The sequence below is a fragment of the Hemicordylus capensis genome, chromosome 4, assembly GCF_027244095.1.
Source record: "Hemicordylus capensis ecotype Gifberg chromosome 4, rHemCap1.1.pri, whole genome shotgun sequence".
Taxonomy (NCBI): Eukaryota; Metazoa; Chordata; class Lepidosauria; order Squamata; family Cordylidae; genus Hemicordylus; species Hemicordylus capensis.
The window spans coordinates 264300917-264373005 of record NC_069660.1 but is presented as its reverse complement, the minus strand read 5'-3'; positions in this window follow the sequence as shown (position 1 = coordinate 264373005).

Genomic DNA, 72089 nt, shown 5'->3' with positions numbered 1-72089 from the left:
ATGCTATTTATATTTGGTTTTAGATATTTTCTTCAGAATTGACATTTGCTGTACTAGCTCTTGTTTCAGAAGAATTCAGTGGTTCTGTGCCACCTCAACCTTCCTTTCACTTTGAAGCCCACTGTGCCTGACACAAATATGTCCGTGACGGCTGCATGACCATCAGGGGCATATTTTCAGCAAGCACAGTGGGCTTCAGAGCAAACGGGATATTAATTAAAAACCACCCCTATAGTGGGCCCAGTACCAGTGCAGCAGAATTAGGAAACCAGCTCTGTGTAAATCTGAATATCACCCACTGGGTTTTGTCATCTATTTCAACATGCTCTATATTTTATTTGAAATGTTCTGTTAGTTGAAAATAATTAATACTAGCTGGGCTGGGCTCAGAGCATCTGTGCCTCCAGCCGGCCAACCCACCATCACTGTCCCCCCCCCCCCACATGCTAACATGCCTGGCTTCCTGGCCAACCGGCCGCTCCCCCCCCCCCACTCACTTCCTCTCCCCCCCCCGCCCCGCACTTTCTGGCTTGCAGGCCAGCCAGAAAGCTGACCCACCTCCTCCTCCCAGTGGCCAGGCCAGGCTGGCCCACTGCCACCTCCTGTTCCCAACGGCCAGCCCAGCCCGGCCTGGCCCGCCGCTGCCTCCTGTTCCTGGCACCTGGCCCAGCCTAGCCCACTACCGCCTCCTCCATCATCTCCCCATCCCTGGCGGCCAGCCCGGCCCACCGCCACAGTTTCCCCATCCCCATTGCTATCTCCCAGGCAGCTGCTCTCGCAAGAGTTGCCACTCATGGGATTAGCAATGGGTACACCTAGGAGAAATAAATATATAGATGTTTCAGTATCAAAACAAAAATATAATACACAATATATTACATTTTGGATGCATTTCACATAATTCTGATGCTTAAATTCTTAAAGAAAATTTGAATTAATTTTAGCTTTACTATGTTTTGAAATTTGGACTTTCAAATGTGATTAATTTGATTCTTTTAAACTGCTGACAAGTTTGAGGTGTTTTTGCATATGGTGGACAGGGTATAACATACATCTGTCTTCAAAAGATGTTTCAAATAGGAAACATTCATCAATTCAAACAGAAATGTCATGCTTACGGTAATATGCTATAAAGGAATAATAATTTTGTACATCTTGATCAAAAGGAGTTCATTTTATGTGCTTAGCATATCTTGGCAAGTTGCAGGAGTAAATGTTCTGCCTCTCATTTGCTTCAAACACTATCACAAGTCACTTTAAACTATATTTAATGAGATTCCTGTTAAATTATGAATGGCCCACCAAGATGCAGAGTGGCATTCACAGTTCCCTGTAAATATTCAATAACCTAAGAGCAGCTAAAGATACTGGCTGACATCCTGCGCAAAAGTACGTTAGCCTATTAATGTTATGTTTGCTCAATTAGTGCAAACTGCATCATACAACAGTGCACTAATTGGAAATAAAAGTGTTGAAAAGTGGTATATAAATATTTGTTGTTTTTGTTGTCATCATGCAATTTGTGCAAACTTTGCTTTTGTACACATTGTGCAAATGCAATATTACTAGGGCTGATGTAATCTTGAGCAGTATGTCAGCAAGACAGAAGCCTAAGATTGCTTCCCAACTAACTGCACTGGTGCAGTGAGAAAGTAGCAATTTTTTAGACCCTCTCCTTCCCCAGGAAGCCCTCTGTGCCAGCTGAAAATATGTCCCTGAGTGTTGTACAGTCCATTGGGACATATTTTCAGGTTGCACAGAAGTTTTCTTGGAGAATGGGCGGGCATAAAAATTGCTGCTTCCCTGCTACAGTTGGTCCTGTTAGACTGCTGTCTTACTGCACCATTGCATCCTTGCTCTATATGTTGTCAACTGGGCACTAGCTAAAATGCTCTAGGATCTCCTGGCCATATAAATCAATCTATGGTGATGCTAATGATTTGGAGTTGCAACTAAATTAATTGCATGGAGCTAGTTTTATGTTAAGTTCCTGCAAAACGTTTTGGGTAACATCCAGATTATTACTTCTCAAAATCAAAGAAGTTCAACTGATGCACGGGTGGAGGGACCATTTTTGCCAATTCTGTGTTCCCTCTATTTCTCCCCTCTGTCCTCCTTGCCACATATTGCCAAAAACAATATGTCCCTGGAATCTGACAGATAGTTAGGCGGGGGGGGGGTGTTCCTGGGAGGGATGAGCGAAGTACGCCAGGAGGTATACTCCCAGTAGGGTCACCCAAAGCGCGAAGGTCATCCCAGCTGCCCAGCTAATACTGGACAGCAGCGATATAGGACGGTACTGGAGGTGGACAAACTCTTCAGTGACAACGACAAAGGCATCATTGCATACTGCGTGGGAGAAGGCAATGGTAAACCACTCCTGTATTTTACCAAGAAAACCACATGGATAGACAAAATGGAATGATTGTCTATGTAGTGCCGGATGATGGGGCTCTCAGGTCGGATGGTACTCAACATGCTACTGAGGAAGAGCTGAGGATCTCTTGGAGTACCGATGGTGTTTATGACACAGACTAAAGCCTTTTGGACATCTAGCAGCTGATGTTGCCATGCTGGAAAAGAAAATCAGAAGCTGCAAAGAAAGAATTACAATGGGAACGTGGAACGTAAGAAGCATGAATATGGGAAAGCTCGACACAGTGAAAGATAAAATAAATTGACAGATTGACATCTTGGGCATCAGTGAATTAAAATGGACTGGAATGAGACACTTTCAGTCAGGAAAATATACTGTTTACTACTCAGGACATGAAAACTAAAGAAGGAACAGTGTTGCTTTCACAGTCAGTAAGGATAGAGCAATGACAGTACTTGGGTACAATGCGATCAGTGACCAACTAATATCAATTAGATTTTGTGGACAAGCCTTTAACATGACAGTTCTTCAAGTCTATGCCCCAATGACTGATGCAGAAGAAGAGAAAGTTGATGAGTTTTATGCTCAAGTTCAGTCTGAAATTGACAGAACATGAAAGCAAGATGTGATGCTGGTGGTTGGAGACTGGAATGCCAAAGTTGGAAAAGGTAAGGAGGAAAACACAGTCAGCCTATACGGCCTAGGAAACAGAAACAAAGCAGAATGACTTATTAGTTTCTGCCAAGCCAATGATCTCTTTATTGCTAACACATTCTTCAAACAACCAAAGCGATGCCTATACACATGACATCATCAGATGGAGTACACAGAAATCAAATTGATTACATTATTGGTGCAACAAAGTGGAAGAGCTCAGTTATAACAGCAAAGACATGGCCGGGGGCCGATTGTGGAACTGATCACAAACTGTGTATGTGCATGTTCCAAGTGAAGCTAATGCAGAAAAATAAAGCTATCCAGCTTCCACAATATGATCTTGAGAATGTACCCACTATTTTCAATGAGAACATCGGGAACTGCTTTGAAGTTCTGAACCTCATTGACAGGGAACCAGTGGAATGACCAGAAGACGACCAGAAGAAAGGTGGATGGACTCAACTGCGACAGCAATGAATGCACCACTGAGAGACCTTAAAGGCCAAGTTGAAGACAAATCACCCTGGAGAGAATCTATCTATGTGGTCGCTAAGAGTTGACACTGACTTGACGGTACTTAATCAATCAATCAATAGGCTCATTAAAATATTTACACCTCCTTGTACAAAAAACCTCCTCAGATATATGAAACTCTGGCAGTAATATGAAGGCCACTGCTATTGTCTCATAATTTTATTATTCAGTGTTGGTGGATTATGATTAGCTATGACCAGACAAAGCAATTGTATTAATTTTCTGGAAACTTCACACCTTATAGGCAACATACAGCCTATACAGGAGATGCTTTAGAGCTGGAAATGTGACAGTTGGTTTTGCCAGATCTTCTCATACATACTTGTGGTGAGTTCTGTTGTCCTTCAACTCACTCTCTCTGGGACCATTCTCATGGGAGTAAATATTCAGCAGAGCCTACCTATATAAATCTGGAAACAACACAAGTTCATTGGCAAAAGATTCCACTGAGTCAAAGTTGAGATATAAAATTTAGGACAATTAAATGCCCTACATAGAAATGCAAAATTGAACTATTTTGTCCACAGTGGTCAGAACACTAGCTTTAATTCTGTGCTGTGGAAAAGGGCATTATAAAGCAGTATGATATTTACAAAATTAATAGGACACCTGCCATATGAAATGTGGAAACATGAAAAAGTTAGCTATATTTAATTGATCTAAAATGTGTATACACACCAGACTGTAGCCCTGTAGGAAAGGAGAATTTTGCCAAGGCTCAAGGGGAATGACATCAGGAGCTTTAAATCTCTTACTCTTGTATAATCTTATGTGAGTAAATAGGGTCAGGAAGTTTACCATGAAACAAAGGGAACTAGAGCCCTGTATGTGAATAGGCAAGTATTTTATTTGGATTCCGATTTTTGGAGCATATACTGTTTAATTCAGTGCTTCAGATGGCAATCTCTATTTTGATTTGAATATTCGGTTCATCTGAATAGTTGTTCAGCTAAAACTTTTCTTCCAGAAAAGTGGAGGCATGGGTGGGCAAGGGAGGTCTGATACTCCCTTGTGTGATCATGAAGCCTGCAAATTTTCAAATAGGTGCAAGGGCTTCCCAAAAAATAAACTTCAAAATTTATTTGTGGGGAGAAATGCATTCACTTATTTAATTTATTGGTAGAATTAGAACAACAGAGAATAGTAGCACCTTCTGGGGGCATTATGCCATGTAACATTTCAGGTGAAATCGGATGGAAATAGCAGGAATGGTGGTTACTATCCCTGCTATTAGGCATTATGCCTGCCACGCTTCAAGCAAGAAGGTGGAGGCATCTTCTGTTAAAGCAAACTTTATATTTAGAGTGGGTTCTTAATGACATAGAACAAACAGTAAAGTCATTGGGCAGCTTGAGATGTCAATTTTAAAGGTCTCTTTCTCCCCTTCACTGTTTTCCACAGTCACCCTATGTGTTCTTGTCAGTTCCAACAAGGTACAATTTTGCCATTGAAAAATAGCAGGAAAAATGCCTCTGGATGCCCAAATTAGCACCCAATATATTGGACATTGCTTATTCTGTTTGGAGGTCTGTTTTAGCTGTTTGTTGGGAGATTTGCACCAGATAGCATCCGAATAGAATGCCAATCCAAAGTGTTGCACAGTTCTTCTGTTCAGGTGTTATTGAAACTAAACGCAGTGTCCCCAGGCACAGGGAACATGCTGGCTAGCCATGGTCTCACACCAGAGCATTGCTCAGCCCCACACCCCTGCTCTCCCCAGGTACAGCATTTGTGTGGCAACTCAGCATTCCAAATCATAAGTAGAAACTTTCCCTGGATTCAACTCTTGTCTCTGCAGACAAACACTATCCAGTTAAAATAGGAGTTATGGCTAGGGAGCATGCCGGTGCAGGGCGTAGCTATTCAGTGTACTCCTGTTTGCCCTATACCTGGAGAAACTCTATCCAGTTTTGATAATGTCTGAACAGAAATCGAGGAACTGTGTCAGACTTCCTCATGGCTGGAACCCTACTCCACACTGCCCCTTGTGGTGACTTGCTGCACTGCAGCAGCTTTCAAGTTTCCAGGCCCTGCCTGTGAGGCCTGTTATTGTCTCCCGTGCCGCACAATGCAGAAGATGCTGGGACATAAGTCTCGGCTAATGCACACTCATGCCTGATTTAAGGCATGTGGTCCAATTTCTCTGTGATATTAAAAGAGGTTCAGAATTGCATCTCTCAGATCTCACATTACTTCATTGGGAACTCTGGAAATATCAAGGTCCCAGTGGGGTGGGTTACTTGCATAGTTGGCTGGTCCTGCATGGCAGCATTCCATAAATTAAAGATGGTGGGAAAAGGAAAACGACTCAGAGAAAGCTGAGCAGCCTCAGGGTGGAGTGCTGTCCCAATAAGCGGAGAACCTCCTAAGCCATGTTGAATGATAGGAAGAAGAGGAACCAAGAGCAGGATTTAAAAAAAACAGAATTTGCTTACATTTTGTAAAGCTATATCTCTTCTTGCAGAGGTACAATGAAGTGTGCACATTTGGAATCTTAGGTGGAAATAATTATTAATGTACTTATTATCAATTATTATTATATCTAATATGTAATTTATAATTTATTTTACCAGCATGGACTACAGGATGAGTATATCACAGAAGTAGGACAGTTATAGGCTGATGCCAGCCTTGCAAAAAATAGTATTCAGGTATCTGCTAATTAAAAAGAAATCAGTTTGCAGTTTTGAAGTGATACAGTTCAATCTACCACAAAATACACAAGGCTGAAAAAAATATCTTATTCCAATAGTTTATATAAGTTATTAAATAGTGATCTCATTTAAAACAATTAATGTTGCTAAGCACAACTGGGAAGCACACAGAAGGCCCAAGAAAGATATAGCACATTTATAGGTTTCCTTCTGCCAGTAAAGCTCTGGAAAGGGACAATACATGTAAACAGATCATTGGCTAGGACAACTGAGTTAGTCTGATCAATAGAAACTGTGCATACAGCAAAGAGCTCTTAATGGCTCTTAATCTCCATTAGGCTGTGCTGGGAGAAATGACGGGGTGGGAAAAGGGACTACATCACATGCCAGCCATTTATAGCAGCACCCTGGTACCTCAGCAGCTTTCAAAGAACACAAGCATTAGTTTAGACTCAGAGGTACTCTGGGACAGCAGCCATTACTAGGGCAGGAAACTATTGCATCATTACTATCCAGGAAATGCTCAGGGAATCCCCAGGGTACAGTCTCCATGCCTTATACATATTTCAGCCAGAATTTTAGCAGGTCACCCAAAAGTGCTTTAAAATATAAAGCTTTCCTGACATCTGTTAATTAAAAGTGAGCCATTCTGTGCTGTTGCACAAAGCCTCCCTTCCACTTTGGCATGGCTTGGCCACTAACAGCGAACACTAATGAATGAGCAATCAAGATCAGCTAGGGATGTTACACCCAGCTGCCTGGATAGGAGCAGAAACAGAGTGGAACTGAGGCAGTATGAAAGCAGTCAAAGAGAAAAGTACTTTGAGTTGGGTTCAAACTCAAAGCAGCAGCGACATAGGTAGATACTGAAAGGCATCATCTTATATGGCATGGGAGATGGCAATGGTAAACCCCTCCTGTATCCTACCAAAGAAAACCACATGGCTCTGTGATCACCAGGAATCGACACCGACTCGACAGCACAACTTCTTCCACCAAAACTTCTTTATTACGCAAAGATAAAAACCATCTACTAAATGGTACAGGTTAAAAAACAAAACCGGTTTCAGTTTCAATGCACGGTTTAGTACGGCTACAATTGTACTAAGTTATACATATGAAGGAGAAGGATGCTGGATGAGTGGTGGGAACTAAGATAACTATATTGGCAGTGGAAAGAAATTTGCAGATGCATAAAATAAAAGAGGCAATGTATATAGAGAAATTAAAAACAGATATTCAAGTTAAGGAGGAGATGGTTTTCGGCAATGAAATCCACTATTCTCTGAGGCTATTCACACGATAGGCTAGCGGAGGCTAGCCTGATTTTCTCCCATCATGTGAACCACCGGGTTTGGCTGCGAGCCCGGTAATTCTTCGGCGGGTAACCCATTAAAGTACCCCTGCCTTTAAACCAGGTTGGGGGAGCAAGCACTCCACAAACCCGGGTTTTTTCCTCATGTGTTGCCGTGGCGTGGCAACTCATGAGTAGACCCCCGACTGGGAGGCTCAAAAGCAGCCTCCCGGCTTGTGAGTTTCTCCAGCATGCCCTGTGTGCTCACGCAGAGCATGTTGGCGCTTCCGTGGGCCACGTGGCCCCCGATCCCCCCAGCCCCTGCCGGCTCTGTAATGGAGCCGGCAGTCATGTGGGTGGCCAATCCGGCCACCCAGGGCTGCTGCCTTGCTCGTCTGCGGAGAGAGTGAGCTAAGCCTGCTCTCCGCGCTAACCCCCGCCATGGCTCTTCTCACGGATTGTGAGAAGAGCCTCTCTGAATGATAGAAGTTGAGTTAATTGTTCCTTGTTGCAGCTGTTACAATGATCTCCCTTTTCATTTCCCTGCCTACTGCTTAACTTGTGAGGAAGGAATTTAAGATCTGCTGAGACACTTGGTTTGTCGAAGCAACTGAGGGTGATGTATTGATACTGAAACCCATTTTGTGTTTAACCTCTAGTGGACAGTATTTTCTTTGTTTAATAAAGAGGTCTTGGTGGAAGAAGTGTTTTAACCTTAAACATATTTAGAGACAGATGTAGGTTTGATTTTCAGAAGGTAGGTACACACTATAACAGGTACACACTTCTCATAATGCTGTTTTCATTTGGGCAATGAGGCCCTGCATTTCATTGTTGCCCTGTTTGCATTTTGCACACATGCCTTTCTTACCCACAGGTACAGGAACTTCGTTAGAATATTCCCAAATGGGGTATCCTTTATGGCCTGCTGCCATGATAGGTGTTTCCCTTCTACAATGGAAGATACAACCTGAAAGAATTTCCTCAGGACTGCATGAATAGGTTCTGTACACATTTGGTTTCACTTTCTATTCCCCTCCCCTCCCCATCCCGTGCTTTTATATCCAGACTCCTCCTCCTTGCTCAGATCTCCTCCATCTCCCAAATCCTCTATTCATTCATTGACCCCCTTTGTCTTTGCACTTGGTGGGTGGGGGGAGGTCTTGACTGTGTGTGCACTCTGCATGTACACAACCTGCAATAGGACTTGGTAAGTACTTAAGTGTTGTACTTGATAATTCTGCAAAGTTGGGTTTGTGTTCTGGACTACTATCCTGGTGTAACAGGATACACACATGCACAATTTGTGCAATCTTTTCCTCAGTTCATATATGTTTTAGGGAATTGTGCAAGTATAATGCTTGCGCAAGCATACCAAGAGCACAAGAGAATGGGATCACACAATTTTGAGCATCCACTTAGCTCTGTGATCTTGCATCTTTGTTTATTGCACTACTGCAGTGTTAGTCTAGGCACTGAGGTAAACCTTGCCATATGCAGGATTCCTATTTTTTTTATACTGCGGCAGATGTTTGAAATATAGTGTTCATATAGCCATGCCAAAAGCTGAATTTTGTGCATGGCGGTGAATGCAGAGGGCTGGCTGGGCATGGCTACAGAGTGGGAATGGGCACACACCAACAAGTACAATACAACAAATATAACCAACCTTGTATTATTTATTAGAAGAGGTTAACCAAAAACGTACACTGAGAATGTACATTTTTGGTCACCTTTTTCTGATAAATGATACAAAGTTGATTACATTTGTTGTATTCTATCATATAGGAAGATGCTAAAAGGCATCATTTCATATTGTGTGGGAGATGGCAATGGTAAACCCCTCCTGTATTCTACCAAAGACAACCACAGGGCTCTGTGGTCGCCATGAGTCGACACTGACTTGATGGCACAACTTTACCTTTAGGAGTGTTTTTACTTCTGCTCATACATTTCCTAGGCCTCCACAAAGTGAAAGTGCAGCAAGTTAATATTCCCTCCACCATGCAGATGATGTCACATAGAAGCCAGGTTCACCCTGTCGATGCCTGATCATGTGGATGTCCAGTTTGTACAATTTCCTCATTCCGTTTTTAAAAAATCCTGCAAATTAAGAATCTGTATTAATGTACATCAGCATGGTGTTGTCCTGATCACAGGTGATACCATAAGTGTGGGACATATGAACTTCCACCATACAGAGGTGGAAGATATTTTAGCCTAGCATGCAATGCCTAGGAGAAGGCAGTAGGGCGGGAGTGGGGCAGGTTAGCTAGGTAACAGAGAAGCAGTTGGACTGCTCCAGAGCTTCTGTTGAGAGAGCGCAGTTGGTGAAGGAAGAAGAAGAGTGGAAGGAAGGCTACAGAAGAAGCTGAGGAGGAGAAGCTAGGACCTGAAAGAGAGAGACTTACCTGTTGACACATTTCCTGTAAAGCAGGCCTGCTCAACTTTGGCCCTCCAGCTGTTTTTTGGACTACAACTCCCATAATCCCCAGCCACAGTGGCCAATAGCCAGGGATTATGGGAGTTGTAGGCCAACATCTGTAGGAGGGCTAGCAGAAGCCCGTATTTAAAGCTTCAGGCCTGAGCTTGGTGCGACTTAGATGGGGGGGGCCTCCAAAGGTAGGGTGAACTGTCATTATTTGTTTACATTGTCTTTTGTGACCACCTCTTTGCTTTACATCTGCTTATTATTTTTGCCCATAAATTCTGTTAAACTTACCCTGCTTGTTAGATCTCCTTAATTTATGAAAACCCAGGACCTATTACAATATCATACATAATGGGGCATTGCTGAGGGGTGGGGGTAGGGGTAGGGCTGATGCTTCTAATATTTCCTATGTGCCTGCTTACTTTCCACCTTCTCTACATGTACATGTAAACAAACAGATTTGGGCTGAAATGATGTGCGAGTCTAATGGGATGAAAAACATCAGCGCTGCCACTAAAGTAAGATACATCATTATTAATAACCTTGCAAGGCCTTTCTCCAAAGAAAAATATTAGTCTATTTGTACCTACTTCCAAGGTTAAAACAAAAGCAGCTTTAACATCCTGGATGTACATACTGGCAACATATAATACCTATAAGATGTCGATGCCAAGATATCACGGTTTTTTTGCTCTGAAGCTGTTTCTGTTTCCTTAAAAATTATTATATTAGAAGGAAAATTGTATTCATGACACTTGTTTCTACCAGCAAGTTGTAGAAGAAGGCTGGAAGAAGGCTGATTTTTAGCATTTCGCAAATCTGCATTTTCAAAATGACACCTGCTTTGTCTGAGACTCAAATATACAAAAGGAGATTTGTAAAAGGAATAAAATTATGTCTCTGGGCTTACTAGGAAGAAAAACTGGAAAGGTTGTGTACCCTAAAATGCAATATAATGCATGAAAACAAGTCCAACTCCTTTTTGACACATTTTAAAATAATACTGCTTCTAAGAGAGCAAATATTTTGAAAGTTAGATTTTCAAATACTGGGGCTTTTTAATTAGAGTTATAAAAACAGTTTGAATAAGTTACTGACATATGCAAGCACTTAACCAAGAGTAAAACCAATCCTGCATCATCTGGGGCGGGGGGAGGTTAATGAAATGCATGACATCAGCAAACTACATGAGCTACCAGTGGGCATAACGGATTTATTTTATTTTACCACATTATTTGTTTTCCTAATTTAAACAAATGACAGTTTAATTGCAATATTATCCTCCTTTTCCATAATAAGGTTCTGGGGAGGACCCAGTTATCATGGTGCACCAACAATGTTGGGAAATGTAGTTGAGAGGTCCGGAAGCCAAATTTAGGTTGCTGGGTAGCATATTGAAATCCAAGACTTCAATATGGGTAGCATTCTCTGAAGTGCTAACTGTTCCACACGCAGGACCAGCAAGACAGGTAGAGATGAGGGGTTTCAATGCGTGGATGAGACAGTAGTGCTGGGAGGAGGGGTTTAGATTTGTTAGGCACTGGGATACATTCTGGGCAGCAAACGAAGCCTGTACAAAAGGGATGGGCTCCACCTGAACCAAGATGGAACCAGACAGTTGGTGCTTAAAAACAAAAAGGTTGCAGAGCAGCTTTTAAAATGATGCCTGGGAGTTTGCCAATAGGAACTGGGTGATATCCAGTATGACAAGCATAATCACCTAAGGTGCAAGGGTGCAAATGTTTCAGATAAACCAGGAGGGGACAGAGTAGAACCATGAGTAATGCCAGAGGTACACCTCGGTAATTTTGGAGCCTGGACCAAAAGGCCTTAGGAGCCCCCACTCCCACCAATGCAAGTTAAGCATAATGTTTTTAACACATAGGTTCTTGAGGGCACAAACCACACTACCCTGGACAGACTAACGAAGACTTGGGTGCCCCCAGGGGGTGTGGAAGCTCTGGACTTCGGCCCTGAAGTCCAGGGGTGAGAATGCCTCTGAGTAGAGCAGACGGAAGCAAATTACAGAGGGTCAAAAAGGTCAAATGTTGGTGAGGAAGACAGCACACACCAATGCCACATAAGAGACTCAGTGTAAAGGATTATATATACCACTGCCAGAATCCTAAGATGGGTGAGCTGGAATGCTTACTTACTAATTAAAACATAGTAGACATAACAGAAACCTGGTGCAAATCCCCAGGGCCATACGGCATCCATCCAAGAGTCTTTAAAGAACTCAAATGTGAAATTGCCAACCTCCTTGCAAAAATATATAATATCCCTACAATCAGACTAGGTACCGGAGAACTGGAAAGTAGCAAATGTAACACCGATTTCCAAAAAGGGATCCAGGGGCGCTCCGGGAAATTACAGGCCGCGCTTAACGTCTGTTCCAGGCAAATGGATGGAAAGCATTCTCAAGGATAAAATTGTAAAGCACATAGAAGAACAGGGCCTGCTGGGGGAGAAACAGAATGGCTTCTGCAAAGGTAAATCTTACCTCACAAACATTTTGGACTTCTTTGAAAGTGTCAACAAGTGTGTGGATCAAGGTGGTCCAGTTGACATAGTATACCTGGACTTCCAAAAAGCTTTTGACAAAGTTCCTCATCAAAGACTACTGAGGAAACTTATCAGTCATGGGATAAGTGGACAAGTACATGTGTGGATTGCTAACTAGTTGAAGGACAGGAAACAGAGGGTAGGGATAAATGGAGAGTTTTCACAATGGAGGGATGTAATAAGTGGGGTCCCCCAGGGATCTGTACTTAGACCAGTGCTTTTTAATTTATTCATAAATGATGAAGAAGTTGGAGTAAGCAGTGAGGTGGCCAAATTTTCAGATGATAACAAACTATTTAGGGTAGTGAAATCCAAAAGAGATTGTGAGGAGCTCCAAAAGGATCTCTCCAAACTGGGTGAGTGGGTGACAAAATGGCAAATGCGGTTCAGTGCTGGCAAGTGTAAAGTGATGCACACTGGGACAAAAAAATCCAACTTCAAGTACACATTGGGATCTGAGATGTCGGTGCCAGAACAGGAGAGGGATCTTGGGGTCATGGTGGACAGCTCATTGAAAGTGTCGATTCAGTGTCCGGCAGCTGTGAAAAAGGCCAATTGCATGCTAGGGATCATTAGAAAGAGGACTGAAATATAAAACTGTTGATATTATAATGCCCTTATACAAAACTATGGTGCAGCCACACTTGGAGTACTTTGTACAATTCTGGTCACCACATCTAAAGAAGGACATTGTAGAACTGGGAAAGGTGCAGAAGAAGGCAACCAAGGTGATCAGGGACCTAGAACACCTTCCTTATGAGGCAAGGCTACAACATCTGGGTCTTTTTAGTTTAGAAAAAAGATGACAGCGGGGAGACATGATAGAGGTCTATAAAATCATGCATGGAGTGGAGAAAGTGGACGGAGAGAAATTCTTCTCCCTCTCACATAACACTAGAACCAGGGGTTATCCCATGAAATTGATTGCCAGGAAATCTAGGACCAACAAACGGAAGTACTTTTTCACACAACGCATAATCCACTTGTGGAATTCTCTGCCACAAGATGTGGTGACAGCCAACAAGCTGGATGGCTTTAAGGGGGGGTTGGATAACTTTATGGAGGAGAGGTCTATAATCGGCTACTAGTTGGAGGGCTAAAGGCTACCTCCATCCTCAACGGCGTGATGCCTCTGAGTACCAGTTGCAAGAGAGTAACAGCAGGAGAGAAGGCATGCCCTCAACTCCTGCCTGTGGCTTCCAGATGCATTTGGTAGGCCACTGTGCGAAACAGGATACTGGACTAGATGGGCCATGGTTCAGCAGGGCTGTTCTTATGTTCAGTGGGGCACTTTTTTCCTGAATATAAACTCTACAGAAATGACATGTAGGGATGGATTGGGGTTGGAGTAGCACTATATATTATGGAAGGGAGATAATCTAACAAGCTAGAAAACCTAGGTGTACCAAAGTCTCCCACAAAATCATTATGGGTGAAAATACGAGGACTGAAAGGAAATGTGTTACTAGGGACGTGCTATCGCCTTCCAGATAAAAACACAGAGAGCCAGGTCTCACGATCAGTGAGACCCAGTTTGTAAAGGTAAGCAGGGAGAGTGGGCTAAGCCCGCTCTCCCCGCAGATGAGCAGGGTGGGATCGCTGGGCAGCCTGATCGTCTGCACACATGACTGCCAGCTCTGTAACGGAGCCGGCGGGGGCTGGGGAGTTCGGGGGCCAGTAAGCACGCAGGACATACTGGGGATACTCCCGAGCTGGGAGGCTGCTTTTCAGCCTCCCACCGGGGGTCTACTCGTGAGTAGCCGTGGCGTGGAGCCGTGCCGCGGTTACTTACAATCCCAAAAACCTGGTTTGTGGAGCGCTCACTCCGCAAACCTGGTTTAAGGGGCGGGCTACTTGAGCGGGTTACCTGCAGCCGAGCCCGGTGGTTCACACAGTTGTAGGAAATCGGGCTAGTGGAGGCTAGCCCAATTTTCTACAATCGTGTGAATAGCCTCAGAAAGTTGCCTGGAGTCGGAGAAGAAAATTAAGGAGGCATCGAAGAGAGACAGAGCTGTAATAATAGATGACTTCAATTACCCTCACATAGACTGGGTAAATTCACATGTAAGTACTGACAAAGAGGCCAAATTTCTAGACATGCTAAATAACTGTGCCTTAGAACAGTTGGTCACCGAAGAAACCAGAGAGAAGGCAACCTTGGCCTTAATCCTGAGTGGTGCCCAGGACCTGGTGCAAAATATCAGAGTTGTAGAACCACTGGGGAACAGTGACCATAGTGTGTTCCAATTTAGCTTACATGTGAGTGGAGAATCGCCAAGGAAGTACAACACAGATATGTTGGCCTTCAGAAGAGAAAACTTCTCAAAAATGAGGGGAATGGTAAAATGGAAGCTGAAAGGGAAAGTCAGGACAGTCAAATCACTCCAGAAAGCATGGCGCTTATTTAAAATCACTATAGCATATAGTTAGTCAAGGGGAATAACAAAAGCTTATTTAAATAACAAAAACTTAGTAAACTTAACAAAATAACAAAAACTTATTTAAATATATCAGAAGCAGAAAACTTGCCAGGGAAGCAGTCAGACCCTTAGATGATGAGGGTATGAAATGGATTATTAATGAGGATAAGAAGACTGCAGAGAAATTAAATGAGTTCTTTGCTTCTGTCTCCACAGCCCAGGATACTGACCATATACCTGCACCAGAACTGAACTTCTCAGCCTTGGTGGCTGAAGAACTGGGCCAGTTTGAGGTGGCAAGCGAGGTTGTTCTAAACTGTCTTGAAAAATTAAAAATTAACAAATCACCAGGTCCAGATGAAATCCACTCAAAAGTTCTTCAGGAACTCAAATGTGAAACTGCTGATCTCCTAGCAAAAATAAGTAATTTGTCCCTAAAAATCAGGCTTTGTACCAAAGGACTGGAAAGTAGCCAATGTAACTCCAATTTTCTGATTTCTGTTCCTGGTATCTATTTTCAGGCAAGAAGGAAGGAAGGAAAACAAGAAGCTGAGAAAGAGAAGTTGGGATGGGTGTTGTGTGTCAACAAAGCAAAAAGTCAAATTACCATGTCACAGGCCACAAAAACTGTTCTTTTGGAGCAATTTTGTCAAAGCATTCGACAGGCATCCCATACACCATTAAATTTATGTATAGCATGCCTTTGTACATATGGCCATGTCTATATGATGCTTTCAGAAAGAAAAGCTGAACGTATTCAAGGTCATCTTTGTTGTCATGATGCCCTCCTGATTACTCACCGCATCTCAACTTGTTCTGGAGAAATCTATAGCCAACCTTAGCTGAGTGTGTGCAAGCCATGTACTTGAAGGACCCATAAAGGTAATAAGGTCACTGCTCACTATCTTCCTGCTTTTCCCTGTATACAAATCGAGTTGAGCTCTGCTGGAAAACTACCATCGGGCAAGCCATGATTGAAAATGGATAGGTCCTTTTGGGAGCAATTGCCCCAGGCCTCAGACATGGAGAAGACCACATGAGCACTAATAAACAGGACTATGTTTCTGTGTTTGGAATGATCAGATCCTTTCCCTTACAAGGCAGAAATAATGGTCAGTGAAAAGGTAAGCCAATGTCCAGGAATAATTTCAGTACTTTAGATTTGCCCAGCACTTCATTTACTGGGCCATTGACTTCAGCTGAGAGACCTGCTCTTATTGCAATTTTATAAAGAGCCAATTAACTCAGTTCAGATGAAATCAAACTATTTTCTGTCATCGGTGAATAATTAGGGGAGGAATCTGGAAATGTACATTTCTACCATCTGAGTTTCCAGAGCTTACATTTTGTTATGTTTTGTACCAGCTGGAGCTTTACTTCTTTCCCAGAGATAATGACTCTATTCAGATGTTATATAAAACGTTCTGTACAGTGTCTAAAGCAGGGCTAGAAATCCTGCCCTAGTCCTGTCACCCAACACTGGCATTTTTCTGAAGATCTCGCAAGTACCCATAATGGCGGACACTTCCATGACTAGGAGACTGGGACACCCCAGCATGAATATAGCATTTGCCTCTTCAGATGCACTGGTGTATCTGTGAATGGTACAGTGCCGGGATGAGTGGAGGGCCGGAGTGGCACTTCTGGCTTGGTTTTAGATGCTGCTGTACGTGAGCACAAGGACTTTTAGATAGCATCTGTATAGGGCAAAGAACTCACAGATATGTGATAAGAATGCAGCTGTTTCTACACGAGATGCAAGTTTAGGTGCAGACTATATTGCTATGTTCAACATTGTGGTTAGATACTCGCTGATATTTGTTATGATACTATTCTGATGATTTGTGCTCTGGCAGACTCATTTCCAGTTGATTTCCACAGCTTTTTCTATCTTTTGATTTCTGCAGCTTATCATTAGGCTGATAATAAGGGGGTTAGAGAATGTCTTCTTTATAACAAGGGGAAAGAAGTCTAATTTCACCACTCCTGCCAGGCAACAAACCATCACAAGCTGAAAGCCTGTATAAGTTTGCACACTCCCCATGACCAAATTTTAATAGCTGTGATGGGGAAAGTTCAGTTCATTAAGTTCAGTACCAATGTTCCCCCAAATTGTATATGAAACAACAAATACACTGTCTGTGTATCAGTATATTATAGTATGCTAAACACATACACTCTACGACATGCTAAGTGCAAAGGGCTTTTTGCACTCTACCAGACAGTTAGCTAGATAATGCAGATTCTCAGCCTAAACAAGCACATACAGTTTCAGCAAACAAACATCACGGATACACAAATACTCAAGCATAAGCATAATTCTTCTGTCAACTTGATCTTGCAGCATTACCATATGAATGGCAAGTCTCAGAAGCATTACTACAGATAGGCGCAAAGTAAATTAGGTTTATAATATAGAGCACAATGAAATATGAAGGCAGGATTACTATCAGGAATGATAACTACTAGAACAAAGTTTACTCTATCACATATGTACACATACTGCTATCAACAGCATACAGGACATCAACGCAAAACTAGCTTTTGAGAAAACAGCCCCCCTATTGCTTTGGGAATTGTTCAAAAAGGTTGCACAATCTGTTCCCTGTGGAATTTAAATGTACCATCTACTTATTTCTGCCCCCCTCCCAGAATCTTAATTAGAAATGACATTATAATACCATTAAACAGATACAAGGCCCCAGTCTCAATGCTCCTCTCTCTCTCTCTCTCTCTCTCTCTCTCTCTCTCTCTCTCTCTCTCTCTCTCTCTCTCTCTCTCCCTCCCAAATGTTAGTTCAAATTAAAGTTTTCAGCTTAGGTGGTAAAGTGAGACACAATGGCTGACATGTTCTGCAGCATTAGCAGGGTGGAACAGAAGTTGTGTTTTTGCAAGAGGCTACCTCAAAGATCAGTCCAGAATGTTGCCATGCAGATACAGAATCACTTTTTGCTGGAGTTGTTGAATGGAAAATGGAGTTGTTGAATGGAAAATGGTCAACTCTTCTGATGTTCTAGAACACAGAAAGGAAAAATAAGATCCAAAGTGTTTATCCCCTCAGAAGTTCTCTAATACTGCCATCTCCTCCAGTTAGATACAACCATTTCCCCAAACATTTTGCATACTCTACAAAGAATTAGTGCTAAAATCCAAGGGGGCCGGTCCTGTGCTGGAGTACACACACTGTCTCCCAATGGTAGTCAGTAACCAAGGAAAGGTAAAACGGGAGCAAATGAAGAGCAATCACACAGGTTCTATCACTCCCCTTTGCCTTCACCTGGACACCATTGGGAGGGAGGTAACAGGGCAAGGACAGTAGTGCTAAATGTCTGCTGCTGTCCTCCACTGCCCCGTAAGCATCTCCATTGGACACAGCTTACTTGTCTCAGGACAGTGGAAAATTAAAAAAAGAGTGCTGTTGCTGCTGAAATGAGCATCTACGGGTGCCGTTGCTGCTGCCCACCATCACCCTAAGGTCCCAATCAGAAGGAGTATCAGGCACTGGTGGGCAGCAGCTTGTGCTTGAGGGATCAGCCAGGTCTTGGGTTGGTCTAAACCAGGGTTTCTTAACCTTGGGCCCCCAGATGTTGTTGGACCACAACTCCCAGAATCCCCAGACATGGCCTTTGTGGCTGAGGATTCTGGGAGTTGTAGTGCAACAACATCTGGGGGCCCAAAGTTAAGAAACCTTGGTCTATACCTTACCAGACTGATCCCTGATACTGCATATATTGCAAAACTTCCCTTACTATTTGGAACCAAATGCCCTGTATTGAAAATTCAGACCACAGTAGTTCAGTTGTCTATATGTGCTCAATAACATGACAAAATGGGCGATCATGTTTAGATCATTTAAACACTCATCACCACGGCCACCAGTTACTGACTCCAGCAGGAGGAAGGGAAGGAAGGACTCCCTTTCTTAGCCCTGCCTTCCTCTGAATGAGGCAGACGGGCCGATTTCCAGCTTCTGCGCACATGCACGCATGCACAGAAACCTGAAATCAGCCCATCTGCCTCATTCGGAAGAAGGCAGGGCTAAGGAAGGGAGCCCTTGGACCACCCTCCCTCCCTCCTTCTGGAATCAATGACTGGCGGACATGGCAGTAAGTGTTCTCCAGGACAGGAGTTGGGAGGGAGTAGTGCCTTTTTAGCAACAGCACGCAGCATGCTGCCCGCCTCAGCCCCTGCCCCGCCCCTGAGAACACCCATTCAAAGGTTTTGGGGGGGGGGGTTAAGACAAGCCCCGCCCCTAGGTGGCCATGCCCCCGCCCTGCCCCGAATCCCTGTCCCGATTTCTTCCAATGCAGTGTTGGCAACCCTACATAAGGAACAAATAAAACAGGAGAAAAAAAATCACCCAATCTATCCTGCACCTAATACTGTGCCCTAGATCAGTGTTCTTACCAGGAGTCTTCTTATACTCACCTCTAACCAGCTTCTGCAACAAGCCTGGCTTTCTCAGCCACAGGCCTTGCTCTTTCTTATCCAGTTCTGGTGGTTCAATCCCAGACTGTTCTTTCAGCTGCTTTGAGAGTGCTTCAGTTCTTCAGAGGGTTTCATCTTGACCCCTCCCAGTGATTTCTCAGCTCTAATTTCAGCAGCTCTTCTCAGCTCTTCTCTCCTGGCTTTCCAAAATTCCAGCTTCAACTCTGACTGGATCTTGTACTAACTTATCTTTACCTCTCCAACTTTTCACTCACTTTCACTCTGACTTCTATTCTGACTCCAGTGGAACTTGCACTCCAACCAACCTGGACTATCTTCATCTCTTCCGCTCTCCAGCTTCTTAACCAACTCTCTGCTGCAGGCAAGCCTCTTCTTATCCTCTTTCCCCCCTTCATTTTTTCTAAACAAACCAGTCAGGACAATTCAAGTTCCTTCCATTATTTTAAAACATACCCAGTTAAGCCAAACCCTCTCTTCCCTCCAGTGGTTCACCAGTAAAACTCTTTTCCCTCCCAAACTAACTGTAGAACAGGAGCTGTGAACTTTTGATCCCTGCACAGCTTCTTTTTCTGCACAGAACACAGGAAATCTGCAGCACAAAAAGAGGAGTTTCAGGCCTCATTCCTTCACAGATGCTCAGGTTGTCCTCCAAGGGGTTGTTCTCTCTTTTTGCCCTTAAACCTCATGCTTCAGTTCTCTAAACTGAAGGATCTGAACAGTACACTACGTGACATTTCATGAGCATTGCAAGCATAACATTGTATTCTGCCAGAGCAATCCTAATTCTGAGTAACCAAAGATAGAAATGTTTGTATGCTTATTCTAAACATTTTCTTGAAATTGCAAAATATTTTTGTTTAGACTCGCTCTTGGCAGTGGAGGTTAAGCTTTTAAGAGTCTTGAAACTTAACATTCATTACTTTAGATGAATATGGGATTAAACTGAGGTTAAATCCAGACAAGACGGAGGTGCTGCTGGTCAGTTGAAAAGCCAGTTGGGATAGGGTGATTCAACCAGCTCTGGATGGGGTTGTACTTCCCTTGAAAGAGAAAGTGAGCAGTTTGGGGGTATTGCTGGACCCAGCTCTGCTTTTGGATGCTCAGAGTTGACCAGGGGAGCCTTGGCATAGCTTTGGCTACTGTGCCTTTCTTGAGAAGGCAGATCTGGCCATGATTACCCATGCTGTTGTCATGTCATGTCATGGCTGGATTACTGCAATGTGCTTTACATGGGGCTGCCCTTGAAGAATATTCAGAAACTTCAGTTGGTACAGAATGCAGCTGCCAGGCTTCTCTCTGGAACTGCTTGCTCAAAGCATATTACACCTATTTTGAAAGAGCTGCCCTGGCTGCCAATTTGTTTCCAGTTCCAGTTCAAGGTGCTGGTTATTACCTTTACAGTCCTAAAGAGTTTGGGCCCTGAATACCTGAAGGAACGCCTGCTCCCAGGGGTTTCTGCCCACCCAACAAGGTTGTCTTTGGGGGCCTCTGCTCCATGTGCTGATGTTTAGAGAGGCTATTTGTTGTGCATGTGAGACAGGGCCTTCTCTGTTGTTGCCCCCAGACTCTGGAATCCTCTCCCAGTGAATGTCTGCTGTTTGACACATGTAGTTGCTTTTTTAAAAAAACAAAAAAACTATAGACCTTTTTATTAGTTCAGGCTTGAAATTTCCATGGAGTGTTATTGCAGTTTAACTTTTGTAAACCACCTCGGGATATCTTATGAAAGGCAGTATAAAATTGAACAATAAATAAAAATAAATATGTGCCTAAAATGGAATCCGCTAGAAATTGTAATAAATAAAATGACTAATCCTTGATGTTTGAAGACTATGCTACATGCTCACCAACATTAGAAAGCACTCCGTACATGTGTAGAGGAATAACAGTAATTTCTATTATTCAGAGCAGAATTCAGGCTTTGAACATAGATTCTAGGACTGAGTCCTGGAGAGTCTAGGGATAGATCAAGCCCTGTGCATAATAATTAAATTAAATTAAATTAATTGCACTTATTGTAGTTGGCCAAGAGGTGTGAAGGCAGAGTGTATAGTACTGACCCCTTGTTTTCTCTTCTTTCGGTGACTCCGCTCTAAGTCTCTTCTGATTGGCAGACTGATATTCTAAGGGCACTCCCTTCTTCTGTGTTTTCTCTCTTCCTTTTTCTTCGTTCCACGATGAGGTAACTAAAGCAAGGTGCAGTCTGTAACTTCTTAAGATAAATGGTTACTTGTTTTAGCGCTTTAAGCAATTGTCTCCAGATCTCCTCTGTGAGCTCTGTTCTCATCAAACTAGATTTGTCTGCTAAATAAGGGGTTGATTCAAATTCTCCTGTACACTGCTTTCATTAGAAACATGGAAATAACACTGTGCAACGGCCTGGAAGCTGTTTTAAAGTGTTCTGCAGCTGCCCCATTGCACCACACCATCAGGGCTGCCATTTACATTGCACTGCAGCTCATTAGCGGACCAAAGTGGCAGGGCGGGGCGGGGGGGGGGCGAGCAGTAAACGAGCCACTGGTGCAGCTTCTTCTCTCTCACCTCTCCCCATCCCAGCTGCCTCGTTCGGCCTTCCCTTCCCTGCCACTGTGTTAACCCCAGGCACATGGGTTGCTCTTTCACCTGGGTTGGAGAACTGCGTGAGTAAGCCACCTGCATGCCTGGGGTTAACATGGCAGTGCAGAAAATGAAGCAGAACAAGGGAGGGAGAGGTGAATAAGAGCAGGCTGCACCGATGGCTCATTTACTGTCACCCATGCTCTGCCCATATGAACTGCACCTGCTGCAGCTCCAGCAGGCTCCTATCACCAACATCCTTTTGTATGGAATGCTGTTCCAATTTATCCCTTGTTTGCACTGTCAGACAGGTGTTATTGCCTGGATTGTTTTATTCAGACATCGAGTCCTTCCCAAGGACCTGGGATGGCTGAATTTTATTGTCAGTTGTTATAGATATCATCGCAGAATATAGGCTGTTCCCAGTAAAGCTGCTTTTTGTAATTGGCTGATGGTGATTTCTGTGGCCCCTATGGTGTTGAGGTGCTCTTCAAGGTCTTTTGGAACTGCAACAGGGCGCCAGTTACCACTGGGATTATTTTGGTCTTTTTCTGCCACAGCCTTTCAATTTCAGTTTGTAGATCTTTGTATTTGGTGATTTTTTCTGTTTCTTTTTCTTCTATTCTGCTATCCCCTGGTATTGCTATGTCCATTATTTTGACTTGTTTTTCTTTCTTCTTGACTACAGTGATATCTGGTGTATTGTGTGGCAGATGTTTGTCTGTTTGTAGTCGGAAGTCCAATAATATTTTTACATCTTCATTTTCTTCAACCTTTTCAATTTTATGGTCCCACCAATTTTTGGCTACAGGTAGCATGTATTTTTTGAAGATGTTCCAGTATATCATCCCTGATACCTTGTCATGCCTTTGTTTGTAGTCAGTCTGTTCGATCTTTTTACAACAGCTGATTAGGTGGTCCACTGTTTCATCTGCTTCTTTACAAAGGTAGCACTTGCTGTTAGTTGTTGACTTTTCTACTTTTGCTCTTATTGCTTTTGTTCTTAGTGCCTGTTCTTGTGCAGCCAGTATTAAACCCTCTGTTTCTTTCTTCAAGTTGCCATTCTTAAGCCATTGCCAGGTCTTGGTGATGTCTGATTTCCCACTTATATTGTGCAAATATTGACCATGCAGGGGCTTATTTTTCCATTTTTCTGCTTGGTTCTTGACTTGTTCTTTCTTGTAGGCCTGCCTTCTTTCATTGGTGTTGAATAGTTTCTCGTTCTTGACCATTTGAAGTGCATCTTATTCACTGTCCTTTTTATATTCTTCAAGGCCTCTTTTCTCCTCCTCCTACTATTTGATGGACTTGCAGCATTCCTCTTCCACCTGAGCTGTGAGCGAGGTATAGCCTATCTACATCACTGCGGGGGTGCAGAGCATGATTGATGGTCATGATTTTCCTGGTCTTACGATCTAGTGTCTCTAGCTCTGCCTGGGTCCAGTCTATTATTCCTGCAGTGTATCTGATAATAGGTATAGCCCAGGTGTTTATGGCTTGTATGGTGTTCCCGCCATTGAGTTTGGACTTGAGGATTTTTCTAACTCTCCTGATGCATTCACTTCCCATTTTTCTTTTAACTTCAGTGTGTGCAATGTTATAAGCCTGGAGAATGCCCAAGTATTTGAAATGTTCTTTCTCTTCCAGGTTCTTGATATTGCTTCCATTGGGCATTTCTATTCCTTCTGTTTTTCTTATTTTCCCTGTGCTCATTATTAATGCAGCACACTTGTCTAGTCCAAACTCCATTGCTATATCGCTACTGAATATACGGACAGTGTTTAGCAGTGATTCGATTTCTGACTGGGACTTTCCATACAACTTCAGATTGTCCATGTACAGCAGGTGGTTGATTTTACTTGATGTTTTAGATGTTTGGTATTCAAGGCCCGTTTTGTTTAGTATTTGTGAAAGTGGGGTCATGGCGATTACAAACAACAGAGGGGATAGTGAGTCCCCTTGGAAAATGCCTCTTCTAATGCTAACCTGTCCAAGTGTCTCACCATTGATTGTTAACTGTGTACTCCACATGCTCATTGCTTTTTTTATAAATATCTGAATATTTTTGCTGACACCAGTTGTTTCTAAACATTTTAGTATCCATGTGTGAGGCAATGAATCGAAGGCTTTCTTGTAGTCAATCCATGCAACACTTAGATTGGTTTTTCTTCTCTTGCAATTTTCTAAAATCATTTTGTCAATCAGCAGCTGGTCTTTTGTGCCTCTGGTGTTCGGGCAATTTCCTTTCTGTTCAACTAGAAGCTGTTTGTTAGTTAATAAGTGCTGCATGACTTCATCTGCTATTATTTCAGTTAATAATTTGAACATGGTTGGCAGGCAGGTTGTCGGTCTATAATTACTTGGAACTGCACCTTTTGCTGGGTCTTTGATTATGAGATGAGTTTTCCCAATTGTTAGCCATTGTCCCAATTGTTAGCCATTGTTCAATATCACCTCCTTGCCAAATGTGATTGAACTGTTTAGATAGTTGTTTATGAAGGCTTGTTAGGTGTTTAAGCCAAAAGCCATGCAGTTGATCGTCTCCTAGCGCAGTCGAATTTTTAATTTTCTTTGCTCTTTCACTTATTAATTCTTGTATTATTATTATTAGATCTTGCATTTGTTGGTTACATTTTTCGACCTCTTTCACCCATCCTGTTTTTTATTATAATCTATTGGATTGTCCCATAATTTCCCCCAGAATTGCACTGTTTCTTCTTTATTTGGTGTTTCTATGTTTCTTATAATTTTTCCTTCTATGCTTTGGTAGAAATGTCTCTGGTTCGTTTGGAATTGGAGATTCTGCCTGTGTTGTGTGATTCTGGCTTCGTATCTGCTAATCTTCTTTGACACTGCTGTTATTTGCTGCTTTATTATTTCCAGGACTTCTCTAATTTTCCTTGAATCTAGGTGGTATTTTTGAATCAGATACTGTTTGGTGTTTTCATTCTTCAGTTTCTTCTCTTTCATATCTTTCAATTTACTTGCATCTGATCTAAGCCTGGCGATTTTGTTTTCTAATCTAATCTTCCATTTAGGTGATGTACTGCTTACTTTTTTTACAGGTGCACTGATCTTATATCCGAGCTCTTGTGTTGTTATTGTTGCTGCACTGTACATTAGTTGGTTTGTTTCTTGCAAATTCTTGGTTGTTATCTCTGCAAGTGCAGCATTGACATCTTTTAGTGTCTGAGCAAGTTAGTTTTTGGCAACTGTTTTTAGAGCTGGAATTCGAACCCTGGTGGTTGTTTGGTTCATGTGCTCAGTTATTTTTTGCTTTAGTTCTTGTTGCTTTTCTGTTAAATGGCATTTGAGTTTTTGAGGTGAAGGCAAAGGGGAGGTAGCCTGGTTTTGATTTTGAAACAGTTCAGCAACAGTGGCATCCTCGATTTCCAACACCTCCTCCACCTGCGCCTGAGCCACTTCTTCAGTTGGTGGTAATTCTTCTTCCATATCTTGAGCCTGTGTTGCTCTTTGCAGTTCTTCCAGCTCAACTCCTGTGAATACTTTATTTCTTATTATGAATCTTCTCTGGTCTGCTAGCCTTTGTTCTGTTATTTCTGTATCTGGATGCTTCTCTTTCCAAATTTGGTACATTCTTTTTAAATAACCTCTTCTAGTTGGACTAGACTTGTAATAGCAGATCATTATTTCTTTGTTGGCATTTTTCGTATATTTTTTTCAGTTAAGCGACGTTTCTTCCAGTAGCCTTGCAGTCTCCAGCCCTGGTTGCTCAAGTGAAGATCCTGAGTCCTGTTGCCCACTTGCTACCAGATGTCCAGGGACTCCAGCACCTGGCACGGTCCTTGTTGAACCGGGCAACAACCGATCTGGTATAGATTTATTAAAGTTACGTCCCACCATATTGTTGATGGGAGAGGCACTCTTCATCTGGGTCCTCTGGTGAGACCTGTCCAGTATGGTTGGACCTCTGGCATAGCTCTCACCTTCCTCAGAGCACGCAAGCCCCACAACCACGCCAAGGTAGTGCCTCACTGGGGGCACTAATATTGGGGCCCAATATTACTTACTAATATAGTGCCTCACTGGGTGCACTAATATAGTGCCTCTCTGGGGGCACTAATATTTTATTATCATCATCATCATCATCATCATCATCATCATCATCATCATCATTATTATTATTTAGCTTGATGATGGTGATTAATAACTTCTATTACTGCTACTACTACTGCTGCTGCTGCTGCTACTACTACTTCTACTGCTACTACTACTACTGCTACTTCTTCTTCTTCTTTCTAAATGTTGGTGAGCCATCTTAATAAAAAGCCTAACTAGGTATGAATGGACAATTGATGTACCTATTTTAACTGACCACAATTATGTAGGGGGGGAAATCTCTTGCTTGCTGGAGAAAATAAGCTTCAGTTTCCTCCTTTTCTTGTCACTTCTACAGGTGAGCTCCCTTGGTTCTCCCCATTTGGAACATTTTCCTTTCCTTGTTGTCTTGCATCTTCTTTTAGAGTTAAGTCTTATATGATACCTGTTTCATTAGCGTCACTTGGTTTTTCATTAGCCATAGAAAATGAGCCTCTGCAGCATTCAAGGCAACAGCCCAATAAAGATATATTACTGTCACTTTACTCTACTAGAGCAGATGGGTCATAATAGTATGTCAGATACCAATACATTTGTAGAGCCATTTTTTCTTATCAGCTAGTTAATGAAATGAATTTCTATCACAGCATCTTTAAAATGTAATACACTCACAACTGTCTTCAAAGACCTATTTTAAACTAAATATGTTATCTATCAAAATACTCATTAAAATTAGGTGCAGGCCTACAGGAAAAGATAGATTAAATCATTGAGGCATCTGGGCCTCTTATTCCTCTAATGTGACCTCATTATATCGTAATTCGTTATTGCAGAAATTTAATTTTCGGATGCCAAGGCATTATGGAGGGATTTTCACAGTCCCGGGATTTTCATTCTACTAACCATAAACTTTTCGATCACTTTGTATGGGAGACCTGATTATTTAGAGACTTCACGTGAACTTTAAATGAGCAACTCTTATAAGCTAAAACTATGTCATGTATTACCAATTAAACCGAGATAAATATCTCAGCTTCCTTAATATCTAGTACAATTATCAAGACACAGGAGGAAATTGCCTGGCTGAAGCAGAGACAAGATATATTAAAAAGGCACATGTGGCAAACTGTTGGTCACAGAGATAACAGATTTCAAGAAGATGGGGCCCACAGATACTTGCCCCACAGATATTTGCCTACAGAATCACAAGTTCACAATACTCAGGCTAAATAATGTCACACTCTCACACTGCAAGGATGCACACAGGAGCACACACAAACTTACAACCAATTATCTCATTGGTCACTGTGGAAAACAAGATGCTGGAATAAATGGGCTTTGGGTATGATCCAGCAGGGCTTTTCTTGTATTGTTTTTGACATTAGGTTCTGTTCAGACCTTTTAATGAACACCTGGAGCTGGGAGTGAGGACAGGCATTCAGGCTAGATATTAGGAGGAATTTCTTAACTGGAGGAGACACTGTTCAACAATGGAATAGTCTACCTTGTGCTCTTCTTCTCTAGAGATTTTCAAACAAGGATGCTCTAGCAGTTCCTGCATTGAGCAAGAGGCTGAGTGAGAAGACCTCTGAAGTACCTTCTAGAAGGGTACTTCTAGAAGGACTAGTAATTCTAGTATTCTATGATATTTTCAAATTTCTCCTTCTGTACATTTGCTGAGCACCAGAGAAGTGCTTCACTGTCTGTCTAGAGCAGGGGTTTCCAACTCGTGGTCCTCCAGATGTTGCTGAACTTATTGAATATATTGTAGCTGGGCATGATGGGAGTTATAGTTCAGCAACATCCTGAGGACCATAGGTTGGGAACTCCTGGTACAGAACATAAGATTTCAGAGAACACCATGCACGCAGGCAGGCCATATTTTGCTGCCTGAAGCAGAGAACTATATGGTTCTTTTCCCTTTCTCTCTTTTTCTATTAAAATTACACCCCTAATCCTTTCCTTCTTTCACATTTCTCTCCCTTTCTTCCTTTTTTTAAAAAGCATTTTTTGGTAATGGGACACTTGCAATATAACAGCTAATAGAGTTACTGTCCACCCTACCACTCTTTCCTGTATACATTACTATAAAATAAGATTATTTGGAGCAAGACAAAAGGTGGACCTGTGCATAAAGATAAACATTTTGAAAGAGAAAGGAAAAATATTTCCCTTGAGTATTAGATGTTAGATGGAAATCAGTTTGGTGCCTCTACTTGCAGCATCACCCCAAAGTGTCTAAAAATCAAGGAATCTACCCAAAAGATCCCAGTGTGGGACCATTTTGACTTCCTTCTATGGAACAAAGGTGCTTCAGTTCACGAGGGGGCTGCTGGGTTCGCTGCCATAGCTTCCCTGAGAAGGGGCCCACAATCTGCTACCTGAAGCAGACCACTTCAGCCTGCTTCATGGCCCTGGAGCCAGTCACTAGTTGCCGCCGTCCCATGAAAGTTCCAGACTAACCGTTTGTCGGAGGCGGAAAAGCCAGTCAGGATTGCTTTCTACTATGGTACTGTCTTAGGATATTTCCAATAGTGGGCATAATGAAATATATTAACTGGGGCAAAGAAGTCTGACTCACCAGCAGACAAGTGACACCCAGATGTTTACCACCTACACTAGGGGAGACAGTAATTGCACTTTTTGTTTTCATTCATATACTGTATTTGTAGCCGTAAATGTACAACTACTGGATGACTATAATAGGCTCAACACCTGGTTGCCCCAGATGGCTCTTTGGAAGCTTCATCTGGTGCAGAGTACAGATACCACCTATGTGTTTTTTGGTTTATTACATTTCTTTACCACCCTATCCATCCAAAGGCTATGGGTGGTTTACAACAACCCAAAACAAAAACAAACAGCCATTTAGCGGAACCCCTGCTAACGTGGCAAAGAGGCACCTTTGACCGTGGTGATTCTCTTTATTTAGCAGGGGGAGAGTAACTGGCCTTGTCCACCCCCAGCACAGTACTTCCAGTGACTGTTGCTGGTGTCTATCTCACATTTCTTTTAGACTGTCAGCTCTTTGGGGACAGGGAGCCATCTTATTTTTTTTATTATTTCTCTGTGTAAACTGCCATGAGCCATTTTTGGAAGGGCGGTATAGAAATCGAATAAATAATAATAATAATAACTTAAAACAATCAGCTTAAAACAATATAAAAACAAATTTAAAAACAGTTAAAAACCAGCTAAAAACATGTAAGAACAATTTCAAAACCTTGGAAAGCCAGGCCAAACAAATAGGTTTTCAAGGCTCTCTAGAAGGCCAACAAGGATCCCAAACCACAAATTTCTGCTGGGAGTGCTTTCCACAGCCCAGAAGCAGCTGCAGAGAAGGCCCGCCTCTGAGTTGCCACCAGGTGGTAACTGGAGACAGTCCTCTCCAGATGACTTCAATGTGTGGTGGGGATCATACAGAAGAAAGCGCTCTCTAAGATAACGTGGAACTCCGCCATTCAGGGTTTTAAAGGTAATAACCAGCATTATTATAATTAATTATGTCTGAATGGGTCATGTTATAGGCAGCATATGTGGTGTATTGTCTGCCAGTTGCCCATCCTTGTTTCAATGTATCAATACAAGAATAGATTAAAGATGCACATCGTCTTTAGCCAACATCTGTTCTGAATTCTTGAGATCATGCACATATAAGAAGACTTTATTATACCAGGAAATTAAAACTTTCAGAAATTTATAATTATAAAATTAAAATTAAATTGTATCAAAAATTCAACGAATACTTTTTTAAAAAACCCTTCAGGTGTTAAGATGAACACAGAAACATCAACATTTGTTAGAATATATTTCTTTATGTTTCAATTTCAGAATTGTGCCATGGGTTGGTCGCGCATGCTCCAAAACTCATACTTCACCTCACTTTCCAGGACATTGAAGAATTTAAACAACTCAGATCTGATTTACGTGCCATCTCCTTTCAGAAAACAGCCAGCTCAGAAGCTTAATTATTCTTTTTAAAAGTACTACTGTTTTCAGTGGAGGGCCAGGCCTTGGGAAAGACAACCACTGTCACTCACACAGGATCTCGGTCTTACGAGCACACTACACCACACCATTCCTGTTGTGAACAGCCAATTAAAAAAAACCCTGTGGAATCCAAACACCTTGGGCATTACTGTACTGTTCATGGTTATTTAATGAAATTATTACCATCATGAATACAGAGACGGCTACCAAAAGGAAATGTAGATAAGCAAGAGGAAAACCACAACAACCTAAAGAATTTTTAAAAACCCAAAACTCCAACTCCCTAGGAAAGAAAAGCTCGATCCTGAAAAACAAGCAGAAAGAAGACTAAACACAAGGGCTAATATCCTGACTATGGCTATCCAACCATCAGGGACATATTTTCAGGAGACACAAGACACTTCTGGGGGAAGGAGAGATCAGTGAATGTCACAAAACCCCTTCTTGTGCAAACACCATTTCTTCCCGCTGCAGACACACAGCCTTAGGATATCAGCCAAGGAATCCTGCAATTTTTTTTTTTAAAAAAAATTGTTTTAAAAAAACTGTATACTTTATCAATAAATTGTCAGTGTCAGAGTTAGGGGCATATATTGAGTCAGACCATTGGTCTATCTAGCTCAGTATTGTCTACCCAGACTGGCAGAGGCTTCTCCAAGGTTGCAGGCAGGAGTCTCTCTCAGTCCTATCTTGGAGACCGATGGCTGGAAATTGTGGTTTTGGCCCATTATTTTTGATGGACACTTCAGCTAGTTAATTTGATTTTTTTTAAAATAAGAGCCAATCTAAACATTGAGAAAAATAGTACAGGTCTTTCCCCCCAGAAGACCAGTACTATTTTTCTCAATGTGTAGATTGGCTCTTATAACAGCCACATTCTTTATTAATTTATTTTTTACATTTATATCCCACTCTTCCTCTGAGGAGCTCAGAGGTTGATAAAAACATGGTTGTTTTTATCCTCACAAGAACCCTGTGAGGTAGGTTAGGCTGAAAGATACATGACTGGCCCAGAATCACCCAGAATCAGTTCCTTGGTTGAATGAGGATTTGAACTCAGGTCTTCCCGGTCCTAGTCCAGCACTCTAACCACTATGCTATTCTGGCTCTCATTAGAATACACACTTGGAGGATTGCATGTATGACTACAACACACATACACTTCAAAAGCTTTGTATGTAGAAAACCAGCATACTGGAACCTAAGCTTCTTCCAACATGCTAGCCTTCCATGTACAAGCTATTTTTCAAATGAATGGGATTCAAATAATGCAATCCTTCACCTGCATTCAGAAGTAGTACAATCCAGAAAGACTGTATCATAGGCTTTTACGAAACCCTTTTTACAAATGCTAACATAACGGGATCTTCTATTCCTTTAAAATTCTTTGAATACTTTCTAATGTATGCACTGGAATAATTGGGAAAAGGAGTTTCTTTACCATTTTTGTACAGCTGAATAAAGCTATAATTATTTATTTAAGCTTTAAAAAAGCAAAGTGGTAAACATCATTTAAATGAAGCAATAGCATCATTTTTCATCAGCAAAATGGCCATTTGTTGAAAGTGATTTTGTAAATAATTACTTTGCATTCTTATTACTGAAGTGGATTTATAGTAATATCAAAGCAAACTACATTAATTATCGCATATCCTCATTTTATATTAATACGTTCAAAAACCAAATAATGAGTGTATTTTAAAGTGAGGAGTAATATTCATGCTAGCATCAGGGTTGTGGCAGCCAGCGAGTTTGCTTAATTCTAATGAGTGAGCTTCGTGTATGGACCTTCTGCTGTTGCATCATGAGCAGTGATCAGAGTTACAAATGCAGATTCACAGCACAAAGATTTTGGCAGCATTCCTTGGGGCTTGTTGCAGAGGTCAAATCCTGCACACAGTAGAGACTAATAAATTCAAGAGCCTAAGGCAATGGTTTTCAATCTTTTCAAGCCCAGTACCAAACGTTAGCACTTACCTGGCTGCAAGATTTTACAATGTGAATATGGATACTTATTTTGAGGGCAGCATTTCAGATGTTATAAGCACTCAGTTGACTAGATTGCCCTCTTTTGTTGTGGTTCCTGTGAATGTGCAAAGTGGGAACTGATGCATTTCCTCCATGACGATGTGCATAGAACTAGTCTAGATGCAGCTCATGTAAGTCAGCATATCTTCATCGCATATGTATTGAATTGCTTCACTAATGAACACTTTTCATTTTATTTATTATTAATTATATTTTCTTATTTACACAGTCAGACAGTTGTTATTGACTGGTTTGTTTTATCCAGACATTGAGTCCTTCCCAAGGACCTGGGATGCCTGAATTTTATTATCAATGTTGTTGCTGTTATTATAGAGATCGTCGCAGAATATAGGCTGTTCCCAGTAAAGTTGCTTTTTGTAGTTGGCTGATGGTGATTTCTGTGGCCCCTATGGTGTTGAGGTGCTCTTCAAGTTGTTTTGGAATTGCACCTCTCTTTATTATTATTATTATTATTATTATTATTATTATTTTATTTTATTTTATTTTATTTTATTTTATTATTATTATTATTCCACACATTCAAGGGCAGAGGGCAGCCATTTTAAAATATTTTATGTTGCATGGCTCTTCAGTAGCAGCAGCAGGAGATAAGCTTAACCTTCCATGGCCAAGAAATGCTAGGATTGAATAAATGCAAGAGGAAAGTGTGAGAACAGGCCCATAATGAAGAGAACTGCCCCGAGCCACATTAAGAAGGGTGATATTGCCAGGACCCACAGTCAGACACAGCTGTCTACTCTGGATGAGACCTCAAATGAGGAGTAAGACGGGTGACAGAATCTGGAAACACTGCAGAGGATCCCAGATCCTGAAAGTCATTCAAGGATCCCTCGCCCCCAAGACCTCACCCAGCCTGCCTGGAGGAGGGGAAATGAGCTCTTACTAGTCAAGGTCTGTTGAATCTAGGAGGCTGCTGTCAGGACTGTGGTTCTCAGCTGGGATGTCTTGGAGAGGGATCAGGAGAGGGATCTTGGGGTTGTGGTGGACAGCACGTTGAAAGTGTCGACTCAATGTGTGGCAGCTGTGAAAAAGGCCATTGCCATGCTAGGGATCATTAGGAATAGGATTGAAAATAAAACTGCTAATATAATTATAATTATTATTTCTTGTTTACACAGTCAGACAGGTGTTATTGACTGGTTTGTTTTATCCAGACATCGAGTCCTTCCCAATTCTGGTCACCACATCTAAAAAAGGATATTGTAGAACTGGAAAAGGTGCAGAAGAGGGCAACCAAGATGATCAGGGGCCTACCAAGACGATCACCTTCCTTACTAGGCAAGGCTATAACACCTGGGGCTTTTAGTTTATAAAAAGGATGAGAGCAGGGAGACATGATAGAAGTCTATAAAATCATGCATGGTGTGCAGAAAGTGGATAAAGAGAAATTAATCTCCCTCTCACATAACACTAGAACCACGGGTCATCCCATAAAATTGATTGCCAGGGTACTTTTTTACACAACGCATAATCAATTTGTGGATTTTTCTGCCACAAGATGTGGTGATAGCCAACAACTTGGATGGCTTTAAAAAGGGTTTGGATTACTTCATGGAGGAAAGGTCTATCAATGGCTACTAGTTGGAGGGCTATAGGCTACCTCCAGCCTCAAAGGCAGGATGCTTCTGAATACCAGTTGCAGAGGAGTAACAGCAGGGGAGGGGGCATGAAAGAGAGAGAGAGAGAGAGAGGAGAGAGAGAGAGAGAGAGAGAGAGAGAGTCCAAGCTAGTTCATAAGAAAGTACCTTTTATCAAATAAGTAATGAGATGCAAGTTGCTTTCACAAACGATGTTAAGAATACTTTTCTTTCACTGGCAAGTGAAAAGCAGACATTTTTAATTCATAGGAGAATTGCAAAAAAAAATGTGGCTTCTAAACCTATATAGTCTTGTGGCCAGAATATCCTGTTCACCCTTCTTGATCAACTATTTGACATTTTTTCCACAAAGAAAATTGCATCACAATGTGTTCATCACACTAGAATAGCAATTGCCCACTGTTAAAGTGACAAAATTCAGAAGCAGTTCAATGATAGCAGGTCTTTTGAGGAGTAATAATAGCAGATTCTTTTGAGGATTAACAAAGACTGCTGTTGAACGCACTAGTTATGCCTGAAGAAACTAGAATATTTCCCAGTGTACAATCTTAACAAGAGAAAGGGAGCAAGTAAAATTGGTAGGCAGGGCAGATAGTTCTCCTAGTGCTCAAAGAAAGTTTTGCCCACGTACAAGCTCTCGTCTGGGACCAAGGCCTCAGTATGGTGGATTCTTCAACTAAGCCAACATGGGAGCCAGTGTGGTGTAGTGGTTAGAGTGTTGGACTAAGACCAGGAAGACCTGAATTCAAATTCCCATTCAGCCATGAAACTCACTGTGTGACTTCAGGCCAATCACATCTCTCTCCGCCTAACTTACCTCACAGGGTTGTAGTGAGGATAAAGATAACCATGTACACTGCTCTGGGCTCCTTGAAGGAATAGGGAGATATAAATGTAAAAATAAATTGATATTTTAAAATAAATTTTAATTAATAAATAAACAGACTAAGGGTAGGAATTGTTTTTTAATTCCTTGACATTGCATTCCTTCTTTGATGCCATTTTACCATTCATCTTAAACATAAAAATGGTTTTTAAATGTATTTTGTTTGAAGAAAACTTTGAAATCTTTAACCATAGACAATTTTATTCAAACATAAACAGTTCTAAAAATAATTTTTTTCTGAGATGAAATAGTTATCATTTGCATTCTTTTTTTTAAAAAAATTCTGAGAAATAGTTGTCATTTGTAGGCTTGGATTGCAATCAAGAGTTCTATATTATTTTAAATGAAATGCAACTAAATTGGTTCAAAACTGTTTCAAACACTTACTAAATCACTTTTTAAAGTTAGTCTGAACTGGAATGGTACTGATGAATTAAAAACAGATGAACCTGACCTTATTTTTTTAATGTTTCAACTCCCTGATACGAAGGTGGTAGCATTTTATTAAGATCATATTAAGGGTGTGATTGATTGATCAATTAAGTGACATCAAAGTGTCGATTCTTAGCTACCACATAAATAGATTATCTCCAGGATTATCTGTCTTCAACTTGGCCTTTAAGGTCCCTCAGTGGTGCATTCATTGCTATCGTAATCGAATCCATCCACCTTGCTGCTGTTCATCCTCTTCTTCTCTTTCCTTCAACTTTTCCCAGCGTTATGGACTTCTCAAGACCCCTGGGTTTTTGCATAATTTGTCCAAAATATGATAGTTTGAGCTTGGACATTTGTGCCTCAAAAGAAAATTTTGTATTGATTTGTTATGATCCATTTGTTTGTTTTCCTGGCTGTCCATGGTATCCTCAAAAGTCTTCTCCAACACCAAAGTTCAAAAGCGTCAATACTTTGCTTCTTCAAAGGCCAGCTTTTGCATCCATAGAGTGTCATGGGGAAAACCGTGGTCCGAACGATTCTAATCTTTGTAGGTATAAACACATCGCAGCATCTAAATATCCTTTCCAAGGCCTTCATTACAACCCTACCAAGTGCTAGTCTATGACGCATTTCTTGACCGCTGGGTCCTTTACAGTTGATGGTCGATCCTAAAAGGCAGAAGCTATTCAACTCTTCAGTGTCTTCATTATCAATTCTGAGGCTGGTTGCTGTGTACCCATTGTCATTTAGTCTTCTTTACATTTGGTCATAGTCTCATTTTTCCACTGTGCTCCTTGACTTTCATTACTAGAGCTTGCAGCTCGTCTACATTCTTAGCTATCAGAGTGGTGTCATCAGCGTAGTGCAGGTTATTGATGTTTCTCCCTCCAGCTTTATAACCATGCTCATCTTCTTCCAATCCAGCTTCTCTCAGTATATTGTCAGCATATAAAAATAAATAAGGAGAATAAATAAGAAAAAGTATGCAGCCTTGTCTTACTCCTTTGCTGATCTGGAATCAGTCTGTTTCACCATGTTCCGTCTGGACTGTGGCTTCCTGTCCCATGTATAGGTTTATCATGAGAACAATGCGGTGTTCTATTCTCCATATTAAGACCATATTATTTTCCATATTAAGGGAGAAGACCCTGAGCTGGGCGGGCCAAGAAGATGAAGATAGGTGCAGAGCAGGAGGGAGCTGGCTAACACATGTGTAGATAGTAAATAGCCTTTTACTTGTGGTGGTAAATGGCGGGGGTGGGGTTACCCTGACCTTATGGTACTTCAGTTCCAGAGATATCAGGCAGATCTGTGGCATTGGTTTAAATTAGGTAGGGATAAAAGCACCCCCCATCCCTGCCAAGAAAGATTCCATCTGCCTTGGAATCCCTGCTTTTTAATCCTGGGTGTTTGATTACTAGACTTTAATTTGTGGATGAAATCTGCCCTCGATTTTGTGTCAGGCGGAGACCCAGAATGACTAATGTGGTGCCAACACATGTGCAGAGTGCCTTTTCCCTTCTCATACCATTGACTGCAGTGTGTGTTTCTTGCATTACTGTTAACTACAGAGTACCCTCCCTCCATGCAGTCAGGATTAAAGAGCAGGGATTCCAAGGCAGACAGAATCTTTCTTGCCAGGGGTGGGGGTGCTTTTATCCCTACCTTAATGTAACTGATGCCACAGATCTGCCTACTATCTCTGGGGCAGAGCAGGAGGTCCTCCCACCCCAGGGTATTTTCCCTTTAGGGACATGGGAGAGGCTCAGGAAACAGAGCTGCCTTGGTCTTTCAGTGTAACACCCCCTTGCGAAGATGCTGTCCTGCCTTCTGCTCCCTCCATATTTCAACCCCACTCCTAGGATCGCAAGAGATGGTAGATTGTTATTAGAGAAAGAGCTCCTCGGTCCATGGTATCCCCCCAGTGTCCCCTCCAGTATCCCCCAAATCAGACCTGCAGTATCAGAGAAAGAGAGAGTTCCTCAGTCCCCCTAACCCAGCATCCCACCCAAATCGGAGCTGCAACCTCTGCATTCATTGTTAGCAAAGCTGGAGGAATTCCCCACCTTGCCCACTCCCACATGTAGTTTTTCACCTTAATAATTTCGAGGCCTGTTAGTTGGCAGCAAAGAAGAAGGTAGAGAAAACCCAGCAGAAGAAACTGCAGTATCACCTTAAGTGGCACAGAGGGGAAGTGCTTGACTAACAAGCAGAAAGTTGCCAGTTTAAATCTCTGCTGGTACTATATCGGGCAGCAGTGATATAGGAAGACGCTGAAAGGCATCATCTCATACTGTGTGGGAGGAGGCAATGGTAAACCCTTCCTGTATTCTACCAAAGAAAACCACAGGACTCTGTGCAGGGCATAGCTAGGGGAGAGGGGGCCCGTGTTCATCCCTCTCTCTGACCGCCCCCCAGAGTGAGGGAGATAATGAAGAAAATAGGGAAGGGTGGAGCTGGAGAGCCCTCGGGAGCTGGGGCCCCATGTTCTTTGAACCCTTTTGGTCAATTATAGCTACGCCCCTGGCTCTGTGTGTGCCAGCAGTCAGAATCGACTTGTCAGCACACTTTACCTTACCTTACCTTATCTCTGCTCCAGAAAAGAACAGGGAAGTGAAGTCATAAATGCATCAGCCAATGGGGGTGCGTTTTCCATCTCTTTCCAGGACTGTAGTTTTCAGCTAACAAAGTACTTTTTAAGGAAAAGTATAAGAGCACGCATTCTTTTTTCTATAGGTATTGTATGAGTAACAACTGACAACAAAATAAATTCTGAAATTTAGGGGGAAATCCCCATTGTGCCTAGAAATGTTCCAAGAGTCAGAGGAGTCTCTAAGCACCAGTGAGGGGTCATCCCAGCACCAGATCCCTATTTATTTACTATGTATTTATGTATTACATTTACATCCTGCTCTTGCTCCAAAAGCAGAGCCCAGAGCAGTGTATGGTTCGTGGTTATATTTATCCGCACAACAACCCTGTGAGGTAGGTTAGGTTGACAGATAAGTGACTGGCTCAGCAGTCACCTAGTTAGTTTCATGGCTGAATGGAGATTTGGACTGAGGTCTCCGTAGTCCTAGTCCTAGTCCAACACACTAACCACTACACCTCACTGGCTGTCAAGATTCTCAAGATTGTTAAGATACACTCTCTTGCATTGCACATTTGCTCCAGCAAATGCAGAAATTATGGACCTGCATTGGGGTAATAAATGCCAATTGCATGTGCTCTGAAAGCATTTATCCTTAATTTTTGATATTTAAATTAGAAATTCTTCATACATTTTGTTCCTTTTCCTCCTCTTCCCGCTCCCACATTTTTAATTTTGGAGCTTGGGGGGCCCAGCCCAAATTGAAACTTCCCTTCAAGCTGCTGCCAGTCTGTGAAGACAATACTGAGCTAGATAGACCAATGGTCTGACTCAGTACATGTATATGGCAGTTTCCTATGTTCCTGTGTCTTCTCCCACAAGGGTGCAGTAAACACTTGCAAGGTATGCAGCAGAGAGGTTGAGGGTGGGGCTTGGTCTGCCATACAATCGCCTCTCCCTGATTCCATTGTTGCAGCTCTTTTCATTTCTCGCTGGCTCTTCTCCAACAGCTGCAACCCAGGCTGCAATCTTCCTTTTGCCCTTCAGGCTTTCTTCGCCATTGTGATGCATTAATGAAGTAGAGCTGCCCTGTCAGACTTCATCAGCAGTCCCGTGAAGGAAGAATGAAATCACTTCTATTGACCCACTGGCATATTTATAGGCTCTCGCTTTTTGCTGAGCCTAGTAGTTATCACCTTGCCATCCCCATGTTGTGTTTATTCAGCAGCAAGCTAAATCACATCTGTGCACAAGTGGAACATTAATCAGGAAACATAAGCCACTCATATCGGCTGCTGAACTTATCTAATTACCAGAGCTGCAAGAGCATGCACATTCTACCCATCACATGAATTTGCTTCCTGAAACAATTAATGTGGCCCTCATAGCTCATATCACAGGTTTCACTATTTTCCCTTCGCCCACCTTAGAACCAATTTGCAGCTCTTTTGCCTATGTTGGGTCTGCAACCCTTCATCTCGGCAGGATGAACAAACCTTTGGAAGAAGAAAAGTGCTGGTGCTCTAAGCTCCATAGACAGTCTTTCAGTTCGTAGAGTACAAGCAGTACCAGGGAGAGAGTCAGCATTTTTTCTGCAATATCATTTAGACCAGTATCTAATGGACAACCAATTGCCACAAGAATCAGACCAGAATATTCTCAATGGTCCTTCTCTGGGTCCCTCCACCATCTGAGGTTAGGTGAGTGGCAGTCGGGGAAAGGGTCTTCATGGCAGTGGTGAGGCCCCACTTGAACAATTCTTTCCTCAGAGAGGAACACCCTACATATTATACATTTTTGGAACCATTCAGACATGTTTATTTACCCAGGCCTTTTAGTTTTTAAGTGTTAATTGCCTCTGGTTTTGTCTCCTTCTCCCCACTCCTTTTTAAATTCCACTGCTAGTGTTAGTTCTTATTGTATGAGATGACTGTGTTAGTTGTACCTTTATAAGTTGTCCTGGGAGTTCAAAATGAACTGAAGGACAGAATATTACATACTAGCTGGGCCGAGTGCAGAACATCTGCGCCTCTGGCAGGCCGGCCAGCCCACCCCCCACTGCTTTCTTCCCCCGCCAGCCCACACACCACCTTCTTCTTGTTCCCCCTCCCTCTCTGCTTTCTGGCCAGCTGGCCGTCGGATTCTCCCCTCCCCTCCTGCTTGCTGGCGGGTGGGCGGGCTTCTTCTCCCTCCCACTCCCCTCCCCATTTCTGTCCGGCTGCCCTGCCCAGCACTTTCTGTCCAGCTGGGTGCCAGCTTCTTCCCCTACCCCACCCCCTACTTCTGGGTTGGCTGGCTTCTCCCCACGCCCTCTTTCTAGCCAGCTGGCCCACCCGCCTCTTTCTGGCTCGCCAGGCACTGGCTTCTTCTCTCTCTCCCCCCCCCCCCCCATTTCTGGCGGGCGGGCTGGCTGGCTTCTTCTCCCCCTCCCCCAGTTTCTCACCACCCGCTTTCTGGCCTGCCAGCCGGCGTTCTCTTCACCAGCCGCAGCTGTCATTTTCCTCCCTCCCACCCATCCCGTGGGTATCCGATAGCTCTCCAAACTCTCACGACAGCTGCCACACATGGGATTAGCCATGGGTATGCCTTAGAGAATTAAATATATAGATTATAAATTAAATAAAATTTTTAAAATAAAATTAAAATAAGCAAGCCTTAACTTAACATCACCATCTTGGCATCCAGATTTCTGCTTCAGTAGAAAGCAAAATAAAGATAAAGATCTGAAGCTACAGGGAAGCACACACACACACACACACACACACACACACACACACTCTGACAAGGCAAGGAATAAGCAGGGAGATAATTTGAAACAACCAGGAAAAGTGCTGTGTTTGACTGCCTTTTTCAACAGTAGTGCCTACTGGCAGAATGCAGCCTGCCAGGACTATTGCATGCCAGATTTTTTTTTAATTGTATAAACCACTTAGAGATTTGAATTCTGGTGGTATATAAATTTGAAAATACATACATACTGAACTGAAGCCGTTTTACTGCAGTTTTGTAGCCTCTGGATTCAGTTCATAGGTATGTTTACTATATATGCCCTTTTAGACCACAGTCAGTTGCTGCATCATCTCAGGGATGCAGGAATGAGCTAGGCTTGAACAACAAGCCAAGAGTTTGGTTAAATTTATTGCGCAAGTTTCACCCTAGACTTCCTGGAAAGTTTGTAATAAATAAATAAATAAATAAAAATTATTATTATTATTATTATTATTAAAAATGATCAACCACTTTTCATAAGAAAGTTCTAAAAGTGATTCATGTTGCATAAAGAATGGGAAAATTGTTCCCTGTCCCCAAAGAGCTCACAATCTAAAAAGAGAACACAAAGGAGAACACACCAGCAAAAGCCACTGGAGACAAGAAGACGCTGTGCTGCATTGAACAGGGACAGTTGCTCTCCCTGAGAGTGAAATATAAAAGAGCAACTATTTCAAAAGGTGCCTCTTTGCCCAGTTAGCAGGAGATCTATACAAACTATTATTTGTAGTTGAGTTTAAGAGTAACTCATATGATTTCAGCAGATCCCAGTGTGATGTATCCAGGAATAGTGAATTAAGGGTGCACTGTCCTCTTTAGTACAATCCAGCCTCCCCCTTCCCTCTCTTTCCTTGGACCAAGAGAACACCTACAGCAGACAAGATGAATACTTGACTCCTAAAAAAAATACCAAATCTGACACCAACTTTTCTCCTTGCCATAGTCCAGTCCTTTAATTTGCCAAGAAAATACTTAGTATATAGTCTGGTTAGTAGCTAATTGGCTATTAGGCTAATTGGTTAGCAGAGGTTAGTCTGACCTCTATCATCATTCATACAATGGGAATAATCATACAAAAAATTCCAGCAGTTAGAATTCTATCTGTATGACTGATATGATCAAAATGTTTGGCAATTATGTTGTTTTTGAAACGTTTCAGTGAAATATAGAGAAAGAACATACCAGTGCAGTGAGAGCAGCCTAACAGAATTTCCTAAACCACTAGTTGTTGGGAACCAGCCATTTTTGATACTCTCCTCTCACAATACACCAGATATAACTGTAGTGGAGAAGAAAGAAAAACAAGTTAAAAAAATCGACATAGCAATACCAGGGGATAGCAGAATAGAAGAAAAAGAAATAGAAAAAATCACCAAATACGAAGATCTACAAATTGAAATTGAAAAGCTGTGGCAGAAAAAGACCAAAATCATCCCAGTGGTAATTGGCACCCTGGGTGCAGTTCCAAAAGACCTTGAAGAGCACCTCAACACCATAGGGGCCACAGAAATCACCATCAGACAATTACAAAAAGCAGTTTTACTGGGAACAGCCTATATTCTGCAACGATATCTATAACAATTGACAATAAAATTCTGGCATCCCAGGTCCTTGGGAAGGACTCAATGTCTGGATAGAACAAACCAGTCAATAACACCTGTCTGACTGTGTAAACAAGAAATATTATCTATTATTATTATTATTTTACACAGTCAGACAGGTGTTATTGACTGGTTTGTTTTATCCAGACATCGAGTCCTTCCCAAGGACCTGGGATGCCAGAATTTTATTGTCAATGTTGTTGCTGTTGTTATAGATATCGTCGCAGAATATAGGCTGTTCCCAGTAAAGCTGCTTTTTGTAATTGGCTGATGGTGATTTCTGTGACCCCTATGGTGTTGAGGTGCTCTTCAAGGTCTTTTGGAACTGCACCCAGGGCGCCAATTACCACTGGGATTATTTTGGTCTTTTTCTGCCACAGCCTTTCAATTTCAATTTGTAGATCTTCGCATTTGGTGATTTTTTCTATTTCTTTTTCTTCTATTCTGCTATCCCCTGGTATTGCTATGTCGATTTTTTAAACTTGTTTTTCTTTCTTCTCCACTACAGTTATATCTGGTGTATTATGTGGCAGATGTTTGTCTGTTTGTAGTCAGAAGTCCCATAATATTTTTATATCTTAATTTTCTTCAACTTTTTCAATTTTATGGTCCCACCAATTTTTGGCTACAAGTAGCTTGTATTTTTTGCAGATGTTCCAGTGGATCATCCCTGCTACCTTGTCATGCCTTTGTTTGTAGTCAGTCTGTGCGATCTTTTTACAACAGCTGATTAGGTGGTCCACTGTTTCATCTGCTTCTTTACAAAGGCGGCACTTGCTGTTTGTTGTTGACTTTTCTACTTTTGCTCTTATTGCATTTGTTCTTAGTGCCTATTCTTGTGCAGCCAGTATTAAACCCTCTGTTTCTTTCTTCAAGTTGCCATTCTTAAGCCATTGCCAGGTCTTGGTGATGTCTGATTTCCCACTTGTATTGTGCAAATATTGACCATGCAGGTCAAATATTGACCATGCAACACCCCCGCCCACATGGGAGTGCACGGACCACTTGGACTCCACTGCTGCTACTGTCTCTGTCCTTCCTCTCTTGATGTCCTTCCTCTTCAAGAGGCACATGCACACTGTAAGGGCTCTCTGCCTCCCAGGCCCTTAAATACATTTGAAACCTTTGTGCTTCCACCACCCTTCTGCATCCCCCAGTCAATGGGGGCACAGTTGCCAATGACAACACTTGATTTTGATCATAACAAATCAACCAAGAAGCAAGGAGATCCTAAGCCAATTGTAAGCCAATGCCAGAAAAACAATCAGAAAGGGGGAAACAGCATTCAATCTCAAAACGGGGTCATTTTTATTCGAGCTCAAAACAGGCCCTCCATTTCAAGAGTATTTCATTTCAAGCTTGAATCACCTGAAACTACCATTTTGAGCTCGAATTGTTTTGCACATCCCTAGTGGGAACACTGAAGTAAACAATCATGCATCTGAGAAAGTAAGTCATTTATTTACAGAAGCTCATGTTGCTATAAATTCATCTTTAAGATGCTGCCAGGACTCTGTTGTTTTCACCAACAGATTAATTTGGCTATTCTTTTGTAATTTGTCCCCAAGAGAGGCTCTGAGTTTATCTGTGTGAAGTAGAAATCAAACAGCCTTGTGAATGAACTCACCCAGATTCAGACAGACAACTTTTCAGTAATCCTGTACAAACAGCCAGAGGTCACACCTGAAATCCTGACGGTGAAAAATCCAACACAATGTGCATACAGCACAGTTTCAACTGAGGGATGATGTGATACTGAGGAACTATCTGGTTCAAATCTTGTGATGGCAGAACAAAAAATAGCTTTCAAAAACTGGATTCTCATATAGTGAGCATAGGTTTTGCACAAGAATATGTTTGGCAAGGCTGTCAAAAATAAAATAAACTGCTTACTGACAGTATGAGATTTGCTTGCATCTGATGTGAGTTTATTAAAATTTATGGCATAATGGATTAGTTAATCATTAAAGTGCCACAGGAATCCTTCAGCACACTAACATGACTGTTATTTGTCCTGGTTATTCTAGAAACAACCAACCAGCATCAGGATGGGCATCATTCAACTGCTGAAGGCCCAAGGCCCTCAGAAGGACCTCCACCTTCATACTGATCCCTGAGAATACCTCTATGCCCATAGAGCCCAGGCTGTGGTGGTGGAGCAAACTCTGGGGGTCAACCCAGGTGGGATGAACCACCTGTGGGCAGTTTGCAGAGGGTTGCCTGAAACCTGGGACTGGCTTGGGTCGGTAAGCAGAAATACAGCATGTAATATCAATTTCTTTTTGAACCTTCAATATTGCGACCAAATTCTAATGGGAACAATAGGGAACATATAGCATAGGGAACAATAGCATTGGTTCTGGTAATAGTAAATGGTAGCATGGCCAGGATTTTGTTTTCCCTGGCATCTAAAAGCCAACAAGCTGTATATATTGCTGATAAAGTGCCATCAATGATTAGCACTTCATGCTGCTTAACATGTCCCACTGAAACACTATTAAGGACCATTTCACAGATTACCCAGAGGCTAATCCAGGTGTGCTACACTCAGTAGGGATGTGTGAACCAGCTCAAAATCACCGCCTAGAGATTTATATATCAGGTGGTATAAAAATATGATTGATAGATAGATAGATAGATAGAACTGAGCCGGTTTGCACTTGAGCCGGCACAGCTCAAAGGCTCATCCTTGAGCTCAAATCCAGTCCGGATTCGAGCCAAACCAGGCAATCCGTTTGCATGCACATGCCTAACACTCAGCAGGGAGCTGAGTGTAAACCAACCAAAACTGTGTGGACCTGTGTGATATTCAGGTTTGCAAACACATTTGGTTATATTCACAGTTTATATCTTCAGATTTACACCTAAACATCTTAGGCATAGACTATAAAAAAACCCATAATGAGCTGGTTCTCACAATCTAGCAATGTTAGTTATGCCACCAAAAGTCGGGAGCCAGTGGTGCGCATGCTCCTGTGAAAGCCAGTAAAGTGATTGTATGCTGACTTCAGTGCCAGCTGGGTGTCATGCCCCGCCAGACATTCAACCTTGATCAGCCCTGTAGATTGGATCCTAGATTGTTGATTGTGGTTGAATATTTCTCAGGGCATGGCACCCAGCCAACATAGCAGTAGCAAATGCAAGCATGCACGCCTCTGCTTTCTGACTTTTGGTGGCATAATTAACTTTGCCAGGTCATGAAAAATGGCTCATAGTGTGGATTGCCCTTTGACACTACTATCAGCTAATTTTACAGATCTAAAGGTACCTAATGGCGCAGTGGGGAAATAACTTGACTAGCAAGCCAGAGGTTGCCGGTTCGAATAATGATATGTTTCTGAGACTACGGGAAACACCTATATCGGGCAACAGTGATATAGGAAGATGCTGAAAGGCATCATCTCATACTGTGCGGGAGATGGTAATGGTAAACCCCTCCTGTATTCTACCAAAGAAAACCACAGGGCTCTGTGGGCGCCAGGAGTAGAAATCGACTTGATGGCACACTTTACTTTAAAGGAACATTAAGAAGGAGATGGCCTTTGAGGGATGTAGGGCACCTAGGGTTTTATAGTTTAAAGTATCATCATGTAGACCTTTAAAAATATCTAAAATTCAAAATTTGTAAAGAACACAGTCCCAAGCTTTCCCTGAGTGCCATTTAATTGCTTTGCAGTTTCCTGATGTAATCAAAATAGCTTGGAGCCTCTTTTTGAAGCACAAAGGATTCATGCCCTAAATTTAAAAAACAAAACAGGAGTACAAGACAGAAATCAGAAAGTTATAGAATTTGACAAACGCTTTTCTTGGCATTATGTCAAACATGTTTACTGAACTACACAATTAATAGAAAAAGCCATGCTGGAGTCCCTAATTACTATTCCACGCAGGGTAGAACATTTCTTCATTATCCCTTTTTGAATTGATTGTGTACATCAAACAGTTGAGATATAAGTAAAATATGCCTGCATGCATAATACTCTCACATTAAAGTGTGAGGCAATTAACCTCTGATGTTTCATTAATTAAATTAAAATCATCCTCCAAAAATGTCTTAAAACCAAAACAGGTTTCATTTTGGGTACTTTTACCCTCCTGAATAATGTAGACCAGGCATTTTAAAGAAATTTCACCAGGCCACTTAAATTGCAGTGTATCTTCTCAGTTTTATCAATAATCAGTAATTTTCTCATGAGGCTCCAGGGCTCCAACTAGCTAAATGCTAAACCCAATTACAATATTGGTTTTCCTTGTCCTCCTTTAAAATTGTATTTACAAAGTCTTCCCTGTTCTCTCGTTGTGTGTTTAAATGTTCCTTGTCTAATTATATGAGGTGCTTCACAAAATTATGCTAAGGGTAAGGCTGTATTAAAATGGATAACAGAGACCTGCCCTAACTGGGAGCCAGTTGTTAGACATTTCTGGTTATGTATTAAAGATGCATTTACATTTTAATATCTGCAATATATATGTATGTGATGCATGTTATTATCCAACTACGTGCCCACTGGTTTGTTGGAGAATTATCTGGCTGCCTATTCCCGAGAGACAGCATTCGGGACCAGCTCGAGAGAGAGAGAGAGAGAGAGAGAGAGAGAGAGAGAGAGAGAGAGCGGGGGCCCACTGGAGCTTTCTTTCCAGGAGGCTTTACAGACAGGGCGTCTACCCTGAATCTCCTTCAGAAGAGAGTGCGTGCATTCTCACACCGGCCAAACTTACCCCGAAGTCCCTTCAAGATCCTTGGAAGCACTCCACACACAAATCGGGCTTTGTCTTATGAATTCTAGCTTATCTCGATGTATTTCTGGGTTTTTAAAATGCTAGTTTTAAGCTACTTTTTCTGAAAACACCCAGAGCAACTAGGGAGAGGAGCTGACTTAGAGTCATTAGCATGATAAGAGAGATACTCTCTCTAGAAATGTGGACAGAGCTCTTAATTAATCTCCCATTCTCTCTTGCCCCTCCCACTGGCAAGAAGGAAAACATGGAGGCATGCAATGTGAACTTGCAAAAACAAAAACCGAGAGCAGAGGGGAGGGGCTGCTCCCCTCAATGCCGTGAGTGTGATTCGAAGTGGCTTCGCTCAACATTTACCCCATAGCATGAAGCCATGTGCGAATAACTCCCAGGGCAAATAACAGCCAAGGGGCTCCCTATCTGGATCAGGATCATAGTAAGGACAGAGAGTTCAACTTCCTTCCTCCATATGGTCCCAACCCAAAGGAAGTCCAATCTAGCTGCCATTTACTGGATATAAAAACAAGCCCATGAGTTTCAGTCACATGCTAAAAGTAACATCTAGCTCAGGCCTGCACAACATTTTTTCTTACCCACAAGTTAGGAATATCCTGCAGCAACAGCAGAAGCCATGAAGAGCTCTTGGGCAGTGGCTCAATGCAATTGGCTGCTTGTGACCAGATGCCCCCTGTTTCTGGGTCTGAGCCCAATGACACCATTCCTCTGTCCCCGACCCCAACCCTCTGTCCCCTCACTTCCATTAATATTTTTAATAATTCATTTTAATGTAATAATTAATGTGCTGAAAATTGACCTTGGCCCCTAAACACCAGGTCATGGTTGGTTCCAGCCCACAAGGGGATCTGAGTTGTGTACCCCCAATCTCGTTGGACCCTGAAGGAAGCATGCAGATTAGAAGGTTCTTCTTTTTCATTGTTCCAAGTTCCCTTCTCTGTTTCCCAAGTCAACTCAAGAAGCTGGAAGTGAAGCTAGAGTAGTTGTGGTGGGGAGCACTCATTGGACATTCCACTTGCTTCAAAGCCCATTGCCAGCAGCCCTGGCAAGGGACAATGCAGAAGGATGGAACTGAAAGTGGCTCCCTGGATTCTGCCACCCACAGAAGCAAATGATTAGTACTTCATGTAAGATCATGTCCAAGAGTTCTAGATCCTAAAAGTGACTATTGTGACTCATATGTTTGTCGGCATGCATACAATGAATACACAAATGGACCGCAGAATTGTGCCTGCTGGTGTCCGTAGATTTAGATATGTAAAGGGTCCTACATGCATGAGGCCCCTAACATATGCATGTTGAACACACAGGTGCCAGGGTCCCCAATGGGCATGAATGATCCTGCTCTTCTTTCATGTACTCAGTGTACAGGGTGTCAGGAACATGCCCTATATATACATGTTACCTCATCTTCTGCACAAAATGAATGCACTGAAGGCAGAGGGAAGCAGGTATGCCCTCCTATATGCATGTTTAAATGTATGTCCGCAATGTGCATACATATGTACACTTGAACATATGTAGGCACTGCCCCGCATGATTGGAGCAGGAGTCTGGATAGGACCATGGAGTACTGCCTATGTGCACAAGCATGTTGCAGATGTGTGAAGCAGGGGATCACAGGGCCATACATGAATGTGTGGTATGTGCAGAGGATAGGGCATAACTTGTGAACAGGGAGGACTTAAAAGATATTTCTGTGAGTTTGGGATGCTTAGTGAGCCTTCTGTAAGTTAATTACAGGCTGATGGCCCAGAAGATGTTCCTGAATCACTCTGCTATCATCTTCAAAGGGAGACACAATTAGACCTTGTAAGACTTGCATATCTTACCTGAATGGAGGAGCTGAAGAGGACTCATCGTGTCTCCTTTCTCTCCTCCCCTGCAAGATTTGTCTGTGTTGATTAGTGAGAAATCGCAGGCAGTCAAACCAGACAAAGAGACACTGCAGAGAGGGAGACTGACAAGAGAGTTTAGGGATTGATGTGAAGCAACCAGAACTGTGGCACCTTAGGCCTGTTCTCTGGTAACGGATGTAACCTGCTGCTGACTTGTGCAAGCAAAACACTTCCATTTCTGCTATCTTCCAAATTCATCCCGTGCTCTGACTATATACAGTATTTGTATCTTACAAAGACAGACACCATGAGGTTCCAATAATCTCTCCTCCAAGGGAAACGGGAACCCAAGCCGTGCTGCACCACAATGTATATACAGTGCACCCCAATATATGCAGTGCATTAATCAGTCCGTCTATGGAAACACAGGGGCTCCCAATCTTGGGTCCCCAAATATTGTTGGACTACAACTCCCAACATTCCCAGCCAAAATACCACCCAACCACATCTGCACCCAAGGTTGGGGAGTCTTGCATTATAACAATAGACCCTGGCTCCCATAAACTATACATCTTGTATGCATAGTTTTAGAATCTGTGTTACCTTCACACTATAAATTAGTCATATTTAGTTAAATCTATATAAGCATAAGGACAAGCAAACCTAGCCAGTGGTTCTAGCACTCATATTGCAGCTCGAAGGTACACACACCTATAGTTTGAGGTCCATCATCTAATTTAGTGTCAGGGAATGCTCCATGAACACCATCCCCAAAGAATTTTCCACAGTGCTGAATTACAGCCAAAGAGTGTTGTGACATCGTAGTAAACAACAACAAATACTGAAAACTTTGTAGCAGCTTAGCAGGGGGACCCAAAGCCAGAATCCCACAACACAAGCTGAAAAACCCTGATTAGCTAGCCTGGTGTGCCTTCTGCATGTTTGGAGACATGCATCTCACCTATGTCTTTTGCCTAATTACTGCAAAGATACTGGTACCTAGGCTGCTAACGCTATGTGAAGTGGCCATAACTGCTTTCAATGTGCCATGAACTTCTGTGGGCAAAACTTCCGGTTCCCCTGAATCTTAAAATTCTCCTGTGAGATACCACATAATATTTTTCAAGTAAATGAGGTCAGGTGGCTCTAGTAAAATATTCATCAAGTTGTACCACTGAGAAGCACTATCAAAATGGAAGACATGGATCATGAGTACAGGACACATTTGGGTGTATATGCATTGGCTGTATGAATATGGGACCCTCGAAGCTTTGGAAATTAGGGTGGGGCAATGGGTGCAATCCTGATCCTCCCAAGCATTAACTTCTACCTGAATGGATGCTGGAACTAGGCTTCTGGGTAGAGGGGAGGGAGAGGGAGAGAGACTCACCATCTCTGAGAAAACTCCGCACTGTTTAAATTCAAAGGCAGATTAATGCTTGATTGAACAATGACGAGTGTAAAATTTCCCACTCTAAGGGGCTGAATTAGATTTTCTATTAAAATACAAATAACAGATCACTGGCATTACCTCGCAGTGTCTGCTTTGCCATGAGGAAAGACAAAAACATGACAGGTTTGAGAGCGCATGGGTACAAAGATCCCGAAACACAGCATCATGTTGTCCCCACTTGTCAAGGGGAAAGAAATGTAGTAAACACTAATTTAGTTTGCTTTTGACTGTCTAAACAAGCTAAACTAAATAAGATCTCATGCAAAATATGCATTTAATAAGGTATGCCAAGGTCATCACAGAGCACAGCTAAACTCTCAAAATCTGCAGAGTAGGCAGCAGTATTTTAAACTGGAAGCTTGACATGCCTGATTTGTTGACAAGTGTCTTTTTAATCTTCTTAAAGATTGAGGGGGGATTGAGATAATCTTCTCTAAAGCATAGAAGACTTTAGTTACCTGAATTGCCAGAACTCAGTGGTAGAGCACACACTTTGCTTGCAGAAGATGCCAAGTTTAATCCTAATATCTCCCGGTAAGGGTAGGAAAGACCCCTGTCTGAAGCCTTGGAAAGCCACAACCCTGGAAAGCCCCTACCTTGTCTCGGTAGGGAAGACAGAGCTCAGGGGCATAGCTATAATTGAGCAGAGGGGTTCAGAGAACCTGGGCCCCCAGCTTCTGAGGGCCCCCCCAGCTCCACCCCTCCCTATTTCCTTCATTATCTCCCTCACTTCAAGGAGCTGCCGGGGAGAGGGGTGAACACGGCACCCCTCTTCCCTAGCTACACCCCTGACTGAACTAGATGGTCCAATGACTCATATAAGACAGCTTCATAAATTGTCTGAAAGGGGATGGCTACTCACAGAGACAATGTTTCTCTTACACAAGAAATCCTTCAGGCCATTGCATCCTGAGCAACATTAACTACAGAGAACATGAACAGCAAGAACTCTACCATTATAAAGCCACTAACCACAGTGATCCTTTCCAGACAATGGCTGACATACAGACTAATGCTGCGTTTGAGCAAATATGTTGAGTTAGCACAAGAATGTTGTGCTAGGTAATGCTGCTAAGTCCAGAGCTTGCATTCCAGACTGATGTTTTGCTAGTGGAACATGGTGCATTTATACAACAGGGCACAGCTGTAGATGCCCACATCCTGTTCCACTACTAAGAACATAAGAAGAGCCCTGCTGGATCAGGCCCAAGGCCCATCTAATCCAGCATCCTCTTTCACACAGTGGCCCACCAGATGACGCTGGAAGCCTACAGGTGGGAGTTGAGGGCATGCCCTTCTCCTGCCATTACTCCCCTGCAAATGGTACTCAGAGGCATCCTGCCTTTGAGGCGGGAGGTGGCCTATAGCCCTCCAACTAGTAGCCGTTGATAGACCTCTCCTCCATGAAGTTGTCCAAACCCTTCTTAAAGTCATCCAGATTGTTGGCTGTCACCACATCTTGTGGCCGAGAATTCCACAAGCTGATTATGCATTGTGTGAAAAAGTATTTCTGTTTGTTGGTCCTAGTTTTCCCGGCAATTAATTTCATGGGATGACCCCTGGTTCTAGTATTCTAATGTTATGATTCTAGTGTTATGTGAGAGGGAGAAGCATTTCTCTCTATTCACTTTCTCCACACCATGTATGATTTTATAGACCTCTATCATGTCTCCCTGCAGTCGTATTTTTCTAAACTCAATAGCCCCAGGTATTGTAGCCTTGCCTCATAAGAAAGGTGCTCTAGGCCCCTGATCATCTTGGTTGCCCTCTTCTGCATCTTTTCCAGTTCTACAATGTCCTTTTTTAGATGTGGTGACCAGAATTGTACACAGTACTCCAGGTGATGCCTCGCCATAGTTTTGTATAAGGGCATTATAATATTAGCCGTTTATTTTCAACCCCCTTTCTAATGATCCCTAGCATGGAACTGGCCTTTTTCACAGCTGCCACACATTGAGTTGACACTTTCAACTAGCTGTCCACCATGACCCCAAGTCAGCATGTACAAAAATACTGTAGCCTTTGTAGATTATGCATTATATTGAAGAGACCTGACTCTATTTTCCTTGGCTATGTGCTAAAAAAGAAATGTTATAACCTTTCCTACTATGCCTTTGCATTGATTGTATTATCGTTTGCTCATCTCCTTTAAAGTTCCCCTTTGCCTTAAAAGAAGATATTCATGTTATCCACCAGACACATTGCAATTAGATAAGTTTCTTTTTCCTAGATTCTGAACATTAAAGATTGTGGAGATTAGAATTAAGAGACTCCGTCCTCACTGCCAGGAACAGGATGCCTCTGTTAGGACAGATTCCGCTGAATATCTAGTAGTACAGTGCAGAGATTTGCTGCAAAGAGATTCACGTCTAGGCTCTGGAAATTAGCACATCAGCTTGCTCCAATTCATGAAAGAACCTGTGAGCCTATATTTCAGCAACCCTATCAGCTGCCACAGTACTTTGAGTACAGGTCCAATATATTGAGTACAAGATAATATATTGCCTCACCATTGGACATATTGACTGACATGATGTGCAGAAGTACAGTGCAGTTGTGCACCACACTGAGGCTGTGTTGCAGAGTCGTAAGGCAGCACCAATGCTGCAAGGAATGAGTAGTTGCACCATCAGCACTACTGAAATTATTCCCACTGGAACGAGTGCTGTACCACTGTGCATCAGGACAGCCATTCTTTTCCTTCCCTTGTTCTATAAGCCCACAGCCCTCCAAAGCTTAGGAAGACCATATCTTCAATACAGAAGGACTAACCAGAGGCACTTAGGAATCCTGGACATTTGGTTCAGTAACTTACCCACCCACCTCTTTACTTTGGGCTGCCCTTTTCTTCTAGATCATTACCTAGGTTCCAAGTTCCCTCTCTGGCATCTCCAAGATAGGGCTGAGAGAGATTTCTTCCTGCAACCTTGGAGAAGCCGCTGCCAGTCTGTGAAGACAATACTGAGCTAGATAGACCAATGGTCTGACTCAGTATATGGCAGCTTCCTATGTTCCTATGTATCATGCTTATATCTGGTAGCTTTTTTAGTCTTTCGTTCCCAGTTTCTAGCTTTCTATTAATAACTTTTAATTTGAAACTTTTAAAATTTTGTAATTTTAAATTGGTCTTACTGCTACTACAAACTACTACAACAAATATTTATATACCGCTTTTCAACTAAAGTCTCCAAAGCAGTTTAAATAGATATAAACAAACAAACAAACAAAATGGCTCCTTTTCCCCAAAGGGCTCACAATCTAATCAGGTCTTTTAACTTGCTTAATGTTTTATTTTACATTGCATGTGTTTTGATTTGTTGATGCTGTGAGCCGCCCCGATCAGTAAATAGTTTTAATATAATAATATAAAATTTTAATGTAATAATATTTAATATAAATAGTTTTAATATAATAAAAGATGATGATGATGATGATGATGATGATGAAATTAACTAGCCACATTTCATCCTCAAATCTACACCATTTTTTCCTTGCAGTTACTTCACTGATGTATAGGTAATAGCCCTTGTATTCTTCCCCAGATGCAAAACAGTTGTCAGCCAAGAATGAAGCACATATTTGATCAGGAGTTGTATTATCAAACAACACAGTGCCAATTAATCAGCTGCTATCCTAGTAATCAAATGAGTATTCTGTTTCTCAGGCCTAGATATCGTCTTCATGTCAAATGTTCTTAAGGGTTGCATAAAACAAAGATCAACTGTATTATAACGCAGAGATGCAATCAGCAGACAATGGCCCTGACAATGGCCAGGGCTGCAGCATGTCCAGAGCCATTATATGGCACCATGTTCAACCCAATAATAGGCAATAGGATGCTGTCAATGGCTGACATGCCACACAAGGGGAAATGGGTGGTTGGAGCACTGCCCATGCCCCTGTGCGCTTGTAAGCACGCCAATGGGACTGTGCTCCCGAACACTCTGTGAACACAGTTGCATGATGCGATGCTCTTTGGAAATAATGTACATCACATCATGTGGCTGGGTTCATGGAGTGGATTCCCTGGTGCAGTACAACTGTTCTTGCTGCAAGTCTTAGGATGAATTCTACAAGATCACTCCTCAGCTCTTGGACTGCACCAGGAATGACATGCACAGTTCCTTGGTAGCAAGGTAATTGATTACCACATTACTATTATTCAAGTCAATGTGTCACATGAAAAGTCAGTAATCTGCCTATGGGAGTTTATGATACTATAGCCTACTGAGCAGATGCACTGGCAGATTATAGATCTGGACAGAATTCATAAACTGGAGCGGCTTGCCACCAGCTGCCTCAGGCTTCGGAACAGAAAAAGGGGACCAAGGTCATAGAAATGCAAGGGGATGTTGAATCCTGCGTTAGGACATTGTTGTTTAACATAACATCAAAAGGCTTGAATAAAATACGCAAGAGAAACTGTACCTTAACTGGGGTATTGATGGAGTGCTGGACATAGATGGGGTTATAGGAAGGAATACACATGACCTGATTGGGTGCTTTGTGATGACAGGAATGAGCTGCTATAGAGGAAACGAAATAGATATTTATTATTCCTTTCAGGGAGTCTGCGGCAAAGAAGGTTGTCTGTGGGAGACCATATTTCTGAAATCATAGACTCACCGTGAAATATCACAAAACTCAGATAATTTATTTTATTCAAAGTCTGCCAGACTGCCATGAAGGCCTGCAGAAAAGAAAATTACCACTAAATATTTACCGCATACAGGACTGTGTGCTGTATTTCAATTTGGGAGATGTTATATTGTATCTTTATAGCATTATTTCAGGTTTCTGCAGTGCATAATATCTTGATGGCTTTAACACACATCCCTCTGCTTTTCCTTTCTGTTCACTTTCACCCAGTCCAGCAGACAGGACATAAAATATTAAGGCCTGAATAATATACATGCTATTGGAGATACAACGTATGACTCTGCTGAGTTGTATATAAGGCACTGAAACAGAGGCTGCTGGACAAAGTTCCCAAATAGACTGTGTTCGTCAGACCCCCTCTTGTGTCTGTCTGTGGATAGTGCAGTTGGATTTTGCATTGTTCACTATCACCTAAAAAATAAATGTGAAAATGTTTGGGTTTTTGTTGTTTTCTTTCCCCTTCATGGAGACAATACAGTTGTTTTGCTTTTTAAAACTCCATTGTCCTTACGACATCATGTTTCATTAGGTGTTATCTTTGAAAAATTAACAGCAGAAGCTGAACATTTTAATAATGTCCTGAAGAAAATGCTTGTTTGAAGACATTGTGCATAAAGGTACCTATGAAGAGACATGCCAGCCCAGCAAGGGAGGCCCATGTGCCTAAGCAACCTTCTACCCCTATGTACAATTGATGTGGAAGCAGGTATCCCTATCCACATCACAAAGCTCATCCTGACACAGCCAACATAGCTGGATGGATGAGTCTATTGATGTACATGCAAATCTTTATTATTATTTCTTGTTTACACAGTCAGACAGGTGTTATTGACTGGTTTGTTTTATCCAGACGTCGGGTCCTTGCCAGGCGCGGAACCAGCCGAGCGGCGGCCTGTGTCCAGCCCCGCTCGGCGGCCCCTTCCGATATGCCTGTGCGCGTGATGTCACGGGGCGTGGCTTGGGCTCCATAGGAGCCCAGAGCGAACTCCCCCCTCCCACGCCCAGGCCGCCGAGAGCCCGGGCCAACACTCTGCTAAGGATTTCAGGCAGCTCCGACTGCCTAATAGAACGTTTTTCCCTTCCTCTCCCTCTCTGGAGGGAGAGAAAGGGGAAAATGTCCTATTAGGCAGCCGACCCTGCCTGAAATGACATGCTGAGAGCTCATTCGGGCTCTCGGCAGTCCAGGCCACACCCCCTTGTCATGTGACTTAGGAAGGGGGAAAGGTTCTATTAGGCAGTCGGGGCTGCCTGAAATCCTTGGCAGAGTGTTGGCCCGGGCTCTCGGCGGCCTGGATGTGGGAGGGGGGAGTTCGCTCTGGGCTCCTATGGAGCCCGAGCCACACAGGGCAAGGGCTCTCTCAGCGGCTTTTCGCCATTGGCGGCTTGGGTTCTTTGAACCCTTTCGCCCAATGGTGGCTCCGCCTCTGAGTCCTTCCCAAAGACCTAGGATGGCTGAATTTTATTGTCAATGTTGTTGTTGTTATAGATATTGTCAAAGAATATAGGCTGTTCCCAGTAAAGCTGCTTTTTGTAATTGGCTGGTGGTGATTTCTGTGGCCCCTATGGTGTTGAGGTGCTCTTCAAGGTCTTTTGGAACTGCACCCAGGGCGCCAATTACCACTGGGATTATTTGGGTCTTCTTCTGCCACAGCCTTTCAATTTCAACCTTCTACCCCTATGTACAATTGATGTGGAAGCAGGTATACTATAGGACACGTATTCCTGTCCACATCACAAAGCTCATCCTGACACAGGCAACATAGCTGGATGGATGAGTCTATTGATGTGCATGCAAATCTTTATTAATAATAATAATAATAATAATAATAATTATTATTATTATTATTATTATTATTATTATTATTATATCCCGCTCTTCCTCCAAGTTTGCTTAGAAACAATGTCTTTTACTGTGCTAGATATTATATTAAATTGGGGTGGGTAATGCAGCGGGAATACAGTGGAAGACTTTTGGAATGCAGTGGAATGCACATGATTTGTATGTGGAAGCTGTTGGGTTCAATGCCTGGAAGGTAGGGTTGGGAGGAAATCCTGTCCAATATCCTGGAGAATCATTGCCCCATCACTGATAATAGTACATTAGATGGACCAAATCAGACCAGAATAATAAGGGTAGCTCCAGAGGCATAGGGGACAATCACCTCTCAGAAGGGTAGTTCGCCTACCAGCTGTCCCCCATTCCTGTTTCAGAAATCTAACATGTGGGACATAGCTTGCCCACCCAAAAATGCACTTTGTCCCTTTTGTGCCTCTCTATGTTATTTTTTTCCTGGTGCTGCCACTGCAAAATAAGCTGCTCAACCCCACTACATCCTCTTATAACAATGCAGGGAAATATCAGATTTAATGTACAAATATGACAAATCTTTATTTTCAACAGAAGTTCCCAAAGCAGTTTACATAGATATAAATAAATAAATAAAATGGCACTCTGTCCCCAAAGGGCTCACAATCGAAAAAAATCGAAAAAAAGAAACACAAGACAGCCACTGGAGGGATGTTGTGCTGGGGATGGATAGGGCAAGTTGCTCTCCCCCTGCTGAAAAAAAGAGAGAGAAAGAGAGAATCACCACTTTAAAAAGGTGCCTCTTTTCTCAGTTAGCAGACGCTTTGATTAAAGAAAATTTTAATTCATACACCAAGGGGCTGGGGTATCTGTCAGACCACATTCGCCCATACAAACTTGCAGGGGCATAGCCAGGGGAGAGAGGGCCCATGTTCACCTCTCTCCCCAGCGGCCCCTTGGAGTGAGGGAGATAATGAAGATTTTGGGGAGGGGTGGAGCTGGAGGGCCTTCAGGAGCTGGGAGGCTCAGGTTCTTTGAACCCATCCACTCAATTATAGCTACGTCCCTGCAGACCTGCCAGGTCTTTTCATTCAGCATCTCAAGCCCTGATTGTGGTCTACCACTGGCTGAGATTCAGTTGGAGAATAATAGAGACAAGGCCTTTTCAGTGGTGCCCCTTTGGCTTTGGAATGCCCTCCCAGAGGAGCTTTGCCATGCTCCCTCTCTCAGGGTTTTTAAAATGCATCTAAAGACCCATCTATTCAGAAAGGCCTATTCGTGTTCTATCTGCAGTTTATATCTGGTGGGATTTTGACTTTCAACTTTTAAAATTTGGTTTTAACTAGGTCTTATTTGTAATTATTTTTTATTAATTTTGTTTTTATTTTTTTGCTATTTTTGTGAGCAGCATAGTATAGCACTGCAGGGATGGGATATACACATTTTAAAAATATAATCAAATAAATATCACAGCTATATGCTCATCATCATCATCCTTCAAGTCATTTTGCTTTTGCAAAGTGGATGCTCCACCCTTCTTCCTAGGTGATAACCTAGGAGTAAATGGACATCACATGATATCTAAAATATTTTACTGTGCAATATCTCCCTGAAACCTGTACAGAGTATATTATGTACTACATTAATGAGTCTACTATCGTACTAGAAACCCCATACAAATATGACTTTTTATGTCATCAAAAGACTGCAGGCACTCCATAACTTAAGAAAAGAGCTGATAACAGAAATGAAAACAAATCACCCACTAAAAAAGACATGGAAAGGTAAAAATTAAAACAAAGTCACTGCATTTGAAAAGCCATTTAAATTCCAAGTGAAAGGATTACTAATCTGGCAGAGCTTCAGTATTTTGTATATGGAAAAGAGGGGGGGGGGACAAAATAAATTATATTATCCCTGCCTAAACAACAACAAATATTTATATACTGCTTTTCAACAAAAGTTTCCAAAGTGGTTTACATAGAGAAATCAATAAATAAGACGAGTCTCTGTCCCCAAAGGGCTCACAATCTAAAAGAAATGTAAGATAGACACCAGCAACAGTCACTGGAGGAACTGTTCTGGGAGTGGATAGGGCCATTTATTCGCCCCCTGCAAAATAAAGAGAATCATCGCATTAAAAAGGTGCTTCTTTGCCCAATTAGCAGTGGTTACAGTTAGGATTAGGACAATGGAGTTTGTAACAGATTATTTGTAACAGATTATTTGTTATTCGAGCTGTCCCTACAATACAAATGTTATCAGTTTCAAACTATTTCCATTATCATGGCTCCCCAACTAAGAAAACCTGAGAATTAAAGTTGTATATGAAGAGACTATGGTCACATTCGCACGTAACACGGAACTGCAGGTACAACTGACCTGTCGTTCTGCTCCCCACCCCACCCCTCTCTCTGTCCAAATTCAGATGTAATGGAGAGCAGGCTCTCTGCAGTCAGAGAGACAGCCACACCCATGCAGCCAGTTCCCTCTCCTCTCTGCAGCTTCCTTCTTGCATGAAGAACAGCCCATACAGCCAATCACAGCCGGAGAGAGAGAGAAGCTTCCTCCTTCAACTCCAGTTACAGGGAATGCATCCTGCAATTACACATTTATACGCGCTACAGGCTGTGGTTAACCTCAGGCTGGAGTGGTGAAGCTCACTACAATCTGAGGGTTCAAACTGGAGCCAGGAGACTGAAATCTCAGGTAACTCTTAATGTGGAACTGGAGTTTCCTACATTCAGACATGCAGGTTTGGCAATCTCTGGCCCCTTAAACTCCGGTCTCACATTACGTGCAAACATCAAAGACTCCTGAGGAAACTTAGCTGACATGGGATAAAGGGACAAGTACATGTGTGGATTGCTAACTGGTTGAAAGACAGGAAACTGAGGGTAGGTATAAATGGAGAGTTTTCACAATGGAGGGAAGTAAGAAGTGGGGTCCCCCAGGAATCTGTACTGGGACCGGTGCTTTTTAATGTATTCATAAATGATCTAGAAGCAGGGGTAAGCAGCAATGTGGCCAAATTGGCAGATGATGCCAAACTCTTCCGGGAAGTGAAATCCAAAACGGATTGTGAACAGCTCCAAAAGGATGTCTCCACACTGGGGGAGTGGGCAACAAAATGGCAAATGCCATTCAATGTTAGCAAGTGTAAAGTGATGCACATTGGGATGAAAAACCCCAACTTCAAGAATATGCTGATGGGATCCGAGCTGTCGGTGACGGACCAGGAGAGGGATCTTGGGGTTGTGGTGGACAGCTCATTGAAAGCGTTGACTCAATGTGCGGCAGCTGTGAAAAAGGCAAATTCCATGCTAGGGATCATTAGAAAGGGGGTTGAAAATAAAACGGCTAACATTACAATGCCCTTATACAAAACTATGGTGCGACCGCACTTGGAGTACTGTGTAGAATTCTGGTCACCACATCTTTTAAAAGGACATTGTTGAACTGGAGAAGGTACAGAAGTGGGCAACCAAGGTGATCAGGGGCCTAGAGCACCTTTCTTATGAGGCAAGACTACAACACCTGGGGCTTTTGAGTTTAGAAAAAAGACGACTGCGGGGAGACATGATAGAGGTCTATAAGGTCATGCATGGTGTGGAGAAAGTGGAGAGAGAGAGAGAGATTCTTTTCCCTCTCACACAACACTAGAACCAGGGAATTTCACTCCATGAAATTGATTGCCAGGAGGTCTAGGACCCACAAACGGAAGTACTTTTTCACACAACGCGTGATCCACTTGTGGAACTCTCTGCCACAGGATGTGGTGACAGCCAACAACCTGGATGGCTTTAAGAGGGGTTTAGATGACTTCATGGAGGAGAGGTCTATCAATGGCTATTAGTCGGAGGGCTGTGGGCCACCTCCAGCCTCAAGGGCAGGGTGTCTCTGAGTACCAGTTGCAGGGGAGTAATGGCAGGAGAGAGGGCACGCCCTCAACTCCTGTCTGTGGCTTCCAGCGGCATCTGGTGGTCCACTGTGCGAAACAGGATGCTGGACTAGATGGGCCTCGGGCCTGATCCAGCAGGGCTGTTCTTATGTTCTTATGGGGAGTATGATATCTGATATTCCTCAAATGGGACAACAGTTACCTGAAATTATTATTATTGTTGTTGGTTTTAGTGGAAGAGAGAGGGAGATACAGTAACAGTCAAACTTAATTCAAATTGGTTTAAGTTGTGTGCATTTCCATCACATAACCGAATTCTACAAGGACAAAAGTGGATGGATCAACAGGTTGCAACACAGAACTTAGAAATGAAAAGAGTTGTTCTCTACTATATGGTTCTCTAGCAAGAAAATACACTGCAGTGTAAGAATCTTAGGGCAAGTTCAGACTTAACATGCAACCCAAAGTTCACACAACCTCCCTCAGCCCTGGGAGCATTTGCTCTTCCCCACCATCCCTGAGCAAGTGTCTACTTCCCTTTGTTAGGTTTAGACATTGCAACCAATCTTGGCATATTCGAAACTACAAAAGAAGTGGGCACTCACAAGGGCATGTTAGTGCTAACACATGTTAGTGCTACCACTACACATGTTAGTGCTACCATGTTAGTGCTACCACTACTACTACCACTACTACTACTGTGAATATTTATATACTGCTTTGGGTGCTGGGGGAGGTAGTGTGAACCTCAAGGTTCTGTGTTAAGTCTGAACCCACCCGTAATGTCTTCAATTCTTTATTTAAGGGAATATCAAGAAGTAGAGCTCCACTCTGTTTCTAAAGGGTGATCTCTCACATGTTCAATGCCAGGCATCCCCAAATAAAAGGGATCTCCACTAGTTATGCTAAGAAAGGAAGAACAAAACCTGGTCATACACTACAGATAAACTAGATGCTTTACTCCCAGAAGTTCTAACTTATAACAGTAAGCATTTGATACAAAACTGGGACTCCAGTTTTGTAGTGGAGTGTTTGATACCACACAGTCTCCAACTTTCCATGGTTGGGTAAGATTATTGAGAGGTGGTGGCTGACCAGCTCCAAGCGGTCTTGGAGGAACCTTATTATCTAGACTCATTTCAAACTATGACTATGGGGTTCAGACAGTCTTGGTTGGACTGAAAGATGACTTTCGCCAGAGAATTGACAGAGTGAGTGTGACTCTGCTGGTTCTTTTGGATCTCTCAGCGGTTGTCTATACCATTGTCCATGGTATCCTTCTATACTGTATGAGGGATTTGGACATAGGAGGCACTGTTTTACAGTGGTTCCACTCCTATGTCTTGGGTAGATTTCAGATGGTGGCACTTGGTGACAGTTGCTCTTCAAAACAGGAGCTACTATATAGTGATGTACTCGAACCTGTTTGAATACCCTTTTACGGGCCTCTGAACAGGTTCAAAAGACCAGCAGTTTGGCCATTTCAAAAGCAGGGGGATACCTTTAAGGGCAGAGGAGACTCTCTTACCCCTCCTGTCATGTTTCCCTTGCCGGCACTGCTCTTTAAAAGAGATGGCAGGGTGGCAACATACTTCCCTGCTTTCCCGTTGCCTCGTCAGACCGGAAGTGACCAGAAGTACCTGATGCATATGTGCATGTCGGGTGCACACATTGCGCTCGCTCATGCACACACAAGTATTGGGTACTTCCAAGCCGAATGGGCTCAGGTGCCTACAGCTGAACCAATTCAGTGGGGAGAGGGGAGCGATTCCCTCTGCTGCTGCCTTGCCACTTTTCCGGGCATGGTGCTAACTCTACCCAAGGCTGCACACAGCAGCAGCACGGTTCTCTGCACCCTGTGCAACAGCCATGTGTGTTCTGACGCCGTGTGCAGGCTGCAGGAAACAGCACCACAGCCATGCATGACCTTTGGTAGAGCAAGTGCCACTCCTAGAAAAGTGGCAGGGTGGCAGCGGAGCAGGTAAGGGCCTGCTTACCTGCTTTTTAAGGGAACCTCTCCCCATCCCACTGAACCGGTTCGGCTGTGGGCACCTGAGCCAGTTCAGCCTTCCCAAAGAAAGCGCCAAAGCGGTTTGTGCACCTCCCTAAATTTCGCCTGCTATGTATTTGGCTGTTCAAAGTATCCACATGGCTTCAGCAACATTTGAGCTCTACATTGAGTGCAATGGAAAGGAAGGACAGTCAGATCTGGGCCACAGATGAAAACTTGGGTTTTGCCCTTATTATGTATTAAATGCTCCTTTGGAGTTGAAAAGCGCTCAGAATGCTAATGCACCCTTCATTCTTCTGGCAGCGATGTGTTGAAGTGACCCGGCTGAGTGTTTCCCAAACCCTTCTGTACTACTTTGCCAATTACTTGTTCAGCACTGAGCTTTGCATTCCAATGGCTTTAATTAAGTCATCTGTTCATATTACTAATTTGTCAACACTGGAAAGGGCCACTATCTGCTGATGTAGATGTTGATATGCTCAGCAGTGTGGTTATTAGTAAAGGCTCTTAAACCACACTGTAAACGCACAATAAGCCTATAGATTTCCAATAATTAACATTCCATTGTGACCTACATTAACGAAACTGCAAGTATAAGGCATTGCATGTTGAAGTATTCACAGTATTAGCCATCATTTGGGGGCATTTGAATTGGTTTAACTAAAGTATATTTGAAATACAATATTCACTTTTTGTAAGATCCATTGCAGGATGCTTGCTGACCCAAGGACCAGTAGAGTCAGTCAGCATGCACTGATATTTAGGAATCACTAATATAATCACAATATAATCACACGCATTATATTGTTGTATGCTCCCAGTTTTCCAAACAGTGAGAAAACTTCCATGGGCAAACATACTGAATTTTCTCTGGATAAGAAACTTGTAGCCTTTTTGTTATATGTCACAAGTATATAAATAGAGGCATAGAGCAGACCTCTTAGTTACCCCCACATTGGATCCTCAGAGAGGTCTCACACTGCCCATGTGCCTCCAGCCAAATCACAGTTCTCACTCTCTTTTCCTGTCTATTTTCATGTGTGTGTGTGTACATGCTAGCAATGTGCATGAATTGAGATTTGAGCACAGATCTGAAGCCGAACTGGTTCGTGGGGCCACCGAACTGATTCGACTGGTGGAGGGCGGTGCCAGTGGTGGTGGTCCTCTGCTCCTCTGCCACTCCACGCAGCTTTCTGCTATGGTGGCATGCCCCCCTCAGCAGTCCATGTGCACTTGCAGCGCTCCACCCAGCAGCCCTGACACGGCAGCAGCACACACACATCCTCCACAAATGTGCACAATTGCACATGGTTGCTGACCATGCAAATGGACACTGTGCATGCTGTGGGGAGCACTGCCAGTGCACACGGGCTGCTGGGGGTGTGCCGCTACAGCAGGAAGCAACGTGGAGTGGCAGAGGAGAAGGTAAGGACCTGTTGTACTCACTTTTAAAGGTGCTGCTCACTGCCCTCCTCCCTCGCTGGAGGGAGGGCTGCTGGGAGGCACACCTCTGCAGCAGGAAGCTGCGTGGAGTGGCAGAGGAGCAGGTAAGGACCTTTTCTTCTCACTTTTAAAGGTGTCGCTTGCTGTCCTCCACCAGTCAAATTTGTTCAGCGGCCCCACAAACTGGTTCAGCTTCGAATCTGTGCTCGAATCTTGATAAGTGCACATCCCTAGTAAGTGTGTGTATGCACGCATATGTATATATTACACACACTGCCACCTTCCCATCGTTGGCATCTGATGCATATTTTATTCAAATACACAAAGAGAATTCCAGCTATTTTCTAACCATTCACTCCCATCAGCCAAGTATTCTAGGCTATTATAACAGTAGTCCGCTTAATTGAGGAATGGTTGGCCACTAGCCATAATTATATCAAGTACAATGAGAATACCAAAATAACCTCTCTCCCCTTTTCTCCCCTTTTCTTCCATAAGCAAAACTTCCTCTGCTAAGACAGAGTATCACGAGAGCAAGGCAGGGAGGTAGAGAGAATACATCATGTATTCAAATGTGGGGTTACAAAAAGTCTTAGACCACCTTCAGATGTAATGTGGAACTGCGGGTCCACTCCCGTCCATATTCGGATGAAATGGAGAGCTCCCTCTCTACAGTCTCACTGACTGTAGAGAGGTGGGGGAACTGGTGGCTGGTGCTTCCTTCTTTAATGAAGGACAGGCCCAGCAGCCAATAGCAACTGGAGCGAAGGAGAAGCTTCCTCGCTCAACTCTGTTTGTAGAAGGAGGAAACTGCAGTGCCAGAGTTCAGATGTAACAGTGGCACCGCCAAACTGCTGAAGGCAGAGAAACTGTATACTAACCTAAGGTACAAATTGGAGTCCGGGGAGGAAACCCCGGGTCAATTTTTTCACTAAACTCTGGTTGCCTGTGAAGAGACCTCTAGTTGCATGTTACATACGAGTGTAGCCTTAGAGTTGGAGACACATTAGGTCAACAACTTCCAAATGCATCAGTATCCCTTTTTACATCAGCCATGCTGTTTCCCTACATCCCTTTGGTGTCTTAAGGTGAGACCTTAAACACATTATTGTATCTGCCATGTGTAAGTTTCTCTTTTAAATGGCTGCGGACAAAGGGGCTTATACAAATCGGGACATTGGCATGGACTGTGCTATTTGCTCACCAAAACATGGACTGTGCTATTTGCTCACCCTGTGCTATTTGCTCACCAAAACCTTTTCCTCCTGCTACGCAGCCACCTGCCCCAGAAGACGCCATTACAGCAAATTAGATTCAGATAACCATACTGGATTTTCCTGTCCACCCAAAAGTGCTTTGTGTTTCAAATGCTTGCGTGGCTCATTGGAAGCCCTTAATCTGACATCTGTATGTTTTTGAAACAGGAGGTGAGGAGGATGTGGGGCTGCTGGCATCACCCTCCCTTCTCTCCCCACACTTCTGCAAAGACTTTCAGTGGACAGATATTTCATGTGATTTCCTTGGTAGAATACAGGAGTGGTTTATCAGTGCCTCCCCCTGCACAGTATGAGATGATGCCTTTCAGCAGCTGCCTATATCGCTGCTGGCTGCCCAATATAGGTGACTACAAATGTATTTACTAGGCAAAGTCTGGGAAGCACGCTGGCGGGGATTTGAACCAACAGCCTCTTGCACTCTAGGCAAGCTGCTTCCCCGCTGCAACACCACAGCTGATGCTTGCTCTCCCGCAGAGGCTGAAAGGAGTAAGATGGAGCCCTAGCAAACCCTTGTAAGGAATGTGGGGTGAAGCATGGGATTGCTAACAGGGTCCCCTCCTGCTCCTGGTCCCCTTGCAAATCACCAAATCCCCTTGCAAAGCATGGCCACCATCAGGAGTTACCTGGCCCTTGCAGGCATTTGAAAGGGTATCCAGAACAATGAGAAGCAGCTGCTCTTTCACACACACACACCTCTCTGAAGAAAATAAGTAGAGTGGGGCAGGGGCCCATCTTCACTTTTTGTCCTAAGGTTCATTCCAACCTTGCTACACCTCTGCTCCCAAGATAGGTCCACAGGGAAGGTTTCATCACAGTGCTGGCCCTGTTCCTCCTCCTCCTCTTCCATCATTCCATCTTAGATGGTAAAGGCATCAGGAGTCGAGCCTCTTCCATTGATTCAGAGCAGGCCTGATCAACCTAGCCCAACCCCTCAGCTGTTTTTGGACTAAAACTCCCATAATCCCTGCCACAGTGGCCAATAGACAGGGATTATGGGACTTGTAGACCAACATCTGCAGGAGGGCCAAAACTGAGCAGCCCTGATTGAGAGCCAAATCTCAGGGGCACACTACCCCTTCCTTCCAAAGAGCTCAGGGCGGCTATGCAATTCTAACCTTTGAACTGTGCGCTATGGAGGTAAATTAAGCTGAGACACAGCAACGAGCTCAAAGTCTGTGGCAAGCAGCCTCATCGCCTCAACCAGCAGCCCCTAGATGCTGCAGGGAGTGGGACTGGGGGGAGGAGTCTCACCTCAGGTTGCCACCAAAACCTTGAGCTGTCCCTGGCAAGGTGGTACCAGACAAAATATATAAAATTATGGAAGCCACATCTTTTAGCTTCCAATGCTATATAAACTAGAGAAGAAGCCTTCGCCTTCTCTGTTTTTTCCTTTGCTAACAGGAATGGTGAAGTCAAAAAATATTGCTGTTTGCCAGTATTGTGAGGATTGGAGCAAGATTTCCTTCAGTCTACCTTCCATCCTGGGAATGTCAACCAATTCTTATCTTTGCTGTGTGAAGACATCAACACTGAAATCGTTATCTGTCAAACCTAACAGACAATTTGTTTAATTAATAGAATGTTAAAAGCTGTAAACAGCATCTCTGGAAAGGATTTGGAATGTGTTGGCTAAGTGTTTCATCTGTTTCTCAACAATTCTGTAAATATTATCCTAGGATAGCAACAATGACATATTATTTCAGAAAGTCAAGAGGCAGGGGAGGGGAAAGTGTTTTCAATGCATAGATTCTGCCCATCTCCTCCAGCACCACCACCCCAACTGATGATGTAGCCTAAGGCCATGTAACTTCAACCTTGTTAACAGAGCCACATGCATCTCCTAGGAATGCCTGGTATTCACAACAGAATCACCTGAGCATTTTTAATGGATTCAGCACTAGGCTTCAGATGCAAAAGTTGAACTCACATGGGCTTCTTAAAGCCTGGGCTACTAATCACTAAGAACAAATGCCATTCATTCTGACCCTGACCCCTAGATGATAAACCCTTCCCATTGCCACATAGGTACTCTGATGCAGTGATTGAGTCAAAGGGTGTGCATGTTATGCTGAATTCCACTGTATATGACCCCCCAAAAAGGCCAATTTGACATTGGCCTGTGTACCTCAACCAATTCAGAATGAGCTGGAGGAACTATCATACATTCTGTTCATTCCATTTCAGTGTTTATTATAACATAGAGAACATGAACCTTCCCACTAGTTATTTTATTTATTTATTATTAGATTTAATATACCACCCAATCCACAGACTCAGGGCGTTGTACAAAACAAGAACAGCATCCGAGATTTAAAAACAAACAAACAAACACACACACAAATAAAATAATAATAATAAGAAGAAGTCAAAAATAATTGACATAGCAATACCAGGTGGTAGCAGAATAGAAGAAAAAGAAATAGGCGGGGGGAATACAAAAATCTACACATTGAAATTGAAATTTGAAAGGCTGTGGCAGAAGAAGACCAAAATAATCCCAGTAGTAATTGGCACCCTAGGTGCAATTCCAAAAGACCTTGAAGAGCAGCTCAACACCATAGGGGCCACAGAAATCACCATCAGCCAATTACAAAAAGCAACTTTACTGGGAACAGCTTATATTCTGCGACGATATCTATAATAATAACAGCAACAACACTGACAATAAAATTCAGCCCTCCCCTGTCCTTGGGAAGGACTCAATGTCTGGATAAAAGAAACCAGTCAATAATACCTGTCTGACTGTGTAAACAAGAAATAATAATAATTATTATTTTTATCATTTTACACAGTCAGACAGGTGTTATTGACTGGTTTGTTTTATCCAGACATCGTCCTTCCCAAGGACCTGGGATGGCTGAATTTTATTGTCAGTTGTTATAGATATCATCGCAGAATATAGGCTGTTCCCAGTAAAGCTGCTTTTTGTAATTGGCTGATGGTGATTTCTGTGACCCCTATGGTGTTCAGGTGCTCTTCAAGGTCTTTTGGAACTGCACCCAGGGCGCCAATGACCACTGGGATTATTTTGGTCTTTTTCTGCCACAGCCTTTCAATTTCAGTTTGTAGATCTTTGTATTTGGTGGTTTTTTCTATTTGTTTTTCTTCTATTCTGCTATCGCCTGGTATTGTTATGTCGATTATTTTAACTTGTGTTTCTTTCTTCTTGACTACAGTTATATCTGGTGTATTTTGTTGCAGATGTTTGTCTGTTTCTAGTCGGAAGTCCCATAATATTTTTACATCTTCATTTTCCACCACTTTTTCAATTTTATGGTCCCACCCATTTTTGGCTACAGGTAGCTTGTATTTTTTGCAGATGTTCCAGTGTATCATCCCTGCTACCTTGTCATGCCTTTGTTTGTAGTCAGTCTGTGTGATCTTTTTACAACAGCTGATTAGGTGGTCCACTGTTTCATCTGCTTCTTTACAACGGCAGCACTTGCTGTTTGTTGTTGACTTTTCTACTTTTGCTCTTATTGCATTTGTTCTTAGTGCCTGTTCTTGCGCAGCCAGTATTAAACCCTCTGTTTCTTTCTTCAAGTTGCCATTCTTAAGCCATTGCCAGGTCTTGGTGATGTCTGATTTTCCACTTATATTGTGCAAATATGGACCGTGCAGGGGCTTATTTCTCCATTTTTCTGCTCGGTTCTTGACTTGTCCTTTCTTGTAGGCCTGCTTTCTTTCATTGGTGTTGAATAGTTTCGCATTATTGACCATTTGAAGTGCATCTTCTTCTCTGTCCTTGATATATTCTTCAAGGCCTCTTTTCTCCTCCTCTACTGTTTGATGGACTTGCAGCATTCCTCTTCCACCTGAGCTGCGAGGGAGGTATAGCCTATCGACATCACTGCGGGGGTGCAGAGCATGATTGATGGTCATGATTTTCCTGGTCTTACGATCCAGAGTCTCTAGCTCTGCCTGGGTCTAGTCTATTATTCCTGCAGTGTATCTGATAACAGGTATAGCCCAGGTGTTGATGGCTTGTATGATGTTCCCACCATTGAGTTTGGACTTGAGGATTTTTCTAACTCTCCTGATGTATTCACTTCCAATTTTTCTTTTAACTTCAGTGTGTGCGATGTTATCAGCCTGGAGAATGCCCATTTATTTGTAATGTTCTTTCTCTTCCAGGTTCTTGATATTGCTTCCATTGGGCAGTTCTATTCCTTCTGTTTTTCGTATTTTTCCTCTGTTCATTATTAATGCAGCACACTTGTCTAGTCCAAACTCCATTGCTATATCGCTACAGAATATACGGACAGTGCTTAGTAGTGATTCGATTTCTAACTTGGACTTTCCATACAACTTCAGATCGTCCATGTATGTACAGCAGATGGTTGATTTGACTTGATGTTTTAGATGTTTGGTATCCGAGGCCTGTTTTGTTTAGTATTTGTGAAAGTGGGGTCATGGCGATTACAAACAACAGAGGGCATAGTGAGTCCCCTTGGAAAATTCCTCTTCTAATGCTAACCTGTCCAAGTGTCTCACCATTGATTGTCAACTGTGTACTCCACATGCTCATTGCTTTTTTTATAAATATCTGAATATTTTTGCTGACACCAGTTGTTTCTAAACATTTTAGTATCCATGTGTGAGGCAATGAATCGAAGGCTTTCTTGTAGTCAATCCATGCAACACTTAGATTGGTTTTTCTTCTCTTGCATTTTTCTAAAATCATTTTGTCAATCAGCAGCTGGTCTTTTGTGCCTCTGGTGTTCGGGCAATTTCCTTTCTGTTCAACTGGAAGCTGTTTGTTAGTTAATAAGTGTTGCATCACTTCATCTGCTATTATTCCAGTTAATAATTTGAACATGGTTGGCAGGCAGGTTATCGGTCTATAATTACTTGGAACTGCACCTTTTGCTGGGTCTTTCATTATGAGATGAGTTTTCCCAGTTCTTAGCCATTGTTCAATATCACCTCCTTGCCAAATGTGATTGAACTGTTTTGATAGTTGTTTATGAAGGCTTGTTAGGTGTTTAAGCCAAAAGCCCTGCAGTTCATCGTCGCCTGGTGCAGTCCAATTTTTAATTTTCTTTGCTCTTTCACTTATTAATTCTGGTATTATTATTATTAGAACTTGCATTTGTTGGTTACATTTTTTGACCTCTTTCATCTAGCCTGCTTTTTTATTATAATCTATTGGATTGTCCCATAATTTCCCCCAGAATTGCACTGTTTCTTCTTTATTTGGTGTTTCTAGGTTTCTTGCAGTTTTTCCTTCTATGCTTTGGTAGAAACGTCTCTGATTCGACTGGAATTGGAGATTCTGCCTGTGTTGTGTAATTCTGGCTTCATACCTGCTAATCTTCTTTGACACTGCTGTTATTTGCTGCTTTATTATTTCCAGGACTTCTCTAATTTTCCTTGAATCTAGGTGGCATTTTTGGATCAGATACTGTTTGGTGTTTTCATTCTTCAGCTTCTTGTCTTTCATATCTTTCAATTTACTAGCATCTGATCTAAGCCTGGAGATTTTATTTTCTAATCTAATCTTCCATTTAGGTGATGTACTGCTTACTTTTTTTACAGGTCCACTGATCTTGTATCCAAGCTCTTGTGTTGTTATTGTTGCTGCACTGTACATTAGTTGGCTTGTTTCTTGCAAATTCTTGGTTGTTATTTCTGCAAGTGCAGCATTGACATCTTTTAATGCCTGAGCAAGTTGGTTTTTTGCAACTGTTTTTAGAGCTGGAATTCGAACCCTGGTGGTTGTTTGGTTCATGTGCTCAGTTATTTTTTGCTTTAGTTCTTGTTGCTTTTCTGTTAAACGGCATTTGGGTTTTTGAGGTGAAGGCAAAGGGGATGTTGCCTGGTTTTGATTTTGAAACAGTTCAGTAACAGTGGCATCCTCTATTTCCAACACCTCCTCCACCTGTGCCCGAGCAACTTCTTCAGTTGGTGGTAATGCTTCTTCCATATCTTGAGCCTCTATTGCCCTTTGCAGTTCTTCCAGCTCAACTCCTGTGAATACTTTATTTCTTATTATGTATCTTCTCTGGTCTGCTAGCCTTTGTTCTGTTATTTCTGTATCTGGATGCTTCTCTTTCCAAATCTGGTACATTCTTTTTAAATAACCTCTTCTAGTTGGACTAGACTTGTAATAGCAGATCATTATTTCCTTGTTGGCATTTTTCGTATATATATTTTTTCGGTTAAGCCATGTTTCTTCCAGTAACTTTGCTGTCTTCAGCCCTGGTTGCTCAACTGAAGATCCTGAGTCCTGTTGCCCACTTGCCACCAGATGTCCAGGGACTATAGCACCTGGCGCGGTCCTTGTTGACCCGGGCGACGACCGATCCGGTATAGATTTATTAAAGTTACGTCTCACCATATTGTTGATGGGAGAGGCACTCTTTGTCTGGCTCCTGTGGTGAGACTTGTCCAGTATGGTTGGACCTCTGGCATAGCTCTCACCTTCCTCAGAGCACGCAAGCCCCACAACCACGCCATGGTAGTGCCTCTTGTATAATAATAGTTGTTGTTGTTGTTGTTATTTTAAAAGGCAAACAGCTGGCAGAAAAGAAATGTCTTCAATGAGGTTTTAAAGGCTGAAAGTGAGGAGGAAGGCCAAATCCGGGGGTGGGTGGAGGAAAGAGAGTTCCAGAGTGAAGGGGCAGCAACAGAGAAAGCCCTTCCTAGTACTATGGACCTCTCTAAGACCATGGACTGAAAGAAAGGCAACCTGAGAAGATATCACAGGATGGGACAGAACTGGCTGGGAGAGGCAGTCCTGAATGTAAACAGGTGCTAAGCCCTGAAGGGTTTTAAATGTGAGAACCAGCACTTTGAACTGGACCCAGAAGCAAATAGGTAAGTTATGAGCTGTTTCAAAGGCCTTTCTCCAGATCCCTCTATCTTATGAGGTTAAACAGGTAGGGGCTCTTTCAGTGGTGACATCCCAGTTGGGGCTGGGTAGATGCACCTGGTACCACCTCTTTGGACACATATCTCTGGTACCTTATTTAGTAGGCTGGTTCTCATGACCCATAATTGGCTACGCCATTTTGGGAGCTGTGTGCTTTCCT